Source organism: Coregonus clupeaformis, chromosome 31, assembly GCF_020615455.1.
Source record: "Coregonus clupeaformis isolate EN_2021a chromosome 31, ASM2061545v1, whole genome shotgun sequence".
Taxonomy (NCBI): domain Eukaryota; kingdom Metazoa; phylum Chordata; class Actinopteri; order Salmoniformes; family Salmonidae; genus Coregonus; species Coregonus clupeaformis.
Window position 1 is genome coordinate 38,380,836 of NC_059222.1, and position 60,948 is coordinate 38,441,783.

Here is a 60,948-nt window from a genome sequence, read left to right on the forward strand (position 1 = left end):
AGTGGGTGGAATGAGGAGGCTCTGCAAGCGGCCTTTTACCAGGGTCTGTCGGAGCAGCTCAAGGATGAGTTGATCTCCCTATCCGGAGTCTAGTGACCTGGACAGCTTGGTAGCCTTGTCTATTCGGGTGGATAATCGAGTCCGAGAGCGAAGGAGGGAGAAGCAATGGGTTCCGTCCAACCGATCAGCTTCTCAGGTTCCAGTCGGGTCGTCAAACTGCGCGGCTCGCTAAAGTTGGGAGGACTTTTAGCGAGCCAGTTTCGACCTCTCAATACCTCTGTCAGACCCCGTTTCCCGGCTACCCTTATGAACAGGAATCAGAGCTTAGCGATTAACGCTTTTATCGATTCAGGTGCCGATGGAAGCTTTCTAGATGCCGAGTTGGTGGAACAGCTGGGGCTTTCCAAGGAGCAATTGCCGGAAGCCATTGAAGCTACCACTCTGGACGGCAGTAGGCTGGCACGTATCACGATGAGGACTGAACCGGTTAAGATGCGGCTGTCGGGGAATCATTCTGAGATGATTTCATTCTTCATTCTGCCGTCTTCCCATGTTCCTCTGGTCCTTGGATACCCCTGGCTGAAGGAACACAATCCCACGTTCGATTGGGTGACGGGCAAGGTAACGAGTTGGAGCCTTGATTGTCATGCTAACTGTCTCAAGACTGCCTGCCCCCATTCGGTTCCCAGTCAGGTGATTGAGGCTAAACCCCCAGATTTGTCCCTGGTTCCCGAGACATATCACGATTTGGGGGAAGTTTTCAGTAAGCAGAAGGCTCTGTCACTCCCTCCCCACCGACCATATGATTGTGCCATCAACCTGTTCCCTGGAGCTGTCTACCCCAAGGGAAGGTTATACAGTATCTCCCGACCTGAACGTGAGGCTTTGGAGACCTACATCAAGGAGTCCCTAGCTGCTGGTCTCGTTCGTCCCTCGTCATCACCCCTGGGGGCAGGATTCTTCTTTGTGGGTAAGAAGGATGGCTCTCTTCGACCGTGTATTGATTATCGGGGGTTGAATGACATCACGGTCAAGAACCAGTATCCCCTGCCCTTGATGAGTTCTGCCTTCGACTCCTTACAGGGTGCTACGGTGTTCACTAAGCTAGACCCTACGCAATGCGTATCACATGGTCCGGATCAGAGAGGGGGACGAGTGGTTGACGGGTTTCAATACACCGATGGGTCACTTCGAGTATCAGGTGATGCCGTTTGGACTGACCAATGCTCCAGCGGTATTCCAGAGTATGGTGAACGACGTCCTGAGAGATATGATCGGTCTCTTTGTGTTTGTTTACCTGGATGACATTCTGATTTTCTCGAAGGAACCTTCCGACCACGTCCAGCATGTCCGGCAGGTTCTGCAGCGATTGTTGGAGAATCGCCTGTTCGTGAAGGCCGAGAAGTGCGAGTTTCACGCCCACACGACATCCTTTCTCGGGTACATCATCTCCAGGGGAGAGATTAGGATGGACCAGGAGAAGGTTAGAGCGGTTCTGGAATGGGCCCAGCCCGGTACGAGATTGCAGCTCCAGAGATTTTTGGGGTTTGCGAATTTCTACCGCAGATTCATCCGGGATTACAGCCGTGTGGCCGCTCCGTTAACTGCCTTGACTTCCAGTATCAGGACCTTCAAGTGGAATCCGGAGGCGGATCGAGCGTTTCTGGATTTGAAGAGGCGATTCACCAACGCACCGATTCTCTCTCAACCGGACACGGCCCGTCAGTTCGCCGTTGAAGTGGACGCGCGTCTGATGTGGGAGTTGGCGCCATCCTGTCGCAGCGATGCTCCACGGACAGTAAACTCCATCCCTGCGCCTACTACTCTCGTCGCCTTTCGCCTGCGGAGAGGAATTACGATGTGGGTAACCGGGAGCTTCCGCGGTGAGACTTGCCTTGGAGGAGTGGCGCCACTGGTTGGAGGGGCGGAGCAACCGTTTATTGTCTGGACTGACCACAAGAATCTTGCTTACGTGCAATCGGCTAAACGTCTCAACTCCCCGCCAGGCCAGGTGGGCGTTGTTTTTCGGACGATTCAAGTTTTCCCTGACGTTCGACCTGGATCTAAGAACGGCAAGGCGGACGCCTTGTCCCGGATGTTCTCCAAGACGGAGGAGAGTGGGTCCAAGACCGAGACAATTCTCCCCCGGAACTGCGTCGTGGGAGCAGTTATGTGGAGGATTGAGGAGGAGGTGCTGGCGGCCCTTCGGACTCAGTCCGGTCCCGGTAACGGTCCACCCGGGTCGGTTGTTTGTGCCTGAGTCGGTTCGTCCTGCTGTCCTCAAATGGTCCCACGCCAGCAAGATGGCTTGTCGCCCTGGCGTGGCCCGGACAATGGCGTTTCTTCGCAGACGTTTTTGGTGGCCTGCCATGGCCGAGGATACTCGGGGGTTATGTTGCTGCCTGTCCAGTGTGTGCGCAGAATAAGAGTACCAATCGGCCCAGCTCTGGACTACTTCACCCCTTCCTATTCCCCGCGACCATGGTCGCATCTGGCCCTGGACTTTGTCACTGGGTTGCCCGCTTCTGAGGGGAACACGGTCGTTCTGACTATCGTGGACAGATTCAGCAAGTTCGCCCACTTTGTGCCAATTGCCAAGCTTCCCTCTGCCTCGGAGACGTCCGAGATCCTGGTTAGGGAGGTTTTCAGGGTCCACGGGTTGCCCAGTGATATCGTTTCCGACCGTGGCCCTCAGTTTACCTCTGCTGTCTGGAAGTCCTTCTGTTTGGCCATTGGAGCTACAGTCAGTCTCACATCTGGTTTTCACCCCCAATCTAATGGTCAGGCGGAGAGAGCCAACCAGAAGATGGAATCCACGCTACGCTGCCTGGCCTCTTCCAACCCCACCTCCTGGGTCTCTCAGTTGCCTTGGGTTGAGTATGCCCACAATACTCTCCCCTACATCTGCCACTGGGATGTCTCCCTTCCAGTGCCTGTATGGCTACCAACCTCCCTTGTTCCCTTCTCAGGAGAAGGAGCTCTCAGTGCCTTCTGTTCAGGTCCATATTCGTCGTTGCCACCGGACCTGGCATCGGGCCAGAAAAGCACTCCTTAGAGTTTCGGACCGGTATCAGCTCCAGGCGAATCGTCGCCGGATCCCCGCTCCCACCTACACCATCGGAGATAGGGTCTGGTTGGCCACACGGGATCTTCCTTTACGGACTGAGTCTAGGAAGTTGTTACCGAAGTTCATTGGTCCGTTTGTGGTGGAGAAGGTGATCAATCCGGTGGCAGTTCGACTCAAACTCCCGAGGACGCTCAGAGTCCATCCCACCTTTCATGTCTCCTGCCTGAAGCCTGTTTTCCTCAGTCCTCTGTTGCCTCCTCCGCCTCCTCCTCCTCCTCCTCGGATGATCGGAGGTGGTCCTGCCTACACGATGCGTCGCATCATGGATTCCAGACGGCGGGGCCGGGGTTTCCAGTATCTCGTGGACTGGGAGGGTATGGTCCTGAAGAGAGGAGTTGGATTCCGCGGCGACAGGTCCTAGATGCTGACCTCATCAGTGACTTCTACCGCCTCCATCCTGGCGCTCCGGGAGTCCGCCCGGTGGCGTTCGGTCGGAGGGGGGGTACTGTAACGATCCCGGCAGTCTGAGTCGGGTCCTGTCTGTGGACTAGTTTTTCTGTTCGTGATCTCCAGTTTCCCGAGGGTTCTGGAACGCTCCGGGGAGCTCTCTTGATTTCCGCACCTGCATCCCATCAGCAATCTGCACACCTGGTCCTGATCATCACCTTCTTAGGCTCTGGCCTAACATCCATTCCCTGCCGGATCGTTAGCCATGAACAGTAGGTTTACCAGAGTATCAGTCTTAGAGCCTAGCGTTAGTTTTGTTGTTTTTGCACCTTGTTGGTTTGTTGCTTACTTACCCCCGTTTTGTTCCATCTGCAGTCACCCGTCCGGAACCTTCATCCAACCTCTGCCTGGTGGTCGGCGGCTGCCGACCCAGGATGGGATCAACCACTGCACCCCCAACAACTAATCAACGCCGCCCGCTCTGTTCCCTGGATTATTCAGCATCACCCTTGAATTTGTAAATAAACACTCACCTTCGTTTCAACTTACCTTGTCCTGGTCTGCTTCTGGGTTCTGGCTTAGCAACTCGTGACATTCCCCTTTTATCTGTGGATTAATTATCGGAGTAGAGAACACATGATTTTATGTTACTCAAAATGGGTCCGAATTCTACAAAGATCCAGAAAAAAAGCCCTTGTGCATTTCAGGTAAAATAACAACCCAAGGACAAATTAGCTAGCAACAGCAAGCTAGCTAGCTAAATGTCCATGAATGTTTCATGTTTCGACTTGTCCCCAAATGAATATACAGTGAGGGAAAAAAGTATTTGATCCCCTGATGATTTTGTACGTTTGCCCACTGACAAAGACACGATCAGTCTATAATTTTAATGGTAGGTTTATTTGAACAGTGAGAGACAGAATAACAACAATAAAATCCAGAAAAACGCATGTCAAAAATGTTATAAATTTATTTGCATTTTAATGAGGGAAATAAGTATTTGACCCCTCTGCAAAACATGACTTAGTACTTGGTGGTAAAACCCTTGTTGGCAATCACAGAGGTCAGACGTTTCTTGTAGTTGGCCACCAGGTTTGCACACATCTCAGGAGGGATTTTGTCCCACTCCTCTTTGCAGATCTTCTCCAAGTCATTAAGGTTTCGAGCCTGACGTTTGGCAACTCGAACCTTCAGCTCCCTCCACAGATTTTCTATGGGATTAAGGTCTGGAGACTGGCTAGGCCACTCCAGGACCTTAATGTGCTTCTTCTTGAGCCACTCCTTTGTTGCCTTGGCCGTGTGTTTTGGGTCATTGTCATGCTGGAATACCCATCCACGACCCATTTTCAATGCCCTGGCTGAGAGAAGGAGGTTCTCACCCAAGATTTGACGGTAAATCGCCCCGGGATGGTGTTCTTGGGGTCATAGGCAGCATTCCTCCTCCTCCAAACATGGCGAGTTGAGTTGATGCCAAAGAGCTCCATTTTGGTCTCATCTGACCACAACACTTTCACCCAGTTCTCCTCCTCTGAATCATTCAGATGTTCATTGGTAAACTTCAGACGGGCATGTATATGTGCTTTCTTGAGCAGGGAGACCTTGCGGGCGCTGCAGGATTTCAGTCCTTCACGGCGTAGTGTGTTACCAATAGTTTTCTTGGTGACTATGGTCCCAGCTGCCTTGAGATCATTGACAAGATCCTCCCGTGTAGTTCTGGGCTGATTCCTCACCGTTCTCATGATCACAGAGAGTTTGGAATCTGATTGATTGATTGCTTCTGTGGACAGGTGTCTTTTATACAGGTAACAAACTGAGATTAGGAGCACTCCCTTTAAGAGTGTGCTCCTAATCTCAGCTCGTTACCTGTATAAAAGACACCTGGGAGCCAGAAATCTTTCTGATTGAGAGGGGGTCAAATACTTATTTCCCTCATTAAAATGCAAATCAATTTATAACTTTTTTGACATGCGTTTTTCTGGATTTTTTTGTTGTTATTCTGATTCTCACTGTTCAAATAAACCTACCATTAAAATTATAGACTGATCATTTCTTTGTCAGTGGGCAAACGTACAAAATCAGCAGGGGATCAAATACTTCTTTCCCTCACTGTAGTTGGTTCAGAGTTCATTTTGATATTTCAACCTGCGTGTCTGTGACGAGTACTGAGGATACGAACAGGCAGGACGCAGATGCAGGAATCAACAATGTAAAGGTTTACTTAACACTGAGCAAGAGAACAACAAAGCGCGAGTACACGACAAGACACAAACAATCACACACAACACAACACTGAACAGTCCAGGGCTATATAGGGGTAGTGATGAGATGATGAGGTGCAGGTGCGCTGGAGGTGATTAGGGTGCGTTGGGTTTCCATTCCGGTGTTGCTGAGGTGGTGCGCTCAGACCGGTGGCTCAGTAGACCAGCGAATCAGAGCGCTGGAGGGGAGCAACGGGAGGAGACGTGACAGTGTCCTGATTGCATCTGGTGTGGATGGACAAAATCAACATGCGCGCTATGGCGCACGCAGACTAGTCAGCATGTTAGAAGTGTATCAAAAAAACAAAATTTGCCCCACATAAGAATATAGTTGAATATCCGTGTCATAGCCCTTCTAAGGATAGCCTTTCCACTCCCTATTTAATCTTGTTATTGTTTCTGACTGGGTTCAAGCCAGGTCTCCTGCATGTCACAAGACTGTGTTAGCCCACTTAGTTAAAGCCCATAGTGATGAGGAAGCTAACACAAGTCTTCAAGTCTCCAGCAAGGTTAGTCATCAAAAGAGCGTGGTTCATCGAACCACCTAGGCACCATTTCACCCCCCTTTGACCTCATACTCAGAGATCAAGGCACCAATATAACTGACTGGGTTTAAAATCAGGCCTACTGCACAACAACACTTTCTGTGGCAAACAGAAGCAGAAGGATCTGTGATCCCATATTCCTGTAAAGCTTAGAGAGGATCTCATGTCAAATGTTGTTGAAGTGCTGTGGTTGCAAGTTCTCCTGTCCTCTCAAGAGGAAGCATCTAACTGTGACTAATGCCTGTAATGACCCAGGTTATCACTCAACCAACTAGAGTGCATACCAATAGTGTTGGATCTGTGACATCCACTTGTATTGATCACATCTTAATAATGCTGCAGAGCTTTGCTCCAAAGCAATATCAGTTCCCATTGGCTGTAATGACCATAAGAATGTGCCAATAACAAGGAAAGCCAAAGTACCAAAGGTTGGGCCTAAAGTAATTTGTAAGCGATCATACAAAATGTTTCCTCAGGACTCTTTTGTTGAAGATGTCTGATGGGCACGAGGAAGTGAATCCAGATGCAGCTGGTAGTATTTGTAAAATGATTCATGCCAATTGTTGACAAGCATGTGTTAGCAGTTGATGTTACTCTTCAATAACACAGACCCCAAAGCAAATCAGGGGGAGTAAAATATATTTATTCAAAGAGAACAAATCATAGTTGTTATGCTGGAAAGTGGATGGTAAATGTTCATTCTTCCCTGTTCTCAGTGTTTTCTCCACTGAACAAAGAGGACAGGATGTAGTTTATACCCAAGCCAAGCCTGTGGTTGACCAAGTACAATTCCTTGCAATAAAATTGGGCCAATGGCCAAAATACCAAGTATCTCGTTTCAGGTTCAATGTATAGACAATTTGGACAAATGAGAACTTGCCACATGTAGCTATGAGTCCCGGACTGGAACCCCTACACAGATTCTAAACAGATGTTGAACTGAAAAACTGCCCGTGTCCCTGATCCACTAATCTTCAGTTCCCCATTACAGAAAAACAACTATTTCCATTCATTGTTAATTCCCTGCGTGGTGTATTTTTTGTGTGAATATTCTTACACATGCACCTGTTAAGAAACTAACTGTGAAAACAGTTAGAGCCCCCTGGATTGATGATGAATTGAAACATTTTAAAGTTCAAAGAAATGATGCAAAAGAGGTGGCAAACAAGTCAGGCTGCTCAGCTGATTGGTTGACATACTGTAACTTGAGACATTTTGTGACTAAACTTAACAAAACAAATAAGAAATTATATTACCAAACCAAGGTAAATTACATAAAACGTAATGGGAAAATACTTTGGAGTACATTAAATTATATCATATGCAGAAAACCAAATTAATCTCCATCATTCATTGAAGTTGATGGGTCATTTATAACAAAACCTTGTCGATATTGCCAATCATTTTAATGATTATTTCACTAGTAAAGTGGAAAAACTCAGAAGTGAAATGACAACATTGAACCATCATATTTTGGTATAAATGATTTAATAATGAAAGAGAAGGAAGAAAAGGTGTAAAAACTATTGTTATCCATCAATAGTGATAAGCCACCTGATATAGCAACTTTGAAGGGAAACTATTGAGAATTGTAGCAGACTGTATTGCCACCCCATTTGCTACATCTTTAACCAAAGCCTAAAGGAGTGTGTGTCCACAGGCGTGGAAGGAAGCTAAAGTAATTCCACTGCCTAAAAATAGTAATGCACCCTTTTCTGGCTCTAACTGCCGCCAATCAGTTTGCTGCATGTTCTTAGTGAACTGATGGAGAAAATTGTGTTTGACCAAATACAATCCTATTTTTCAGAGAACAAAGTTAACTACTGACTTTCAGCATGCACATAGAGAAGGGCACTCAACTTGTACTGCACTGACTCAGATGACTGATGATTGGTTAAAATAAATGGATAATAAGATGATAGCTGGAGTTGTATTCTTAGATTTCAGTGCAGCCTTTGATGTTGGTGATCATAAATTGTTATTGAAAAAGCTCACTTGCTATGGCTTTGCATCACCTGCCATCACATGATTGGAGAGATATTTATCCAATAGAACCTAGAGAGAGTTATTCAATGGAAGCTTCTCTAACATCAGCTATGTACAGTGCAGTGTCCCTTAGGGCAGTTGCCTTGGGCCATTACTCTTCTCTATTTTTACAAATGATTTGCCACTGGCCTTACACCAAGCTAGAATGACTATGTATGCGAATGATTCCACCTCTACATGTCAGCACCCAAAGCCAGTGAGCTCACTGAAATTCTAAATAAGGAGTTACAGTCGTAAATATATACAAAAATAAAAGCATTGTATTTGGTTCCAGACATTCTCTAAGACCTAAACTTCTACTGAAGTTGTGCATAAAGGGTGTGACCATTGAGAAAGTTGAGGAAGCTAAACTCCTAGGTATTACATTTACATTTGAAGCATTTAGCAGACGCTCTTATCCAGAGCGACTTACAGGAGCAATTAGGGTTAAGTGCTTTGCTCAAGGACACATCAAGAGATTTTTCACCTAGTCGGCTTAGGGATTCGAACCAGCAAGTTACTGGCCCAACGCTCTTAACCGCTAGGCTACCTGCTGCCCATACAGTACTTGTGCCAAGCTGTATTTAAGGTGGAGTGGTTGTGTTATGTTGGTGACCTGCTGGTAAGCTGTACCTGTCTTCCCAGTTGAGTGAGGACCTCCTTAATGACAGAATCCACAGTGCTGTTCTTGGAGATGTATATGTATGCCACAATAACCCTGTAAACAGACCCAGGTAGTAGAGATGGGAGATATCAAAGGTATGGTATGAGGGCAACTGTCACCTAGTCGGCTCGGGGATTCGAACCAGCGACCTTTGGATTACTGGCCCAACGCTCTTTTGACCAAAGCATTTTCTGATGCCTAATGAGTCCTTTGAGACACTGGATGGTCAGTTATCATGGTCAAGTCATACTGACAAAGTTGTTGTGAAGATGGTGAGTGGTATGTCTGTTATAAAAATATGTTCTGTGTTTTTTTTACACAAAAAATCAACTGTACTAGTCGTTAAGTCTCTGGTCTTGTCCCATCTTGATTACTGTCAGGTAATATGGTCAGGTGCAGCCAAAAAATATCTAGCTGGTTCAAAACAGTGCAGCACACCTTGCTCTTAACTGCACATACAAAACGACTTGAAGGTTGACGAGAGATTAACTGCTTTTCTTGTAGTTTTTATGAGAACTATTACTGTGATGAAAATTCCAGATTGTCTGCATAATCAAATAACATACAGCTACTAAATATACTTTCCTGCAACCCGCCTCACTCAATGTAGAACACATTCTATTATTTACTCACCTTTATCTAGAATCTCCAGTTGAAACTAGCCAGCCAGTTAACTAGCTACTTGCTATTAGCCACCGTTAGCGGTTTTCACCCAGAACATCGGATTTTCTGCCGGAATAACTGAATCACTGGACCTTAACACCGGATCGCAACTAGCTAGCCGCAATCGAATGGATGTTGCTGTAGGCTAATCACCACTGCCCCAAGCAAGCATCAGTTAGCCTCGAGCTAGCCTCGAGCAGGCCCATATCCCGGCTATCTACCTCTCTGTCTACCGGACGGGAGTAGCCAGCTAACCAGCTAACTAGCTACTTGCTATTAGCCACCGTTAGCGGTTTTTCACCATTGTCCGTGGCCTGCACTACCTACCAGCCAGCTCTAGCCTGGACTATTATCGGCCAGTCTGCACTGTCTGCACAGCGCGTTATCGACCCAGAACTTATTGGATTTTCTGCCGGAATCACTGAATCACTGGACCTTTAACACTGGATAATCGCAACTAGCTAGCTGCAACCAAATGAACGTTGTTGTTGGCTAATCCAATTTGTAAGTCGCTCTGGATAAGAGCATCTGCTAAATGACGTAAATGTAAATGTAATCAGCCTTGAGCTAGCCTTGAGTCAGGCACATCTCTGTCACGCTTCAGACAGACGACCAGAGGACCACAATTGCGTCACACCAGAAAGTTTATTAAACTTAAGGGAAAAGGGAAGTAGGGAGTGAATGAAGGCTCCAGGGGTAACAGGGATCCCGTCCAATGCGCTGGGTCTGTGCCCCCCCAGTGGCAGCGATGCGTCCTATGAAGCCGGTGGTGGGTGGTCCAGAAGTCCTGGGGGAGACACAGACACAACAGGGCGGAATGAAACCAGGCAGCAGTACAGTTCAAGGGAAATCCAAAATACGTAGTAGCAAGGCAGAAGGCTGGTCAGAGTTACCGGGATTGAAGAGTAGTCAGGAGTCGTAATGGCAGAAGCAGGTCTGGATCTCCTGAGGCAGAAGAGTATCCAAAAAACAGGCAGGTCCGGGGGTCACAAAACCAGGGTGAGCCAGAAGCGCGAGCAAACAGGTTCCGGGTGTGAGCTTTGCAGACGATCTGACACCGGAGAGCTGAAAGACAGGGCCTTAAATACTGGGAGAGGTTAGTGGGTAATGCAGCGCAGCTGGCAGAGTAATTAGAGCCGAGCAGAGCAGGGACAGGTGGAGCTAGTTAGGCTGAGTAGAGAGAGGGAGGTGAGCAGAGTGGAAGCAAATTAAGGTGGTAACCCGGGTGGAGTGAGAGGGCTCATGACAGAACCCCCAAGGGACGGCCCCAGAAGTCCCAAGAGCAACACCACGCCCGGGCGGGAGGAGGGAGCCGGAGGAGGGCTAGAACTCCTCCGAACGGGTCCGAGTGAACGTCCTCATCCTCGGAGGAAGCCGGAGGGCCGTGGTCGGGAGATGGGACAGGTCCCGAGACAGGATCAGGCACAGGACAGGAAGCCGAGCGGGCCGGACGGGTTAGGGACCCCTCTGGGGCGGCCCCTACTGGATTGCAGGTTGATCAGGATGCCGTTGGTGGAAAGCGGTGATGAGAGTCCTATCCACAATCCGACTAGCTGGCACCCAGGTCCTTTCCTCAGGTCCATAGCCCTCCCAGTCAATGAGGTACTGGAGACCCCTACCCCTCCGTCTGGACCGAAGCAGGCGGCGGGACGGTGTAAACCAGACCACCATCGACGAGCCGTGGAGGAGAGGACCAGGCGCAGCAGGGACCAGCGGACTCTCATGGATGGGCTTAATCTTAGACACATGGAAAGTGGGGTGCACCCTCAGGGAATTAGGCAGTTGGAGCCGGACAGCAGTTGGGCTAATCACTCTTATGATAGGGAATGGGCCAATGAACCGAGGTGCCAGCTTCTGCGACTCCACCCTGAGTGGCAGGTTCTTGATGACAACCACACCCCTTTGACCAACATGGTAGGTGGGAGCAGGAATTCTCCGGCGGTTGGCCCCGGTAGTGTAGCTGGCAACGGACCTGGAGGAGTGTGGCTCGGGCTTGTGACCAGGTGCGGCGACATCGACGGGCAAAAGCAAGTGCAGAGGGGCAAGTAACCTCCTCCTCCTGGCTGGCAAATAGAGGAGGCTGGTATCCATAAACACATTGGAAAGGAGACATACCGATGGCAGAGCAGGTCAGAGAATTGTGTGCGTACTCCACCCATGTCAATTGCTGCGACCAGGAGTGGGGGTTGCGTGAAGTCATGCATCGCAGTGCCTTCTCGAGCTCCTGATTAGCCCGCTCTGACTGCCCATTGGATTGGGGATGGAATCCGGAAGTCAGACTGACTGTGGCTCCCAGCAGGTGACAGAACTCCTTCCAAAAAGCGGAGGAGAATTGTGGACCACGGTCAGAAACAACATCCCTTGGCAGTCCGTGGATCCGGAAGACGTGTTCCAGGACCACCTGGGCGTCTCCTTGGCGGTTGGGAGCTTGGGGAGGGGAATGAAGTGTGCCATCTTGCTGAAACGGTCAACGATGGTGAGAATGACGGTCATGCCACTTGAAGGGGGCAGCCCCGTGACAAAGTCAAGGGCGATGTGAGACCAGGGACGTCTGGGCACAGGCAGGGGCTGCAGCAATCCGGCTGGGGGCTGGCAGGACGACTTGTGTTGGTTGCAGATGGGGCAGGCTTGGACGAATTCCCGTACATCCTTCCTCAGAGAGGGCCACCAGAACCTCTGGGCGAGCAGGTTGTGGTGCGGGTGGAGCCAGGGTGACAAGCTAAGGCGGGAGTCATGTCCCCACTGAATGACCTGGGACCTCAGGTCTTCGGGGACAAAAAGGCGGTCAGCTGGGCAAGTGCTGGGACCTGGCTGGTTACGGAGAGCCTCCAGCACCTGTTCCTCAACAGCCCAGGTCAGAGCTGCAACGATGCAGGGACTTGGCAGAATCGACACAGGGTCCTTGGAGGGGGTGTCATCCTTCTGGAATTGACGGGAGAGGGCGTCTGGCTTGGTGTTGCGTGATCCAGGCCGGTATGACAGAGTGAAATTAAACCTGGTGAAGAACAGGGCCCAGCGGGACTGCCTGGAGTTCAACCGTTTGGCCGTGCGGATGTACTCCAAGTTCTTATGATCGGTCCAAACGAGAAATGGAATGGTGGACCCCTCCAGCCAGTGACGCCACTCCTCCAAGGCAAGTTTCACAGCCAGCAGCTCACGGTTCCCTATGTCGTAATTGCACTCAGAGGGGGACAACCGACGTGAGAAAAAGGCACAGGGATGGAGCTTCTATCCTCCGCAGCCCACTGAGAAATCACAGCACCAACTCCCACATCCGAGGCGTCCACCTCCACAATGAATTGCCGGTCCACATCAGGCATCTGGAGGATGGGAGCGGAGGTGAACCTCACCTTGAGGGTACTGAAGGCTTTGTCGGCTGCTGGGGTCCAGGTGAAGGGTTGCTTGGTGCTGGTTAGAGCAGTGAGAGGGGCAGCAACGGTACTGTAGTTCCGGATAAACTTCCTATAGAAGTTAGCAAACCCCAGAAACTGTTGCAGCTTCTTTCTGTTCTCCGGAACTGGCCATGAAGTGACTGCTGATACTTTGGCAGGATCCATTTGGATACTTCCTTCTGCCACTATGTACCCCAGGAAGGCCACTGTCTTGACGTGAAACTCACATTTCTCTGCCTTGGCGTGAGGAATTCTCCAGAAGACGATGAAGGACTTGCTGGACATGGCGGGTGTGTTCAGACAGGTTTCTGGAGTAAATTAAGATGTCATCCAGGTAAACGAAGACAAACTTGTTTAACATGTCCCGCAGTACATCATTCACTAGAGCCTGGAACACAGCAGGAGCATTGGTGAGGCCAAAAGGCATAACCAGATACTCGTAGTGGCCTGTTGGTGTATTGAATGCGGTTTTCCATTCATCTCCCTCCCGGATCCGCACTAGGTGGTAAGCGTTTCTGAGATCCAACTTGGTAAAAACAGTGGCTCCCTGGAGCAACTCAAAAGCAGAGGTGAGCAGAGGCAGAGGGTAACGGTTTTCACTGTGATGTCGTTGAGTCCCCTGTAGTCGATGCAGGGGCGAAGAGATCCGTCCTTCTTCCCCACAAAGAAGAAGCCAGCACCAGCAGGAGATGAAGATGAACGGATTAATCCTGCGGACAGAGAGCCATTGATGTAGTCCTCCATGGACTTTCTTTCAGGAGCAGACAACGAATAAAGACGACCCCTTGGAGGAGCTGTTCCAGGGAGGAGGTCGATGGCACAGTCGTACGGTCGGTGAGGGGGGGCAGAGATGTGGCTCTTGCTTTGTTAAACACCTCTCTGAGACCATGGTAGCATTCTGGGACATTGGAGAGGTCAGGAGCGGAGTTAAGTAGGTACTGGCCGAGGGGGTAGTGCGGCAGCAAGCAGGCAGGTTCGGTGGCAGTCCTCTCCCCACTCCCTGATCACCCGGTCACCCAGTCGAGCTGAGGTTGTGCCGGCGGAGCCATGGGTAACCCAGGATGAGGGGTTGGCCTGGAGAGGGGAGCAGGTGAAACTGGATAGTTTCTTGATGGTTTCCGGACAGACCCATCGAGACCGGGGCCGTGACATGAGTGACCGATCCGAGTAAGTGTCCGTCCAGTGCCCGGGCAGGAATAGGAGGTGTCAAACGGAGGTTCTCCAGTCCCAGTTGGCGTGCCAGCTTGATGTCCATTATGTTGGCTTCGGCGCCAGAATCCACCAGAGCAGCCAGGGTGTGAGTTGAGTCAGAGAGGCGGAGGTGAACTTGCAGCAGGGGTTTGCGGTCGGAGGACTGGATGGTCATTGAACTCAACCGGACTCCCCCTACGCCCGGTGAGCTTCGGCCCTTTAAAGGGCAGGTTACCACACGATGTCCATCACCTCCACAATAGAGGCAGAGGTTTGAGGTGAAGCGGCGCTGGCGCTCTGCAGGAGTGAGGGAGGCTCGCCCAATCTCCATAGGCTCAGACTGATCAAGCTGACCTGGGTGAGTGGCAGTAGATGACAGGAGCCCAGTCGGATCTCTCCGAATGCCGGTAGTAGGTGGACCTTGGCGCCCCCTCTCACGACGACGGGTCTGTATCCTTCTGTCGATCCTGACAGTCAGTGCGATGGCTTCATCAAGAGTGGAAGGCAGTTCATGGGAGACCAACTCGTCCTTGATATAGTCAGCCAAACTATGGAAGAAACGCGTCCACCAACGATGGTGTGTTCCAAGAACTTCGTCTAGCCAGGGTTCGGAAGTCGATGGAATGGTCTGCGACTGTACGTCTGCCTTGTCGAATACTGAACAGTTCACGAGACGCCTCTGCGGTGGGTGAATCCAGGTCAAACACCTTCAGCATCTCCTCAGCAAACAGGTCGAAGGTTGCACATGCGGGGGTTTGACGTTCGAACTCTGCTGTTCCCCAGAGTCGAGCTCGGCCCGTCAGGTGAGTGATGGCATACCCAACTTTAGCCCCCTCCGTGGCGAAGGTCCTTGGCTGCAAGGAGAACTGAAGTCGGCAGCTAGTCAGGAATGGCGGACCTGGGTTGAATCGCCGTTGAACCGCTCGGGGTTTCAATCTTGGGTTCGGAGCAGCGGCTGCAATGACCGGGGCAGGTAACTCGGGGGCTGGGCTGGTGGGCAGACTGGCTGGGGTAAGGTTGGTGAGGAGTTGAATGATCATGGCGAGTTGTTGTTGCTGCTGCTGGAACTGCTGCTCATGCTCATCGGTTTCCATGTCGGGAAAGTGTGCGCTGAGTCCATAATGGTCAGATCGTACTGTCACGCTTCAGACAGACGACCAGAGGACCACAATTACGTCACACCAGAAAGTTTATTAAACTTAAGGGAAAAGGGAAGTAGGGAGTGAATGAAGGCTCCAGGGGTAACAGGGATCCCGTCCAATGCGCTGGGTCTGTGCCCCCCAGTGGCAGCGATCGTCCCTATGAAGCCGGTGGTGGGTGGTCCAGAAGTCCTGGGGGGAGACACAGACACAACAGGGCGGAATGAAACCAGGCAGCAGTACAGTTCAAGGGAAATCCAAAATACGTAGTAGCAAGGCAGAAGGCTGGTCAGAGTTACCGGGATTGAAGAGTAGTCAGGAGTCGTAATGGCAGAAGCAGGTCTGGATCTCCTGAGGCAGAAGAGTATCCAAAAAACAGGCAGGTCCGGGGTCACAAAACCAGGGTGAGCCAGAAGCGCGAGCAAACAGGTTCCGGGTGTGAGCTTTGCAGACGATCTGACACCGGAGAGCTGAAAGACAGGGCCTTAAATACTGGGAGAGGTTAGTGGGTAATGCAGCGCAGCTGGCAGAGTAATTAGAGCCGAGCAGAGCAGGGACAGGTGGAGCTAGTTAGGCTGAGTAGAGAGAGGGAGGTGAGCAGAGTGGAAGCAAATTAAGGTGGTAACCCGGTGGAGTGAGAGGGCTCATGACAATCTCCCGGCTATCTACCTCTCTGTCAACCGGACGGGACCTCATAGAGTCGACACGGAGCCCCGCCGATCCATCACGACTGTTCTGCCGACGTAATCGTCTGTGGTTTCAACAGGCTTCCCGTTGCGACGACCACGAAGATCCATCTGCTAGCCCCGGCCCGCTAGCACACGCAAACGACAGCCGTGCTTCCTGATCGCTGTGCTGTAGTACCAATTCGAACTGCTCTCGGACTCACGTATTGCTGTTCACTGGACCTTATGATCACTCAGCTGCACAGCTGATGCCTGCTGGACTGTTCCTTTACACAGTACCCTGTCCTGTTTATCTGTTTAGCCTCAGCCCAAACTTTATCGCCATTACCAGTTGTTGTCTTAGCTCTCTCTAATAACACCTGTGATTGCTTTATGCCTCTCTCCCATGTCAATATGCCTTGCCTATTGCTGTTCCAGTTAGTTCTTATTATACAATTTCACTGTAGAACCCCAAGTCCCTCTCAAACTGCCTCAAATAGTTCCTTTGTTCCACCCCCCATACACGCCGAGACCGGCTCAATTGGTGCCTCCAGTGATGCTATCGCTTTCATTGTTACCCAACGCTTAGGTTTACCTCCACTGTACTCATATCCTTCCATATCCTTGTCTGTACATAATGCCCTGAATCTATTCTACAACGCCCGGAAATCTGCCCCCTTTATTCTCTGTACCCAACGCACTAGAAGACCAGTTCTTAAAGCCTTTAGCCGTATCCTTATTCTAGTCCTCCTCTGTTCCTCTGGTGATGTAGAGGCTAACCCAGCCCCTGCAGCCCCCAGTATCACTCCTACTCCCCAGGAGCTATCATTTGTTGACTTTTGTAACCGTAAAAGCCTTGGCTTTCTGCACGTTAACATCAGAAGCATCCTTCCTAAGTTTGAGTTATTCACTGCGTTAGCACACTCCGCCAACCATGATGTTCTAGCAGTGTCTGAATCCTGGCTTAGGAAGGCCACCAAAAATTCTGAAATGTCCATCCCCAACTACAACATTTTCCGTCTAGATAGAACTGCCAAAGGGGGTGGAGTTGCAATCTACTGTAGAGATAGCCTGCAGAGCTCTATCATACTATCCTGGTCTGTGCCCAAACAGTTTGAGCTTCTACTTCTAATAATCCACCTTTCCAGAAATAAGTCTCTCACTGTTGCCGCTTGATACAGACCCCCCTCAGCCCCCAGCTGTGCCCTGGACACCATATGTGAATTGATTGCCCCCCATTTATCCTCAGAGTTCGTACTGCTTGGTGACCTAAATTGGGATATGCTTAACACCCCGGCCATCCTACAATCTAAACTAGATGCCCTCAATCTCACACAAATGATCAACGAACCTACCAGGTACAACCCTAAATCCGTAAACATGGGCACCCTCATAGATATCATCCTGACTAACTTACCCTCTAAATGCACCTCCGCTGTCTTCAACCAGGATCTCAGCGATCACTGCCTTATTGCCTCGTCCGTACGGGTCCGCGGTCAAACGACCACCCCTCATCACTGTCAAACGCTCCCTAAAACACTTTAGCGAGCAGGCCTTCCTAATTGACCTGGCCCAGGTATCCTGGATGGATATCGATCTCATTCCGTCAGTAGAGGATGCCTGGTTGTTCTTTAAAAGTAATTTCCTCTCAATCTTAAATAAACATGCCCAATTCAAAAAATACAGAACTAAGAACAGATATAGCCCCTGGTTCTCCTCAGACTTGACTGCCCTTGACCAGCACAAAAACATCCTGTGGCGTACTGCATTAGCATCGAATAGCCCCCGCGATATGCAACTTTTCAGGGAAGTTAGGAACCAATATACACAAGCAGTTAGGAAAGCAAAAGGCTAGCTTTTTCAAACAGAAATTTGCATCCTGTAGCACTAACTCCAAAAAGTTTTGGGACACTGTAAAGTCCATGGAGAATAAGAGCACCTCCTCCCAGCTGCCCACTGCACTGAGGCTAGGAAACACTATCACCACCGATAAATCTACAATAATCGAGAATTTCAACAAGCATTTTGCTACGGCTGGCCATGCTTTCCACCTGGCTACCACTACCCCGGCCACCAGCTCTGCACCCTCCGCTGCAACTTGCCCTGCTCTTAAACACTAGTAAAACTAAATGCATGCTCTTCAATCGAACGCTGCTGGCACCCGCCCACCCGACTAGAATCACTACTCTCGACGGTCTGACCTAGAGTATGTGGACAACTACAAATACCTAGGTGTCTGGTTAGACTGTAAACTCTCCTTCCAGACTCACATTAAGCATATCCAATCCAAAGTGAAATCTAGAATCGGCTTCCTATTTTGCAACAAAGCCTCCTTCACTCATGCTGCCAAACATGCCCTCGTAAAACTGACTATCCTACCGATCCTTGACTTCGGCGATGTCATTTACAAAATAGCCTCCAACACTCTACTCAGCAAATTGGATGTAGTCTATCACAGTGCCATCCGTTTTGTCACCAAAGCCCCATATATTACCCACCACTGTGACCTGTACGCTCTTGTTGGCTGGGCCTCACTACATATTAGTCGCCAAACCCACTGGCTTCAGGCCATCTATAAATCACTGCTAGGCAAATCCCCGCCTTATCTTAGCTCATTGGTCACCATAGCAACACCCACCCGTAGTATGCGCTCCAGCAGGTATATCTCACTGGTCATCCCCAAAGCCAACACCTCCTTTGGCCGCCATTCCTTCCAGTTCTCTGCTGCCAATGACTGGAATGAATTGCATAAATCTCTGAAGCTGGAGACTTATCTCCCACACTAACTTTAAGCATCAGTTGTCAGAGCACCTTACCGATCACTGCACCTGTACACAGCCCATCTGAAATTAGCCCACCCAACTACCTCATCCCCATATTGTTATTTATTTTGTTCATTTGCACCCCAGTATCTCTATTTGCACATCATCTCTTGCACATCTATCATTCCAGTGTTAATACTAATTGTAATTATTTTGCACTATGGCCTATTTATTGCCTTACCTCCATAACTTGCTACATTTGAACACACTGTATATATATTTTCTGTTGTGTTTTTGACTTTGTTTTGTTTTACCCCATATGTAACTCTGTGTTGTTGTTTTTATCACACTGCTTTGCTTTATCTTGGCCAGGTCACAGTTGTAAATGAGAACTTGTTCTCAACTGGCTTACCTGGTTAAATAAAGGTTACATACCCCACAAGACATGCCACCAGGGGTCTCTTCACAGTCCCCAAGTCCAAAACAAATTCACGGCAATGCACAGTATTGTACAGAGCCATGATTGCATTGCCATCTCCAATTACTCAAGCAAACAGCAAACATCTCATGGCACAATAGGGACTGTGAAATGACACAAACACACACACACACACACAATCTACAACACAATATTCCAATAGTGTGAGCTGTGACAACCACTTGTATTGATCATATCTTCACTAATTTTACAGAGCTTTGCTCCAAAGCAAAATCAGTTCCCATTGGCTGTAGTGACCATAAGATTTTGGCAATAACAAGGAAAGTAAAGGTGCCCAAGGTTGGGCCTAAAGTAATTCATAAGAGATTATACAAAATGTTTTCTTAGGGGGCCTGCCGAGTGGCGCAGCGGTCTGCATCGCAGTTCTAGAGGCATCACTACAGACCCGGGTTCGATCCCAGGCTGTGTCGCAGGCAACTGGGAGACCCATGAGGCGGCGCGCATTGGCCCAGCGTCGTCCGGGTTAGGGGAGGGTTTGGCCGCCGGGATGTCCTTGTCCCATCACGCTCTAGCGACTCCTTGTGGTGTGCTGGGCACATGCACACTGACTTCGGTCGCCAGCTGTACAGTGTTTCCTCCGACACATTGGTGCAGCTGGCTTCCCGGGTTGCGAGCAGTGCGGCTTGGCAGGGTCGGATTTCGGAGGACGCATGGCTCTCAACCTTCGCCTCTCCCGAGGCAGCGATGGGACAAGACTGTAACTACTACTACCAATTGGACATCATGAAAAAGGGGGGTAAAATATTTTTAACAATGTTTTCTTAGGACTCTTTTGTCAAAGATGTAGTACACACACATTATTCTTTAGTTGTATTGTTTGTATATCGTTGTATTTTAAATTTATGTGACTGTTCTTGTCTATGAGTGTATCAGTGTTTTGTTACTTGTTGTGTTTTTTTGTTGTTGTGTTGGCCCCAGGAAGAATAGCTGCTGCTTCGGCAAAAGTTAGTGGGGATCCAAATAAACCAATAAACCCCATTTAATGAGAGTGCAACAGAGGTGGTTTGGTGATCCATGCATGTGATGAGCAACCTTGCCTGAGACCTGAAGACGTGTTAGTATGACTGATGGGGTCTAACCCTGGTCTCCTGTGCGCCAGACAATGCAACTTTTCAGGTCTCAGACAAGTTAGTCATCACGCGAGCGTGGTCACCGAACCACCTGTGTTACGCTTCACACCCCTTTGATCTCCTCCTTGAAGAGACCCATCCAAGTCACAGGACCAATGCCTAGGCTTTAGCTCAGCGGGCAAACACAATCTTAACCCATTGAGTCACATGTTAACCTTATAATAACTACTCTTGCCGGAGACTTGAAATTAACACGTCTAACACAAACTCACACATGTCAAACTACCACTTCTTCAGGTCTCAGGCAAGGTTCTCATCACATAAGCATGGACCACCAAACCACGCTCTTTTGACAAATTATTTTGCTGGATCTTGAAGACTTGTATTAGGATCTGTGAAACTCCCTACTCAGCCTTAAGTGTCGCCCCTTACGCAATTGAAGAAAGCCCTTTTTAATAGTAAGATGGGTTGGAATGCTTCAGTGGGGCGGTCATGTGTGTTTGAGCCAGAAGGCCTGAGTTTGAGTCTCGGTATGAGCTGAATCTGGGGGAACTGGTACACGTTAAGCAAGCAGCATGTTGTCCTTTACACAAACTTCCTGAACTTATCCCTATAATCAAATCTAATTTCTAGGCTTTAGCTAAGTGGGCTAACACAGTCTTGTGACATGCAGGAGACATTGGTTAGAACCCAGTCAATCACAAGAGCAAGATTAAATAGGGAGTGGAAAGGCTATCCTTAGAAGGGCTATGGCAGGGCTATTCAACTATATTCTTATGGGGGCCAAATTACGTTTTTGTGACACTCCTTCTAACGTGTCCTGCTCTGCATTTGATTGTCATAAAGGGGAACAGAAGCCATATCCATGTTCCAGAGAATCTTAGCTTAAACCCAAAAATGGTTCAAACGGTAGAGCCAAATTCATAATGTCACATTGGCTTCATAAACCGCTAAAAGCTTCCTATTTACCAGAGATTGCACTTGATACTATCTGTTCTCCTCTACCTTCCTGGCTGGAAAAAATACCAGGATGTTGTCTCTGGTTTTGAATCTGGTTTTGAATTTAGAGAACTGAATTTGAAAACTAAATCTGAATGCATCTGAGAAGTTGAATATACGAAACTTTGATCAACTTGAAATTATTGTTTGTAAAGTTCAATTTATGAATTCAATGATTCAATTTGTGCTTAACAAATGCTAAAATATTAAATTAAAATTCAATATCCTAATACAAATTCTAAACTATGGAATTCAAATACAATTTCTGTTGGTACTGAAATTGCTCCATACCCTGTCTGTCACTCTTTGTGGTCTAACTGTTCTTATGTGGGTTTAATGGCCAAGACATTAGTTTCTCCCGTGGAAACAAGGGTTCAGATACTTCAACCACACTGTGTCACTTCCTGAACTGGCCATAGTCCATTATCACACCTTCATGTTGAATATTTCCCTGAGCCTTCTCTGTAAAGTACCTAAGGACCTACAAAACTGCCAGTTTTGTCATGCTGTGACCAAAATATGTTTTTTTACAGATGAGCCCTGAATTACAGAAATTACAGAAATACACACATCAAAATACAAATATGAAAAAATGCAAGCAGAAGGCAAACAAAAACAGTTATAACATAGATTCACCTGTCAAGAGTTGGTCAGCGCACTTGCCTCTCTTTTTCATAATTTTCAAAATGAAAATGCAGGAAAGAAATTATAGACTGTATTGTTTCTTATTAAACTGGTTGTTTGGATCCTGGATGCTGATTGGACGAGCAGCATTCCGAGCCGTGCTGTATGTATTGGCCGTCATATACACAGAATGAACGGTGCCCAGACAACTTTTTCTGAACAAGTCGAAATCACTCATCAATGTCATTATCATGGACATATCATCACTCATCAATGTCATTATCATGGACATATCCAAGTAAATGCCAATAGAAAAAAAGCTCAAACAAACGAAAATGCAGCTAGGATACTGTCATTCCAAGTTCAATGTTTGACTTGACTGAGTTAGTGACATGAACGTTATCCAGCCTGCATAGCAACCATTATGTTTAAAACGGACGACCAGGCCTTTTGCATAGCAACTATGCAAAAATAATTAACGACTGGGTCATATCTATTTTAGTGAGTGCCCTCGAAGCCAGTGTTTGGAGAATATATTGGTACAGGTGTGTCTCGGGACAGCAAACCGTGCCAAAATATCCTCCAAACACCGCTTCGAGGGCATTATCACTTTTATACAAGAGGTTACCAATATATTCAAATAATGATTTACATATTTTCATTGTAGTATCGAGTCAATGCTGGCAATTATTGCTGATAAACAAAGGAGTCCGCTCATACTGAACCTTTGATCATAAGTTTTACTCATATCACAAGATTCCAGCATGAGCTTACAGGTGTCAAGATCACCCGGAGAACGGCGTCCCAGATTGCAATGGCCACTCTAACCTCTTCGTCGTTTTTACCCAGTATATATAATCTTCCCAAGATATGGGTGGCTCCCTCTACTGTCCAATCCCCTGTCTACAACACACAGACTTCTCTGTCCTATCCGGGGTGTCACACTAAAACCGGCTCTCTTTCTGCTAAATAAACATCCGTTCAGGTTCCACTTAAAAACATTAACAAAGTCATAATCTTCATATACGACATTCCCCCCTTCGAGACTAAAAAGTCTCGAAAACAAACAGAATAGGATTATGACAAGTAACAATTTATCTTGTTGAGTATCTTTAACATTAAACCCAAAAACATTTCCCTCTGGAGTGTAAATACCTTTCTATGAAATATGAACAAATCTTTATGGAGTGTGAATACATTACTATGAAATATGAACAAATGTTTATGAAGTGTGAGAGAGAAAAACCTGTCTGGCAGCCTTCGTTCCAAATATCCATCCATCAATCAAGACAGTAAAATTCTCTCACGGTCCCTCTGCCCCAGGCAACCACCTAGGTACTCCCGATGAATTCATAAATCTTTATCAATGCATTTGAAACTATGATGCAATTAAATACACATGTAAGCCCCTGCAAACAAAATACTATCCAAAAAATGTCCACTCTCAGGCTGGTCGACCCATCGGACCCTACAGTGGATCTCTATCCCCTGCCTAGACTCCCTGTCCCTAAGCATTCTGAAATAAACAAAAACATCTAAGATCCCCACATGTATCCAATAATCATCAAATATCATTCTACAAAAATTAATACCTAAGAATATGACACACATTATGTATTACACATGCAAATATGTCTATATTTCATTGCAGACACTGGAATGTAGTCCACTACACTTCATCTCCTCCGTAGTCTCCTCTTCCAATGCATCGTTGATGATGGAATCGGAATCTTTCCACACCTTCCTTGTTCCATCTCCTCCAGTCATTCTCCTTTCATATTGTCCTTGTTTGCGTATTTCAATCTCTACATATTCCCCCTTATGCTTCTGGAAGAAAAGAAAAGACCAAACAGTATCTTTTGCAAAACAACACTTTCAAATTAAACATCAATATCAACTAAGAATATAGAAATTATATATAAATGATGTATGAATCACATCATCCTATTTCCCCCCTTTGATTCATAACATCATACTAAAATCAAACCAATATTGAAAACATTTTTTTTGGAAAAATGATCAAATAATCAAAAAGGATATTTATCCATCAATACTCCATCCAGTCCCACTTGTCCATCTTCATCCAGATCAGGAACAGTCAACAACGGCATCTGAGTGTTGTCTCCAGGCATCACTACTCCAACCTATCTCAATATCATAGCTTTCTCAAAGGTCAGTAACAAATTACAAAAGAAAAACATCACACACAGTGCTATCAAAACTGCCATTAAAATCTAATCCATCACTGCTCCCACTGGGCCTAACTGATCTTGCAACCAAGACTTCGCTGACCATCCAGCTCCTTCAGATCTACCAAATGCATCCCTTATATTCTTCAATGCATCTATAACTATCTGGAATCAAAGTATAGGTAATATTATCAATATGATCTGCCAAAAATGTTACACCATACCATGGAAAAAGTCCCCCCTTCTCTCTTAGACTTATCCTCCAATGATAGGCTTCAAGACTATGAAATGTCGCCATGTCCCTTTTCACCCTACTTCCAAACCTAGATTCAGATTTATCTGTGTCCGGTGCTACCCCTCTTTTAATGGTAAAAGCCTCATATGGAAGCTCCAACGTTGACATGTAACAACATTTTGTCCATCCATAGGGTAAGAATATATACGCTTTATCACCACAAACCCTCCAAATATCTCTAAAATTCCCAATAGTCACATTGTCAGGCAAAAGCTAATCTTTCACCATCAAAGTCCTGCTCTTCTTACTAACTGGAACATAAAAAGTAACATTATATTTCTCATTACTACCCTTAAGGTCATGCTTACCCAAAGTCATCATATAATCATCACAATCTGACATTCCCATAAACATACCCCTTACATCATATGTTTTATTAGAACAAAAACAACTTTTAGCCCTCACTGGTTTCACCTCCAATGCTTCAGGGTTCGCTGTTACCTGATTTTCCTTCCCATCTAACAAATTCACATAGGGTAATTCATTTAACCAAGAACACTTAAACCTAGGCTTAAACAAATGTTTTGACAACGACATTATTTGATCTGTTACTGATTGTTGCTGATACAATAGCCATGACAAAGCATAAGACTGACACATACTCGATAGAGGCTGAGCGACCGTCTCTAAAATGTAACCCCACGTGTCTGGTGCTGGAATTCTCAACAGACATGGACCCTCAAGATTCCTCACTGATCTTACAGAATGAGCTAGCTGCTGGAACCAAAGATTCCTACCTGCCCATCCATCTTTAATTTTCACAACAGAAGAATCAAACCCATATGCCTTCCATTTAGTTTCTCTCTTCCCTAACGAGCAGTACTGATCAGATACCTCTCCTTGTCTGTCATTAAAATCAAAGAACTCATCCTGTACCTCCATGATAGTATCCTTCACTATTTCAGATGAATCTATATTGTTCTCTACCACTATCTGCTCTCCTATTTTAACCCTAATAACAGTCTTTTCCTCTAAAATTGCTGCTGGAGCTATTGGTTCCCTTGTAATCAAATGCGACATATTTATGGCTTTAATAACTATCCATGTTGAAAGAGTTAAATTGCTTCTCACTGTTGTTATAATAGACTGAAGTGTTAATGTCCTTGTTGTTACTTCATCCATTCTCCCTAAGACTTTTAACTCTTCACTTGTATTTCCATCTATCACCACTAGTGTCACTACATTAACTATCAGTCCTAACTCTACTCCCTCACTTTCAACCTGTTGATTATAAAAAATACATCCACAATTACCTTGATCTTCCTGCTGGGAATTGTAAATATAGATACTCAATCACCCTCAATCTTCTCTTATCATTCAGCAACGCATACTTTCTCAATGCATCTGCTCCTAACAGATCTAAACTCCTGCCATATCTATCTTCCCACTAAACTCTAAATTTCCTTCACCACTGTTCTCTCTCTCTTACTACTAACTTTGAAACTTAGCTTACTGTCTTAGAGTTCCTTCAACCCTAGTTCTCCTAACTTTTTTAATCTAATCTTTTCTCCTAACCTTTAAAAACCTTTTCCACTGATTTATTCACAAAATCCTTTACCACCAATTTTTAGAATATGTGATTGGGAAGTCCCCACCTGCTTCTGACTTCTTCACACACAGACTTGGCAAACGATCAAACACCTTTTAGCCTAGTCTGAAATTTCTTTCCCCTCTTGGTGTAGGAATGTAACCAAGAATAACAGTCACCCCTTTTAACTTTATTTTTCAGACAGATTGTCTAATAGGCAGTCTAATAGATTATCATCCTTCCTATGATATTATCTTTTTAAGCAAATATGATTCCCAAAAACCCTACTCTTTAGAATCTTCTACCAGACAGCCGTTTAGTGTACATCTTATTGTACAGTTCAATTTACACCATGCATCTCTTCCCAACAATGCAATAGGTATATGTTCTAATATTAGTATGTCTATTTTAATTTCTCTTTGATTTTTATAGCAGAGCTCAATTGGTTCCTTAAGAGTAATTAGCTGTTTTACTACCTCAAATCCCTATCCTAATTAGTTAATTTTACATAGTGAGATGTTTAACCTCTTTAGGCTCAACACAGATAAAAGCTTTTCCTCTATTCACCATCACTTCTCATAGTCCTTTGTTTTCACTTCAATTGTTAGATACTTTTCTTCTTCTCACTAATCGGTGCTATCAGCTGACACCCCCCTTCGGATCTTCTAGGCACTCTAGAATCCTTGCTCCTTTAAGGGTTCACCTGGAGAACAGGTGATCTTCACTTGCTCCTTTATCTTCCTCAGAAATTTCCTCTGTTGTTTCCTCCTGATGCATTGCACTCACAGGTAAAGTGACCAACCTGTCCACAATTATAACACTCTTCTGAAAGTTGCTGGAAGTGTGGCTGAAACCTTCCTCCTCCTTCTAAGCCTTCTCGTCCTCTTCCTCTCCAATTCTGTGTCTGTCCAGAAACTGGCTGTGGATATGAAACAACTGGTACCGCCCTTGGTGGCTGGTACAATTGCATTTGACCTTGTTCAGTTGAAGCTGTAGCAGTGATTGTTGATTTGGTTCACTCTGATTCTTCATAACCAAAGCTTCTCTTCTCCTTCTTATTCTCCACCAGTTGTATTTGATTGAGTTTTCTGAGAGTTTCTTGGTCCTGTTCCTTCTTGTTGTCGACATATCAGTATTCTTCAAAAGGTTATATTCTAAGTTCTGTCCTCGAAATATCATCTTCCATCATCTTCTTACTATTGGCCTTTCCTTGGCCTCAATGTATTCTTCTCCTCCAATTCTTGGGATCCTTTTCTCAGCAGTTTTTTCTTCTCTTCTGTATCTTCATCTTTATCTTCATCTTTCCGAACCTCATTCTTCTCTTAGTTTCCAGACATCTCGGTTTTTTTCTTTTTACTTTTGGAGTTTTGGATTCATTTTTATGGTCGTTTCTGCTTGTCCTCTCTCTATTATTGGTTCATCTTCATCTTCATCTCTGATGCAATAATCACCCTCCTGGATGATCACTGGAAGCTGAGGATAAACATCCCTAAGCTCTACTTCCTTCTCATAAGGTGGGGGTCTTTTTGCTGAATCTGTATGTGAGAAAGGTGTACTAACTTCTGCCATTAGTTTTTCTGTCGCCTTTCCTTGTTTCACAATTTTCTCTATACCTTTGTTTATCTTATCGCTGGAATCTTTTATCAGTTTTTGTTTGAGAATGAAGGGCAACTTAAGAACACCCAGTTCTCTGTCTCTTTTCTTTACGTTGTTCCCTTTTTTCTCTTCTTTTGATCTGCTTTATGAATTGACAGAAGCACTTTCATTATGTTGATGACGTCAGGGTTAAGATTCCCTCTACTAGCTATGGTTTGTTCAATGTCAGGCCAACTTTTGTTTCATTTGCCGGATAACCTAGCAATACTTTAGTTAAAGGATTACTATTTTGTACTATACCAACAGGTGTAATTACCTTCATAGTCCTGATATCTTTTTCCCATTGTACCAACTCTTTTATATTCCTTTATTGTGAATTATTTTATTTCAGACTATATAGCCTATGGCTTCCCCCCTTTAATTATTAATATAAACTAAAAAAAATATATCAAAAAAAAAAATCAATTAAAAAATCAATTAAAAATTATGAATAATCAAAAACCATTTTTTATTTATATATCCTATTTTACCAATTAGTGGCTATCTTACCACATCCCATCAGGAAAGTAAATGCAAGTAGTCAACTTCAGAGCAATCCAAAAATAAAGACTTCCAATCCTACAACACTACAATACCCATAAACCCCCTTGCTTTATAAGCACCCAATTATCTTAATTTTACAGAATAATGTCAGTACTCGATTTCCAACAGAACTGTAATCAAACCAAGTGATGCACAGAGACTCCAAAATGCAAATTTTATTCAAATTGATCAGTCTGTTGCCAAGTCTCTGTGAAATTGTCATAACATCAAACATCCTGTAGGGGAAGATTTTGTAAACAGAACAGCACCAAAAACCTTTTGACTCGATCCTCTGTCGCGTCCCCCCTGTCACGTGATGTACACGTCAGCACCTCTCTTTCTTTCTCTCTCTCTCCTCTCGTCCCATCGTTCCTATTTCCTCTCATATGACAAAAGAGCATAGAAACAGACAAGATTTTAGTAGTTTATGCAATCACTGAGTCACTTCAACCATTCAATATTCCTCCGTTCACATTCGCTCTAAGAATTAACTCAGGAATAAATAGCTAACTCAATAACATTTTTATTTATTTTAATCCGTCATTTTATTTTATTTATCTTAATCCGTCAACATATCTAATTTATAAATTCAATAGATCTCAACAAATAGTTTCATTTTCAAACAACAGCCGACGTAACAACTAGAAGATTCAATTCGTGTTCAAATCTCTTCTCTTTGTTCCCTCGTCTGTGTCTCTGTCTCCCCCCTTGCAGTGTAACAGAAGTATGACCCATTTACCCAAAATCCCCCGTGTTGTAGTTTTAGTAAAATCCCACGTGTTGTAGTGTAGTGCCGTAAAATCAAACGTGTCATAATCTAGTGCCGTAAAATCCCACGTGTCGTAACCTAGTGTAGTAAAATCAAATGCATGCGCAATACATTTAACCATACGATTTCACCGTGGAAGGGAGATTCTCAGCTGTCTCCCCACCCCAAACAGACAGTTAACAGTCCTGCTGTAACTCCGTTCTCCCCTCATAGTCAAACAACATTTAACAGAGCTCACAACGCATATAACCTAAATTCTACACACACAAACATAATTTAAGAGGCTTTATTCCATCGCAATGGCCCTCTAAGGTCACCTGTTAGCATGTAGCATGTAACACAATTAGCATTCAGCATTAGCATTTAGCCTTAGCATATATGTATCATGTGGCGTGCAACATGCAACAATGTAACCTGCATTGCCCTTTTTGTCTTATTCTCTACCTTTTATGCTGCCGTGAGTTCAATGGATATCTAACGAGAGGTTCCCCCAAGCAGATACCCCGTCGGATAAAAGATGAGCAGTAACGTACAATCAAATCTATTCCATCGTCTCGAGTTCCCAGAACCCACCTAATCACACCGAATGCGTTATCAGGATTTTAGGCCCACCCTATAGGTCGCCTCCCTGAGGTCTTTACAAGATTGCAATGCCCTAATGTATACGTATATCTGCCTTGTATATCTGCCTTGTTATATCTGCCTTGTTATATCTGCCTTGTACATCTCTGCCTTATTCACTACCATCGATTGCTCTAAAATTCCAAGCCTACTCTCCCCCCTTTTGCACTGTCTACCAGTGCAAATAAATTTATAATGATTAGCCAGACCCCCAGTTCTCAGCAATAAAGAAACACGAGCCACACACATCGGTCCTAACGGTACATCTCTCCAGTGCACACCCAAATAGCATCCAAACCAACAAACTCCCAAAGCGGTGAGAAAAAACTCACCCTTATCTGGCCATGACTTCAGAACGAGTTAGCCTGGCGCTTGAATGGAACAAAGAAGAGATGCAGACCCTCCCCTTTCGTGACGCCATTTGTAGTATCGAGTCAATGCTGGCAATTATTGCTGATAAACAAAGGAGTCCGCTCATACTGAACCTTTGATCATATAAGTTTTATTCATATCACAAGATTCCAGCATGAGCTTACAGGTGTCAAGATCACCCGGAGAACGGCGTCCCAGATTGCAATGGCCGCTCTAACCTCTTCGTCGTTTTTACCCAGTATATATAATCTTCCCAAGATATGGGTGGCTCCCTCTACTGTCCAATCCCCTGTCTACAACACACAGACTTCTCTGTCCTATCCGGGGTGTCACACTAAAACCGGCTCTCTTTCTGCTAAATAAACATCCGTTCAGGTTCCACTTAAAAACATTAACAAAGTCATAATCTTCATATACGACATCATTAAAAACGTTATTTTGAGGAATTTATTCATACTATTTCATCCTTCCACAAGATATAGTCCGGACACAAATCTAGGGTTGCTACCCAAGCCGGCTGGTCGTTCATTCTATTCTATTTTGTTCTGTATCTATAGACGCGACCCAGTCAAATGTTCCATTGCCATACTGGCTGGCAACGTTCTTAACCCTTACTTGCTAGCTTGCCAACTGCGGCTAACTTACAGTCACGTCAAAAAGTGCAGCCAAAATAACAGCAAAGTAGCTGCATTTGCATTTGTTTAAGCTGTTTTCTAGTTACGTTTATTTGGATACATCCATAACAATGAGGTAATGAGGCGCGATTTCGCCTGGCATGGAAATGTGCTCACTCGTCAGGACACTGTTGAGAGGAGCTAGCCAACAACACAGCTAACACAATCACTTCAAACTGAAGCTGGAAAGACAGCAAACTAGGTGTACTTCGTTTCGTTGTACCTTTTTTCAATGTACATTTCTTTGTATATATCCATAAAAATGATGCCAGTTGATTCATGATTTCGACTGGCTGAGAAACGCTGTCTGTCTCATCCCGACACCTGACATGTTCATTACTATGGACAGCTGGAGATCACATTTGAACATTGAAATAATGTTACAAATGTAGGAGAGAAAGACAGACAATCTCCGCTGTTGAAAATGAAATGTTAGTCTAAAAGTAATGTGAGATAATGTCTAGATGCTTTTCATACTGGAGATCAAGTTTATAAATTGCTTGGCTGGGCTGATGAGACAGTGGATTGCGCAGTCAGAAAGAACAGAGTAAATGGGGCGGCAGGTAGCTTAGTGGTTAAGAGCGTTGTGCCAGTACCCGAAAGGTCGCTGTTTCTAATCCCCGAGCCGACTAGGTGAAAAATCTGTCGATGTGACCTTGAGCAAGGCACTTAACCCTAATTGCTCCTGTAAATTATTCTGAATAAGAGCGTCTGCTAAATGACTAAAATGTAAATAGGCATCTTAATGTCATAGATTTAGCAGGTGGTAACTTGTGGAATAGACACCGGCTGGAATGCGGTTTAACCAATCAGGATTAGACCCACCTGTGGTATAAAACAACATGACCAAAATAACTAACAAACCGCATTCCAGCCGGTGTCTATTCCACAAGTTACCACGTGCTAAATCTATGACATTAAGATGCCTATTTACATTTTAGTCATTTAGCAGATGCTCTTATCCAGAGTGACTTACAGGAGCAATTAGGGTTAAGTGCCTTGCTCAAGGTCACATCGACAGATTTATCACCTGCAAGAATTAAATTGTATGAATTGACTTGTCAAAATAATGTTTTAATGAAAATATGTAATTCATTGTTATTTCAATATGTTGGTAACAGTAAAAAAAAAAAAAAAAGCAATAAGGCACTCGTGGCAGTGCTATATAATGAATAGTCACAGGTAAAAACAAAGCCATCCCCATCCCCCTCCTTTGCAAACAATGTAAAATATATATATATTTATTGAGTTAATAAAGCCTCATATAAACATGGTCTCTTTTTTGCTTTCTTGAGTAAAGCAGCTCCAAAATGCAGGTGTTTCACCCTAGCTGGTGGAGGGGCAGGCAGCGGAAAATACAGAGCGAAGGCGTTGGTCAGCTTCTCTAATTGCGCCGTGATTGGCTCAGTGTTCTGTCACTCATGGGGACATTAGGTCACTGCAGAATCTACAGGGAGAGCTAGGCAGTTCAAGCCCCCTTGGGTGCTGCCATAGATTTACATTAGAAGTGCCCATCCAAGAAGGCTCAAGGTCATTGGCCACAGATAACATGACATCAAATCACAATACATCTACCGTAGCTTTGATTGGACTGATCATGTCAAAATCATACTTTCAAAATCTTAGCTAGGAAGCTAGACAAGCAGTCATCATCATGAATCATGTCGACAATCTACTGGCAAATCCTTGCTTTGACTTCTTTCTCCCCTCTCTCTCCAGATGAAATCCTGGGCCGCCCAACAACCTGCCCGCTTGACCCTATCCCCTCCTCTCTTCTCCAGACCATTTCCGGAGGCCTTCTCCCTTACCTCACCTCGCTCATCAACTCATCCTTGACCACTGGCCATGTCCCTTCCGTCTTCAAGAGAGCGAGAGTTGCACCCCTCCTCAAAAACCTACACTTGATCCCTCCCGATGTCAACAACTACAGACCAGTATCCCTTCTTTCTTTCTCTCCAAAACTCTTGAGTGTGCCGTCTCTAGCCAACTCTCCTGCTATCTCTCTCAGAATGACCTTCTTGATCCAAACCAGTCAGGTTTCAAGACTGGTCATTCAACTGAGACTGCTCTTCTCTGTGTCACGGAGGCTCTCCAGTACCGCTAAAGCTAACTCTCTCTCCCTCTGCTCTTATCCTTCTAGACCTATCCGCTGCCTTTGATACTGTGAACCATCAGATCCTCCTCTCCACCCTCTCCGAGTTGGGCATCTCCGAGCGCTGCTCAGTCTTGGATTACGTCCTACCTGACAGGTCGCTCCTACCAGGTGGCGTGGCGAGAATCTGTCTCCCGCACCACGTGCTCTCACCACTGGTGTCCCCCAGGGCTCAGTTCTAGGCCCTCTCCTATTCTCCCTATACACCAAGTCACTTGGCTCTGTCATATCCTCACATGGTCTCTCCTATCATTGCTACGCAGACGACACACAATTAATTTTCTCCTTTCCCCCTTCTGATAACTAGGTGGCGAATCGCATCTCTGCATGTCTGGCAGACATATCAGTGTGGATGTCGGATCACCACCTCAAGCTGAACCTCGGCAAGACGGAGCTGCTCTTCCTCCCGGGGAAGGACTGCCCGCTCCATGATCTCGCCATCACGGTTGACAACTCCGTTGTGTCCTCCTCCCAGAGTGCAAAGAGCCTTGGTGTGACCCTGGACAACACCCTGTTGTTCTCCGCTAACATCAAAGCGGTGACCCGATCCTGCAGGTTCATGCTCTACAACATTCGCAGAGTACGACCCTACCTTACACAGAAAGTGGCACAGGTCCTAATCCAGGCACTTGTCATCTCCCGTCTGGATTACTGCAACTCGCTGTTGGCTGGGCTCCCTGCCTGTGCCATTAAACCCCTACAACTTAGCCAGAACGCTGCACCGTTTGGTGTTCAACCTTCCCAAGTTCTCTTATGTCACCCCGCTCCTCCGCACACTCCACTGGCTTCCAGTTGAGGCTCGCATCTACTACAAGACCATGGTGCTTACCTACGGAGTTGTGAGGGGAACGGCACCTCCTTACCTTCAGGCTCTGATCAGATCCTACACCCAAACGAGGGCACTACGTTCATCCACCTCTGGCCTGCTAGCCCCCCTACCTCTATGGAAGCACAGTTCCCGCTCAGCCCAGTCAAAGCTATTCGCTGCTCTGGCACCCCAATGGTGAAACAAACTCCCCCACGACGCCAGGACAGCGGAGTCACTGACCACCTTCCGGAGACAATTGAAACCCTACCTCTTTAAGGAATACCTGGAATAGTATAAAGTCATCCTTCTACCCCCCCACAAAAAAAAAAAAAAATTAATAATAATAATAATAATAAATAAAGGGGTTGTCCCACTGGCTATCATAAGTTGAATGCACCAATTTGTAAGTCGCTCTGGATAAGAGCGTCTGCTAAATGATGTAAATGTAAATGTAAGAGCTTTCATTGTCTGCTTATATGCCCCCTTTATTTATCCTACGGTTCTGACTTGGTGTACAGGGAGAATACTGTAAGAACGGTCCATGTTCTGAATTCTGTCACTGTACATTTTAAAAGTGCTGAACAAATAGTTATATTGACTACATCCGTCTTATCTTAGTCCCGTGTAGCTCAGTTGGTAGAGCATGGCGCTTGCAACGCCAGGGTTGTGGGTTCGTTTACCACGGGGGGCCAGTATGAAAATGTATGCACTCACTAACTATACGTCGCTCTGGATAAGAGAGTCTGCTAAATGACGTAAATGTAAAATTTCGCTCATTACTGACTTAATTGAAATCACCTCTTATCCGCTCATCGTTCCCTTATGCCATATTTGTACATCTCAATTGTCAGTAGAAACCACATTTGTTTAAGCAAGTCAGCCATATCAGCTATGTTTTTTTAGAAGGCAGTAAATAAGGCTGAATTAACTGTTTCGCTGCCAGACAAGTCTCTGCTGATAGCCAGATGTAGCGGTGATAAGGATTCACTCCATGGTGCTGAAAAGAAAGCTCTGCTGTTGGGACAGCTTTATTGGCAGACTAAATAGCCTTGGTTTCTCAAATGATTGCCTCGCCTGGTTCACCAACTACTTCTCAGATAGAGTTCAATGTGTCAAATCGGAGGGCCTGTTGTCTGGACCTATGGCAGTCTCTATGGGGGTGCCACAGGGTTCAATTCTTGGGCCGACTCTTTTCTCTGTGTATATCAATGACGTCGCTCTTGCTGCTGGTGACTCTCAGATCCACCTCTACGCAGACGACACCATTTTGTATACATCTGGCCCTTCATTGGACACTGTGTTAACAAACCTCCAAACAAGCTTCAATGCCATACAACACTCCTTCAGTAGCCTCCAACTGCTCTTAAACACTAGTAAAACTAAATGCATGCTCTTCAACCGAACGCTGCTTGCACCCGCCCACCCGACTAGAATCACTACTCTCGACGGGTCTGACCTAGAGTATGTGGACAACTACAAATATCTAGGTGTCTGGTTAGACTGTAAACTCTCCTTCCAGACTCACATTAAGAATCTCCAATCCAAAGTTAAATCTAGAATCGGTTTCCTATTTCGCAACAAAGCCTCCTTCACTCATGCTGCCAAACATGCCCTCGTAAAACTGACTATCCTACCGATCCTTGACTTCGGCGATGTCATTTACAAAATAGCCTCCAACACTCTACTCAGCAAATTGGATGTAGCCTATCACAGTGCCATCCGTTTTGTCTCCAAAGCCCCATATAATACCCACCACTGTGACCTGTACGCTCTTGTTGGCTGGTCCTCACTACATATTCGTCGCCAAACCCACTGGCTCCAGGCCATCTATAAATCACTGCTAGGCAAATCCCCGCCTTATCTTAGCTCATTGGTCACCATAGCAACACCCACCCGTAGTCTGCGCTCCAGCAGGTATATCTCACTGGTCATCCCCAAAGCCAACACCTCCTTTGGCCGCAATTCCTTCCAGTTCTCTGCTGCCAATGACTGGAACAAATTGCAAAAATCTCTGAAGCTGGAGACACTTATCTCCCTCACTAACTTTAAGCATCAGTTGTCAGAGCACCTTACCGATCACTGCACCTGTACAGAGCCCATCTGAAATTAGCCCGCCCAACTACCTCATCCCTATATTGTTATTTATTTTGCTCATTTGTACCCCAGTATCTCTATTTGCACATCATCTCTTGCACATCTATCATTCCAGTGTTAATACTAATTGTAATTATTTTGCACTATAGCCTATTTATTGCCTTACCTCCATAACTTGCTACATTTGCACACACTGTATATATATGTATTTCTGTTGTATTTTTGACTTTGTTTTGTTTTACCCCAAATGTAACTCTGTGTTGTTGTTTTATCGCACTGCTTTGCTTTATCTTGGCCAGGTCGCAGTTGTAAATGAGAACTTGTTCTCAACTGGTTTACCTGGTTAAATAAAGGTGAAATAAAAAAAATAAAAAAATGTAGGCCCTAACAGTTTGTGGGCGCCGTTTGTCACCATTATAGTGCAATTAATGTATTGTTTAGTGTTGTGTTGCGTTAACTGTAACTGTGCCGCTGGCAACAATTTAATTGCGTTTTTTTGCCAACGTTTACGGACACCAGTCATATTAAACGGGTGTTGTGGGTTAGTAAATTTATCCATTATTCTGCGCTCTGACACACTCAAACGAGAGTGCTCTGAAATCGGACTACCTAGATACCCAGAGTGAATTTATGAATGCACCTCAAGTAACGCTGGTTTGATACACAAAGTGCTGCTATATCAAAGTCAAAAGATATTACAGATAAACTGCCTTTTCTAAGGAAAGTTACTTTAGACAATAGAGATTTTGCCAAAACCTTCAGAAAAGTATTAAATCATCTGCAAACAGTGAATGTTAAAATGTGCACTAGACGTTGGACTTTTATTTTGTAATGTATGTTGCCATTGCTTCTGTATTCACAGGAGCAGTATGCTACTCTGGTTTGTGTATCATCACGGGAATTAACAACACGGAGGCTAGCTAGCTGTCTACACAGCAGTTTAAACAGCTGAAATGGTGAGTTCAAAATGAAAGAAGTAGCAAGACATACATAAACAGAGATGTGCTAAAGGTATTGTCATCCTCGGACCCTTTGTTTAGTTTTTCTTTCTAATTCGTTTGCTAGCTTGGCTAACGGCTAGCTAGCTAGTCTAGCATAACGTTAGCTTCGGTATCAACACAGACGGGTCGGAGGCCCACTGTGTTCTTCCTAGCTAACACGTTTTAGTTGGTGGCAATTGGCTAATGTAGCAGTTATATCGTTTCCCACTTTGTGGTGATTATCGATGCAAGTTACGCAAAATTGCTGGCTAACTAGCTTGTCTGGATGTCACGAGAAATGTTATTTTTTGTTGAGGTTTAATGGCGGTTGGCATCCAATGTGTTGCATTACCGCCACCAACTAGACTGGAGAATACATCTATTATACTTTGTAACCCTACACTCGTTAACCCCACCATCCTATTCCACTATTTAACCCCATCTGGTCATGCACCAGGCCAACGGCCTGGGAGGACGGGACACCACCACTCAACACACCCAGTAACTCTTCTTAAGTCAAATCTCGTACACACAAGTACTCCTCTGCAGCTGCCACAACATATATTTTCTGTGACTTACGTTCCATCTCTGCGGTACAGTTGATAACCATTGCTATGAAAGCTAAGAAGACAACTTTACTTAAGGATATATCACTCGTTGGCCTATCCCTCTGTGCTGACACAGATCTACACTGAACCAAAAATATAAATGCAACAGGTAAAGTGTTGGTCCCATGTTTTATGAGCTGAAATAAAAGATCCCAGAAATGTTCCATACTCACAAAAAGCATATTTCTCCAATTTTGTGCACAAATTTGTTTACATCCCTGTTAGTGAGGAATTCTCCTCTGTCACCCGGACAGCTGATGAAACTGTGGGTTTGCACAACCAAATAATTTATGCACAAACTGTCAGAAATCGTCTCAGGGAAGCTCATCTGCGTGCTCGTCGTCCTCACCAGGGTCTTGGCCTGACTGCAGTTCGGGGTCATAACCGACTTCAGTGGGCAAATGCTCACCTTCGATGGCCACTGGCACGCTGGAGAAGTGTGCTCTTCACGGATGAATCCGGGGTTTCAACTGTACCGGGCAGATGGCAGACAGCGTGTATGGCGTTGTGTGGGCGAGCTGTTAGCTAATGTCAACTTTGTGAACAGTGTGCCCCATGGTGGTGGTGGGGTTATGGTATGGGCAGGCAGGCAGTAAGCAACGGACAACGAACACAATTACATTTTATCGACGGCAATTTGAATGCACAGAGATACCGTGATGAGATCCTGAGGCCCATTGTTACGTTACAGCCTTATTCCAAAATGGATTAAGTAAAAAGAAATCATCATACATCTACACACAATACCCCATAATGACAAGCGATAACAGGTTTTAGAAATGTTTGCTAATTTATTAAAAATAAAAAAACAGCTACTTTATTTACATAAGTATTCAGACCCTTTGCTATGAGACTCGAACTTGTGCTCAGGTGCATCCTGTTTCCATTGATTATTCTTGAGATGTTTCTACAACTTGATTGGAGTCTACCCGTGGTAAATTCAATTGATTGGACATGATTTGGAAAGGCACACACCTGTCTATATAAGGTCCCATGGTCGACATTGCATGTCAGAGCAAAAACCAAGCCATGAGGTCGAAGGAATTGTCCGTAGAGCTCCGAGACAGGATTGTGTCGAGGCAAAGATCTGGGGAAGGGTACCAGAAAATGTCTGCGTTGAAGGTCCCCAAGAACAGTGGCCTCCATCATTCTTAAATGGAAGAAGTTTGGAACCACAAAGACTCTTCCTAGAGCTGGCCGCCCGGCCAAACTGAGCAATCAGGGGAGAAGGGCCTTGGTCAGGGAGGTGACCAAGAACCCCATGGTCACTCTGACAAAGCTCCAGAGTTCCTCTGTGGAGATGGGAGAACCTTCCAGAAGGACAACCATCTCTGCAGCACTCAACCAATCAGGCCTTTATGATAGAGTGGCCAGACGGAAGCCACTCCTCAGTAAAAGGCACATGACAGCCCGCTTGGAGTTTGCCAAAAGGCACCTAAAGGACTCTGACCATGAAAAACAAGACTCTCTGGTCTGATGAAACCAAGATTGAACTCTTTGGCCTGAATGCCAAGCGTCATGCCTGGAATAAACCTGGCACCATCCCTACGGTGAAGCATGGTGGTCACAGCATCATGCTGTGGGTATGTTTTTCAGCGGCAGGGACTTGGAGACTAGTCAGGATCGAGGGAAAGATGAACGGAGCAAAGTACAGAGAGTCCTTGATGAAAACCTGCTCCAGAGCGCTCAGGACCTCAGACTGGGGAAAAGGTTCACCTTCTAACAGGACATCTAAGCACACAGCCAAGACAACGCAGGAGTGGCTTCGGGACAAGTCACCTGTGAATTGAAATGCATTCCAGGTGACTACCTCATGAAGCTGGTTGAGAGAATGCCAAGAGTGTGCAAAGCTGTCATCAAGGCAATGGGTGGCTATTTGAAAAATCTCAAATATAAAATATATTTTGATTTGTTTAACACTTTTTTGGTTACTACATGATTCCATATGTGTTATTTCATAGTTTTGATGTCTTCACTATTATTCTACAATGTAAAAAATAAAGAAAAACCCTTGAATGAGTAGGTGTGTCCAAACTTTTGAATGGTACTGTAACTCCATCTCATAATCAGAGTTGGACATGGCTCGAGAAACCCTCAGTTTGCACACAATGCATGAACAATCCTCCATTCATCTTTAGCAAGGGCACGCGGAGCGCTCAATCCAGTCAAAACTACTAGAAATGTTGACTGAGTTAACGTCAGCTGTCAGGTTAGCCGATTAAATGCAACTCCACGATTTACGATGGAGTTGAGCGGCGACTTGTACGGGCGGACTGTAGCTCCAAAGTCACATGAAATAAAGATTTCAGCTCCCAAAGAATAGCCCACTGTTACATAAGACATTGTTAAAGCCCCATGGGAAAAATGACTTGGTACTTGGCAGGTAGATGTTAGGTTATTTCTGTGCCTGTGTAACGTTATATGATTGTATGTGCCTTTGAGATGATTGTATAATTATTAAGTCTTCTTGTGTTTCAGAGTTTCCTGGGTGGTTTATTTGGTCCTGTGTGTGAAATTGACGTCCTACTCAATGATGCAGAGACTAGGAAGACCGCAGAACTCAAGACAGAGGATGGAAAAGTGGATAAGAACTACCTGTTTTATGATGGAGAATCTGTCTCTGGGAAGGTGAGCGTTGCGCACACACACACACTTGACATGACGGCGATCAATGCTGTGCACCTGACTGCTTCCTATGTCAATAGGCAGGTTTCCATTGACCAAGGTTTATTTGACAAAAGCAATGACAAAAAAATCACTTTGTGACAGGTGTTAAGGAAAGGGCAGATATAGGAGAAACGTTCTAAAGACAGACAAATAAAATGATATGTTCCTACGGGTGGATTTCTCTTTTGACAAACGTTCTTTATTGTGACAAATAATTTTGAAGGTACATGGGGCACGTGAACTCATCGCGTAACTATAAAGTGCCACTCCACATTTCATTTGATATGCCTACTGCTTGCAAAATCAAAATGTTCAACTATAAAAGTAATGTTTCTTTGCAGGACAGTGATTGTCCTGACTTTCAGGAATGCCTGAATTGCTTCACCTTGCTTTTCTGGTTGGTTGGCAAGTTTCACCATCCAATTATTTCAGATCTACAGGAGTTCAAGTTTCACCATGGCACGGGCCGTGGCGATATGTTGACACGAGAATTATTAGAATATGGCAAATATTTGTCCATTATTGCATTCTATCCATGCTGGCTTTCGCAGGGCTACCTGAGACATGAAACAGATATGTGGGAGGGTATAGGCTACAGGCTGTCTGCAATTTATTAGGCAATTTGCCTAAATGGGTAATGGAAACACTTCAACCACTTCATTTTTATTCGACACTGTAGGTTTTTGCGAAAAAGCGTTTTATTTTAAATGTGTGATGTCATTACTTCCAGCTGTTTTGATCGTCAGGATAGTTACATGGAAATGCACCGTAGCATCTATTTTCTATGCGAACTTTCTAAATGTCGACAAGTTAATGGAAACATAGCTACTGTGTCCTATGCCAATACCCCATAACTTGTTTTTGTGTTTTCTTGTAAGGTGAATCTCAATGTGAGGCAGACAGGCAAGAGACTAGAACACCAAGGGATTCGAATTGAGTTTGTTGGGCAGATTGGTGAGTTTGTGTAAATTGATATTTTGACATTGTAACCTAACAGCAGCGCCCACCTCAAACACCAGCCATGCATTGTTCATTGGTTCACAAACCAAGTGCGCTGTCAGTCTCATTAATGCTAAACCGCTTAGCAAAGCATGTGCTTGTCATGTGAAAACCGCAGTTGTCCACACTCCACACCACACACTCTGGCCTGGTGGCAAAACATTTCTGTGAGGATTCCTTGACCATTACTGAGGGTTGGTTCAATGTTGTCAAACCGACTGAGGAAGTTTGGGGAAGCCTTCAAATAACATATTATTCTCTGAATGTCTGATCATAGGCCAAAAGTTAAAATCTAATACAGGACAATCTAGGTTATTAGATTTAGGCCTCCTTCCCTATTTATACTTTTGTTCAAATAAATGTTTCCGTCAGTACAACTGATGTGCTTATTGGAAATGTGAGGTTCCTGTGTGTGGTGATGTGATGAACCTAACAGAGGTGTTTAAACTTGGGGTCTATGTCTTTCAGAGCTCTTCAATGATAAAAGCAACACACATGAATTTGTGAACCTGGTGAAGGAGCTTGCCTTGCCAGGGGAGTTGACCCAGAACCGAAGCTACGACTTTGAGTTCATACAGGTGGAGAAGCCCTATGAGTCTTACGTTGGAACCAACGTCCGACTCAGGTTAGCGCACAAGACTCTGTCATACCCAGACATCCTCTGCATCGTCCCTTTCTATTGGCACAGCTTGAGATGATCAGTGAAACTGCATCAGATGGCTTCTTGTTGTCATTGCTGCATTCACCTTATGAATATAAGCACCGTGTCAGTTGAATGTAATTTGCATTGTTGTAAGCCATCCATAATTCTCCAATTGTTATTTCCTGTAGATATTTCCTCAAAGTGACAGTAGTGAGGAGACTGTCTGATCTGGTGAAAGAGTATGACCTCATTGTCCATCAGCTGGCCACTTACCCTGATGTGAACAATTCCATTAAGATGGAAGTTGGCATTGAAGACTGTCTGCACATAGAGTTTGAATACAACAAGTCCAAGTAAGATATATACCACGATAAGACATTCATGCATTCAAACCACTTTTTAATAACCATAGCACAATAGCAAATGCATGTCAAAATCAGTATCAGATTTAGAAATCATAAATTAAATGATTATAGAATTTATATATACATTATTATAAATACAGTGAGGGGGAAAAAAGTATTTGATCCCCTGCTGATTTTGTACGTTTGCCCACTGACAAAGACATGATCAGTCTATAGTTTTAATGGTAGGTTTATTTGAACAGTGAGAGACAGAATAACAACAACAAAATCCAGAAAAACGCATGTCAAAAATGTTATAAATTGATTTGCATTTTAATGAGGGAAATAAGTATTTGACCCCTCTGCAAAACATGACTTAGTACTTGGTGGCAAAACCCTTGTTGGCAATCACAGAGGTCAGACGTTTCTTGTAGTTCGCCACCAGGTTTGCACACATCTCAGGAGGGATTTTGTCCCACTCCTCTTTGCAGATCTTCTCCAAGTCATTACGGTTTTGAGGCTGACGTTTGGCAACTCGAACCTTCAGCTCCCTCCACAGATTTTCTATGGGATTAAGGTCTGGAGACTGGCTAGGCCACTCCAGGACCTTAATGTGCTTCTTCTTGAGCCACTCCTTTGTTGCCTTGGCCGTGTGTTTTGGGTCATTGTCATGCTGGAATACCCATCCACGACCCATTTTCAATGCCCTGGCTGAGGGAAGGAGGTACTCACCCAAGATTTGACGGTACATGGCCCCCTCCATCTTCCCTTTGATGCGGTGAAGTTGTCCTGTCCCCTTAGCAGAAAAACACCCCCAAAGCATAATGTTTCCACCTCCATGTTTGACGGTGGGGATGGTGTTCTTGGGGTCATAGACAGCATTCCTCCTCCTCCAAACACGGCGAGTTGAGTTGATGCCAAAGAGCTCGATTTTGGTCTCATCTGACCACAACACTTTCACCCAGTTCTCCTCCTCTGAATCATTCAGATGTTCATTGGTAAACTTCAGACGGGCATGTATATGTGCTTTCTTGAGCAGGGGGACCTTGCGGGTGCTGCAGGATTTCAGTCCTTCACGGCGTAGTGTGTTACCAATTGTTTTCTTGGTGACTATGGTCCCAGCTGCCTTGCGATCATTGACAAGATCCTCCCGTGTAGTTCTGGGCTGATTCCTCACCGTTCTCATGATCATTGCAACTCCACGAGGTGAGATCTTGCATGGAGCCCCAGGCTGAGGGAGATTGACAGTTATTTTGTGTTTCTTCCATTTGCGAATAATCGCACCAACTGTTGTCACCTTCTCACCAAGCTGCTTGGCGATGGTCTTGTACCCATTCCAGCCTTGTGTAGGTCTACAATCATGTCCCTGACATCCTTGGAGAGCTCTTTGGTCTTGGCCATGGTGGAGAGTTTGGAATCTGATTGATTGATTGCTTCTGTGGACAGGTGTCTTTTATACAGGTAACAAGCTGAGATTAGGAGCACTCCCTTTAAGAGTGTGCTCCTAATCTCAGCTCGTTACCTGTATAAAAGACACCTGGGAGCCAGAAATCTTTGTGATTGAGAGGGGGTCAAATACTTATTTCCCTCATTAAAATGCAAATCAATTTATAACATTTTTTACATGTTTTTTCTGGATTTGTTTGTTGTTATTCTGTCTCTCACTGTTCAAATAAACCTACCATTAAAATTATAGACTGATCATTTCTTTGTCAGTGGGCAAACGTACAAAATCAGCAGGGGATCAAATACTTTTTTCCATCACTGTATATAAATGTACCTAACCTCAACTGTCTTCTCAGATACCACTTGAAAGATGTAATTGTGGGTAAAATCTATTTCCTTCTGGTGAGAATCAAAATCCAGCACATGGAACTTCAGTTGATCAAGAAGGAGATGACTGGAATAGGTGAGATGAGGTTCACTTAAATGGCAGGTGTTACTCTATTTAATGATAACATTTTTATTTTAAATTATTTAATGTTTTAGATTCTTCAAATTTTGTGAAAACCTAAAACTGCCCTGTAATCTCGGCTTTTGCTTTAAGAACAGTGTGAAATGTACAGTACCAGTCAAACGTTTGGACACACCTACTCATTCAAGTGTTTTTCTTTATTTTTACTATTTTCTATATTGTAGAATAATAGTGAAGACATCAAAACTATGAAATAACACATATGGAATAATGTAGTAACCAAAAAAGTGTTAACCAAATCAAAATATATTTGAGATTTTTCAAATAGCCACCCTTTGCCTTGATGACAGTTTTGCACACTCTGGGCATTCTCTCAACCAGCTTCACCTGGAATACTTTTCCAACAATAGTGTTTGTATTTGGTCATGTGAAATTCCTTCGCAGGGCCTAGCACAACTACAGAGACGGACACTGTTGCCAAGTATGAGATAATGGACGGCGCCCCTGTGAAAGGTAAGCACAATATGGTGTTGGTTTGTCCCAATATTATGATTTTATTTCATTTTATCTTGTTATTTCGCCCCACCAAAGCAGCATAATGTTTTCAGGACTTGTAGTGTACATGTAAATCTGTCTCTTCTTGCCATGGAACTTGTTTCACAGTCCTCTTCATGCCTGTTCTTTCGCTCTTAGGAGAGTCCATTCCCATCCGTCTGTTTTTGGCTGGCTACGACCTGACAGCCACCATGAGGGACGTCAACAAGAAGTTCTCTGTGCGGTACTTCCTCAACCTGGTGCTGGTGGATGAGGAGGACAGGAGATACTTCAAACAGCAGGTACAGAACATCAAAGCCAACCTCCATTTACTGGTTTGTCGTTATTGTTCCAAGACTGCAGATACACTGTATATACAAAAGTATGTGGACACCCCTTCAAATGAGTGGATTCGACTATTTCAGCCATACCTGTTGTTGACAGGTGTATAAAATCGAGCACACAGCCACAGCCATGTCTCTGCCCTGCTAGAGCTGCCCCGGTCAACTGTAAGTGCTGTTATTGTGAAGTGGAAACGTCTAGGAGCAACAACGGCTCAGCTCGAAGTGGTAGGCCACACAAGCTCATAGAACGGGACAAACGAGTGCTGAAGCGCGTAGTGCGTAAAAATCGTCTGTCCTCGGTTGAAACACTCACTACCAAGTTCCAAACTGCCTCTGGAAGCAACGTCAGCACAATAACTGTTTGTCGGGAGCTTCATGAAATGGGTTTCCATGGCCGAGCAGCCGCACACACAAGCCTAAGATCACAATGCCAAACGTCGTCTGGAGTGGTGTAAAGCTCACCGCCATTGAACTTTGGAGCAGTGGAAACGCGTTTTCTGGAGTGATGAATCACGCTTCACCATCTGGCAGTCCGACGAACTAATCTGGATTTGGCGGATGCCAGGAGAACGTTACCTGCCCCAATGCCAACTGTAAAGTTTGGTGGGGGAGGAATAATGGTCTGTGGCTGTTTTCATGGTTCGGGCTAGGCCCCTTAGTTCCAGTGAAGGGAAATCTTAACGCTACAGCATACAATGACATTCTAGATTATTCTGTGCTTCCAACTTTGTGGCAACAGTTTGGGGAAGGCCCTTTCCTGTTTCAGCATGACAATGCCCCCGTGCACAAAGCGAGGTCCATACAGAAATGGCTTGTCGAGATCGGTGTGGAAGAACTTGACTGGCCTGCACAGATTGCTGACCTCAAACCCATCGAACACCTTTGGGATGAATTGGAACGCCAACTACAAGCCAGGCCTAATCGCCCAACATCAGTGCCCGACCTCACTAATGCTCTTGTGGCTGAATGGAAGCAAGTCCCCGCAGCAATGTTCCAACATCTAGTGGAAAGCCTTCCCAGAAGAGTGGAGGCTGTTATAGCAGCAAAGGGGGGACCAACTCCATATTAATGCCCATGATTTAGGAATGAGAGTGTATGTCTGTGGCAGCAACATATTACAGTAGTTAAATATTACAGTAGTTTGAACTCAAAACGAGGAAGTAGGCCTATAGTATTATTGAAAGTGATCGTCTTATCTCAATATGCACATTTACAATAACCTATGAGAGGATCACTCTTACTAGTGTTGATGTAATACTTCTCTATTACCAGGAAGTCGTTCTCTGGAGGAAAGCTCCTGAGAAAATAAAGAAACGGAACTTCCACCAACGCTACGAGTCGCCAGAGCCACGGCTGACCCTTACTGCTGAGCAGCAACCCGAAATGTGAAGACCATCGGAGTGAAACGGAAAACGTTGAGACTGCTCCTGATTATGCTTAAAGCAAACAAAAAGAGAGAGGGGGTGCAACTTGACACGCAAGGAGAAAATGAAGAGTCAGCCATTTTAATACATCTACCTTCTGCAATGTGACAGTTAGCGTACTGTATGGACCCGTCTCTTTGACACACAATAGATAGCACTGGAACGGGAGCTACCATCAACCTAACCTCCCTGTAAAAGAGGCACTTGGTTTGGCTCAACACTGGAGACCTGGCATACAATCATTCACTACTAGATATTTCAAAGGACGTTCCAGTGCATGTAGGCAGGTCAAAGTGAATGTGATGGGTTAGTATCATGTCAACGCTGGCTGTCAGGGTCAGTTTCTAAAGTCAAGCTGTAAGACAATAGGCATTATTTGAGCTCAAATAGTGCCATGTTTATAATTCACTGAAAGACGTAAAATATTTCTATCTCCTAAGTTATTTAGTGTAGCTGGAACCTGTAGTTTCATTCTCTTTTTTTCATTTAACTTTTTCTTGTATTTTGCGCTTTTTTTCTTCAAATAGAAATATATTATATATGAATAAATGGTTTTGCTAGTGGATTGAGGCACCACAAAATGCTGTTTAAATAAAAATGTCAATGTGTTGTTTTCATCATCAGTAGTTAGGTCCTACATGTATATCTGTATGTCATGCTTGATGATGGTTCTGAGAATGGTTACTTACATTACATTTTTTGGGAGATTTATGGAAATACCACTTTAGGATAAATATTTATGCTCAGATGGGGCTGTGCTACATCTGAACACTATACAGGCAATATCTATGTTAAGTGCCTGAAAGGTCATGAAGAAACTGTTATGCCAAATACTGCCCTGACCCACAACTGCATGTTCAATTTTATACTGGGTCCAATATGTAACAGACTTGTGTTGACGTTGAACATTTTTATGTATCCAGCCTCAGTCTATATCCATCCATCATCAATTAAAGGAAATGCGAATTTAGACTTGTATGTATTGGAGTGATGTCTTTAATACATTCTGATTACTTATGCACTGAACCAAAATATAAATGCAACATGTAAAGTGTTGGTCCCATGTTTCATGAGCTGAAATAAAAGATCCCTGAAATTGTCGATACGCACAAAAAGCTTATTTCTCTCAAATTTTGTGCACAAATTTGTTTACATCCCTGTTAGTGAGCATTTCTCCTTTGTCAAGATAATCCATCCACCTGACAAGTGTGGCATATCAAGAAGCTGATTAAACAGCATGATCATTACACAGGTGCACCTTGTGCTGGGGACAACAACAACAACAAAAACACTCTAAAATGTGCAGTTTTGTCACACAATGCCACAGATGTCTCAAGTTTTGAGTGAGCATGCAATTGGCATGCTGACTGCAGGAATGACCACCAGAGCTGTTGCCAGAGATGGCGTCGCGTTGGCGAGCGGTTTGCTGATGTCAACGTTGTGAACATAGTGCCCCATGGTGACAGTGGGGTTATGGTATGGCAGGCATAAGCTACGGACAACAAACACAATTGCGTTTTATCTATGGCAATTTGAATATACAAAGATACCGTGACGAGATCCTGAGGCCCATTGTCGTGCCATTCATCCGCCGCCATCACCTCATATTTCAGCATCATAATGCTCAGCCTCATGTTGCAAGGATCTGTACACAATTCCTGGAAGCTGAAAATGTCCCAGTTATTCTGTAGCATATGGGGATGTGTGAAATTTACTCCTCAACCTTAAGTGTCCCGCTTGCGTCACCTCATTAGCTAGCTTTTGAGGTGGCGCAATCGGCCTTTACACTTCAATGGTCTGCATACTCACCAGACATGTCACCCATTGAGCATGTTTGGGATGCTCTGGATCGACGTGTATGACAGCATATTCCAGTTCCTGCCAATAACCACCAACTTTGCACAGCCATTGAAGAGGAGTGGGACAACATTCCACAGGCCACAATCAACAGCCTGATCAACTATATGCAAAGGAGATGTCTCGCTGCATTAAGCAAATGGTGGTCACACCAGATACTGACTGGTTTTCTGATCCACACCCACACCTTTTTTAAAGGTATCTTTCACAAACAGATGCATATCTATATTCCCAGTAATGTGAAATCCATAAATTAGGGCCTAATGAATTTATTTCAATTGACTGGTTTCCTTATATGAACTGTAACTCAGTAAAATCTTTGAAATTGCTGCAAGTTGCGTTTATATTTATGTTCAGTATATTAGGGGTTTCACTCTTGTAATTTCCTACGCAATCCTTGTTTCTTTCAGACAGACAAGTGTATCAAACATGGGTGTATCCTTTCTATAGGGATTTGCACATTTGGGATTTACCTGGTTATATGCATTACAATTAAAACTATCACAACAATATTGTGTTCCACGATCTCACTCAAATGCTGAGTCATAGTAGGCATTTTCATTTCGTGCATGAAGTTTCATTTGCATTTGTGTATAACCAGAGCTGCCAACTCACGCATTCATCGTGAGACACACTCAATTGACATCGATCACGCGCTGTCACGCTACACGTCTTATATCTCACGCTGGAACCCCAGAAAATGTTTGTTTTTTTTGGTGTGCTTTATTTTCATGAATTGTGTGCAGGTATGAATATGAAGGCAGAATCTCTCCAAACACGATCATAATTTAAAACTAACATTTGTTTTGAGGTTTTTAGCGATGCGCACTTTGACCTTTGAACCGGCTTTGACCTTTTTGGGGTCCTTTCGGTTTGTGAAATGTAGTCACTACAGACATGCCAGAAGTATTGTCAGTAGATTTGTGCTCACATAACTATGTTATTTAAATGTATGATCACGTAATTTTTATAAAAACAATTGTATATTTTCTAATTAAAGCAACGCATTTCCTGAATTACTATAATACATTTTTATTTTACAAATCGCTACAGGCATGTTTTTAGATTCCAATCCAAACAAGGGTCTTCCTGCACGATGTAGACAGTCTTCTGCTACAATACTGTGCAAATAATTACCAGCAAAATATTATGATAAACTGCATAAAATGGGACATTGAAAAGTGTTTATTGACACAAACCAACATAATCTAGCAACCAAGGATGTCAGTAAACCGCTGTATGCTGTTGTTCTCACGAGTACAGCACAGAATATGCGCCATATCTGTACGAAACAAAAACGCTCTGGTGGACGGTCGTTGTGGAAACGTTGGATCTATAACGTTATTGAAAGACCCCTTGCCTGGTCCTGTGACCTCCAGACGAGGTGTTTATTCGAACAGTTCGTCACGATCACCAGACACCTCATTATTTGTGCCTCTCAGCATCAAGAGTGATGTCGGTGGTGACTGGGCTGTGGGAGCTGAGCTCACGCAACCTTTGGACAAAAGTACTGTACTTTTAACATCCATATTGTTGTGCTAACTGTTAATGTTGTTGATTGCCAATTAGACAGATTAGCTGTCAATGGGGAGATGTTAGTATAACTGAAACTGACTTCCACTGAACTGTTGATCATAGCCTGTCGATGACAGCTAGCTTGCCAGAAGACACCAGTGAAATGATTTATAAACCCTGGATTGCTGACGCTATGTATTGGCGAACGAGAGGCTTTGAAGCCACCGGTCGGCCATATTGGCACTCCCCAGTAGGAGCAGTCCTCCGTAGGAATGAATGGAATTCTACAGTATTTCAATTAAATGTTTCAAGGCCAACATTACATGTATTTATGTATTTGTTGTAGTTGAGACAGTAACATTAGTACAATATATATATATACCTAAGGAAAATACATATTTTTTTATTTTATGTTTAGTTCACATAATATAATTTAAAAGTATGCATTAAGGTGTCTGTGATATAGTAAACGTGTCAAACACGAATATTTTTTAAATTGAGTGCCAAGATGGCTGCGCAGTTATACACATTGGAAGATCATGTACCATTGTGCTTGTTTACACTAAGCTGTACTGAGGTCGGAACGCAATCATGGTTACATTAAGACACCGTGGATAAAGGTACAATTTGGAGTTCAGTGGCATATCCCATCCCTGCATTGAGGTATGTTCTCCAACCCATATCTTGCGCCGGCTCCACACTGTCTTAATGTAACCTAGCCCTTGAACATGACTCCGTTCCATTACACATAAGTAATTAGACGAAGTAGTTGTGACGCTCGGTCTGAGTGTCGGTACGCTTTTGGAAGCGTAAGGACATTATCTTCCATAAAAGGTTCAATTGAGTCACACCTTTATAGAGTTGAGGTTCCCATACGGCCATATTTCCATGTTACAGCGCTTGTTTATGGAAAACAGATGGAAGACAGAGTGGACTACCTGTACTAATTAGTTATCTGCATCGCTGAACACCTGTGTGTAAACAAAAGACTGACACCACATTGTCACTGAAAACAGGGAAGATCTGATAAAGGATGGTATTAATCAAATAAAAGAAAAAAATTATAGGGAGAATCAACTAAAGGTGTTAACCCTCCACATCTCTCAAGCCAACTAGAGCACTGGGCCAGCTGCTCTTAAATATCCCCTGTGCCAGCAAAGGTGAAACGCCTTCTGACTAACGAGATGACAAGCCAGCACAGGTGTAACACATACTGACTAACGAGGTGACACCAATCAGTGCGCCCAGCGTGCTAACGTCCAACCTCGAAATATAAATGGGAAAACCAAAGCCTGTAACATTGTGAAATGAAAGTAGAGGGATTTATGTTTCTAGAACCGTACTGCAATTGAGAATCGATTCACGTTTGGATGGAGTGTTTGTCTATTTCCTGTCAATATATATTTTGTTAACATGTTTGCTGGGACTCGCTTCCTAAAATGTTCATAGCTTCAGGAATAGGCCTACTGCATGGCAATTTTATCAGACATATGTGGTTTCTCCTAACAGGTGAACTTCTAAAAATGCTGAATAAGTTCTACAAGAGGAAAGAGATGCAAAAAATAGCTGCGGATCAAGGTCTCGATGGTGAGAACAACAATCATTTTCAACTAGTTGGCCTACCGGTCGGGTACCCTCATCAAATATAACCAGCCTCATGGTCGTACCAAAACGTTAATCTCTGTGTTGTTGTTAGCTCGTCTCTTTCACCAAGCCTTCATCAGTTTTCGGAAGTATGTGCTGGAAATCTCTACGCTTAGCGCAGATCTTCATATCATCCTCAATGATATATGCTGTGGAGCAGGTGAGTTCAACACTCTGCTTATCATGTAATGAATCGGGTGATTGAGAACAACTGCGAGTTGGAACTGAATTCCAAGCCCTCACACCTTTTCAACTGATGACTGTTTTTGCTTGTGTTCACCAGGCCACATAGATGACCTCTATCCTTATTTCATGAGACATGCCAAGCAGATTTTCCCCATGCTGGACTGCATGGAGGATCTACGCAAAATCAGTGATCTGCGTGTACCAGCTAATTGGTAAGTATCTCACTTCAGGTGAGCTCAACATTACAATGAACATTTTGAAAATGCTCTTCCATTCATTGTATCCATTTCAAATGGTTTTTGTTGTTTTTATTGTCACATACATTGGGATAGGTGCATTGAAATGTGGTGTTTTACAGGGTCAGCCATAGTAATGGGGTGCCCCTGGGGCAAATTAGGGTTAAGTGCCTTGCTCAAGGGCACATCGACATATTTTTCACCTTGTCAGCCGCGCGTTCAAACCAGCGACCTTTCGGTTACTGGCCCAACGCTCAACGTAATTATACATACAGCACCGTGTTCACACAATACGCCACACGTGTTTTTCAGCCCTGCACCTGAATGTTTCCCAGGTACCCTGATGCTAGAGCTATCCAGAGGAAGGTGATATTCCATGCCGGCCCGACCAACAGTGGAAAGACCCATCATGCAATTCAGAGATACCTGGCTGCCAAGTCTGGTGTCTACTGTGGACCGCTGAAGCTGTTAGCCCATGAGATCTTTGAAAAGAGCAACACTGCTGTCAGTATGACCCATCTTTCACTAGTAAACCTCCATAGAGAGATGTCATTTAGAAGGCTTTTTGTGTAGCTAATACCTTGAAACAATTTAAGCAAAATTAGTTTATCTAATCGGAAGTGTTTCTTACCAATCATTTCCAAAATGTTTAATTAAATTCTTGGCGCACTATGTCGAAGGAAGACGTTAAATCAACGTTTCTTTCTCCCCAGGGCGTGCCGTGTGATTTGGTAACAGGAGAAGAGAGAACATTTGTGGATGCGGAGGGGAGACAAGCTGAGCATGTGGCCTGTACTATCGAGATGTGCAGTGTCACAACTCCATGTCAGTGTCTTATCTTACCTCTCAACTTAATAAACATATTTCATGTACATGAGGTTCTTTTATCACTTCCATTTAAGTATTGATATTAGTTGACACTCGTTATCACCAGCTGTGTTGACTAACATGTGAAACGTGTCTTCTGTCCAGATGAAGTAGCGGTCATTGATGAGATCCAGATGATCAGAGACATATCGCGGGGATGGGCCTGGACCAGGGCTCTTCTCGGTCAGTAACTTCACTGTGACAGTTGGGACAAACAACCGACCATTGTAATATCGCAAAATCTGAATATTGTTACGGTATATAAATTACCAGCTATTTACTAAGTCAATAACGATATGGTAAAATTATAATTTCACAGTAATAACTATGGATTATTTGTTTTTCTCTGTCTGGGAATAGGTTTGTGTGCTGAGGAGATCCATGTGTGCGGAGAGCCTGCTGCGATTAACTTTGTCACAGAGCTCATGTACACAACAGGGGAGGAGGTGGAGGTGAGTCTGGCCAGTCTACTGAACATTAGTGTGTTTGGCTTCTAATGAGACTGTCAGTTATTTGGGGTAGAGGCCTGATTGTCATTAATATGATTCTGCTGAATATCAATAGCTCATGTAGGGCTGTGGCGGTCACGAAATTTCGTCAGCCGGTGATTGTCAAGCAAATAACTGTCGGTCTCACGGTAATTGACCGTTAATTAACATAAACACATTTAGCATCTACAAGCCATTTTTAAGTCTAATAAATCCATGTAATATAGCCTACACTTTCACAATAAATCCATTATTTATTTTAGACGGGTCTAAAGAGGCTTGATATGAAGAAAATGTAGTCTATTTCAGAACAGAATAGCATACTCTGAGTTGTCCTTATGTTAGTTCCTGATGTGGCTATGCCAAATGGCTGTGGGCTACACTAGTTCATCTAGCAGACAAGATTAGCTTATCATTCCGTGGCATTATTTTATAGTATGAAGAATACAATTGAACAAAGCTGAATAAAATACAAATATATTCTCCAAACGATTTGAGGGAGTGCGCACATGCAGCTATTCTGTGTTGAGTGGTTAACAAAGAAACAGGTAATCCTATATGCTTAATTTAGAGTTATTAATGTAACTTTAGTTGTTCTACAAACGTTGGGCTTTGTTTTGATTTTTAATACATTGTAAGGCTGCATGATTCAACTCTAATGATGATTTGAAAAAAGTGGCTTGAAAGGCATGAGCTCTGCTTAATTTTTTGCGCAGGCTGTACCCACTTCATCAGTCTCTCATTCACAATTTGACAAGCACTTGATAATGCCTCGAATTTCACGGCGGTATCCCCTTTGTGGGCGTAATGCACCCTAAAGAAATCCATGCCTTTTGCGGCCTGGAGTGCAGTGTTGTGCCCTTCTCCCTGAGTGTGCTGTGCAATCCGATGCGTCTCTCACTCACACGGCTCTCCGTCACGTGATCGGGTATTTCTCACAGGCTACAAGTTAAGACACACATCGGGGACACAACTGCGTGCGTCCTTATCCAATTCCGAGGTGCATATTGAAGATATTGTTAGAACTGTCCACATTTACTTTTCATCAGCCAGCAAGATGAGTAGGCCTAACGAACACCAAAAGCACTAGCCTATGTCAATCTACTATCCCCCATAGTACAAAAGTTGACCTATTCTGTGCGAGAAATAAATATTCCAAACATAGTCTGGGACAGTTGTGGGATGCGATAGAGCCCAAATTAATACAGCCACTAGCATCAAAAAAAGTTTTTTTTTATAATTCACAGGTGAAAGGCCAATATTGTCACCCATCAGACTTCTTGATTTACTCTTGTCTTTACATATGCTAAATAATGTGTGAAATTTGTTTTGATTTAGAATGGACAATTATCATGCACCTGTATCGAAACGGGCAGCAGAAAAAATACATTTGCATTGATGTCGGAGTGATTAGAGGGACAATATAGTGCTGAGTACCAGGCAGTTAGTAAGTTTGGTAAGCTACTAATGACCATCAGCAGCATCAGAGCTTGGAGAAGCCTAATTACCATGACTAAACGGTCACATGGAATTTGACTGCCATCATGACTCGTGACTGGCGGTAATATGGTCACCGCAACAGTCCAAGTCTCATGTTAAAATTAATAAATAATCCTACGAGAATTAAACTCAGGCTTCTAGTGTCTTACAGTTGACCTATTCTACTGGCAGGTTCGTAACTACAAGAGGCTCACTCCGCTCTCAATCCTGGACCGTGCTGTGGAGTCTCTGGATAACCTGAGACCAGGTGACTGCATCGTCTGCTTCAGCAAAAACGATATTTACTCCATCAGTAGGCAGATCGAGATCCGAGGCCTGGAGTGCGCAGTCATTTACGGAAGCCTTCCACCAGGTAAGGCTTTCCTCTGTTCTAAGATGTCCACAGAGCATAGTGATTGAGGTGATGGAGAGGTAGAAGTGTGAAACATTTTAAATACGAAAATTCAACTTGTTCAGGTGCTGGACGGAAAAACAAAATAACTGATATACAGTGGGGGGGGGAAGTATTTAGTCAGCCACCAATTGTGCAAGTTCTCCCACTTAAAAAGATGAGAGGCCTGTAATTTTCATCATAGGTACACGTCAACTATGACAGACAGATTGAGAGAAAAATCCAGAAAATCACATTGTAGGATTTTTAATGAATTTATTTGCAAATTATGGTGGAAAATAAGTATTTGGTCAATAACAAAAGTTTCTCAATACTTTATTATATACCCTTTGTTGGCAATGACACATGTCAAACGTTTTCTGTAAGTCTTCACAAGGTTTTCACACACTGTTGCTGGTATTTTGGCCCATTCCTCCATGCAGATCTCCTCTAGAGCAGTGATGTTTTGGGGCTGTCGCTGTGCAACACGGACTTTCAACTCCCTCCAAAGATTTTCTATGGGGTTGAGATCTGGAGACTGGCTAGGCCACTCCAGGACCTTGAAATGCTTCTTACGAAGCCACTCCTTCGTTGCCCGGGCGGTGTGTTTGGGATCATTGTCATGCTGAAAGACCCAGCCACGTTTCATCTTCAATGCCCTTGCTGATGGAAGGAGGTTTTCACTCAAAATCTCACGATACATGGCCCCATTCATTCTTTCCTTTACACGGATCAGTCGTCCTGGTCCCTTTGCAGAAAAACAGCCCCAAAGCATGATGTTTCCACCCCCATGCTTCACAGTAGGTATGGTGTTCTTTGGATGCAACTCAGCATTCTTTGTCCTCCAAACACGACGAGTTGACTTTTTACCAAAAAGTTCTATTTTGGTTTCATCTGACCATATGACATTCTCCCAATCCTCTTCTGGATCATCCAAATGCACTCTAGCAAACTTCAGACGGGCCTGGACATGTACTGGCTTGAGCAGGGGGACACGTCTGGCACTGCAAGATTTGAGTCCCTGGCGGTGTAGTGTGTTACTGATGGTAGGCTTTGTTACTTTGGTCCCAGCTCTCTGCAGGTCATTCACTAGGTCCCCCCGTGTGGTTCTGGGATTTTTGCTCACCGTTCTTGTGATCATTTTGACCCCACGGGGTGAGATCTTGCGTGGAGCCCCAGATCGAGGGAGATTATCAGTGGTCTTGTATGTCTTCCATTTCCTAATAATTGCTCCCACAGTTGATTTCTTCAAACCAAGCTGCTTACCTATTGCAGATTCAGTCTTCCCAGCCTGGTGCAGGTCTACAATTTTGTTTCTGGTGTCCTTTGACAGCTCTTTGGTCTTGGCCATAGTGGAGTTTGGAGTGTGACTGTTTGAGGTTGTGGACAGGTGTCTTTTATACTGATAACAAGTTAAAACAGGTGCCATTAATACAGGTAACGAGTGGAGGACAGAGGAGCCTCTTAAAGAAGAAGTTACAGGTCTGTGAGAGCCAGAAATCTTGCTTGTTTGTAGGTGACCAAATACTTATTTTCCACCATAATTTGCAAATAAATTCATTAAAAATCCTACAATGTGATTTTCTGGAATTTTTTCTCAATCTGTCTGTCATAGTTGACATGTACCTATGATGAAAATTACAGGCCTCGTCTTTTTAAGTGGGAGAACTTGCACAATTGGTGGCTGACTAAATTTCCCCACTGTACATCCCGCTGTGACATTACTCAATCCTTGAGGTAAAATAGTGTGCGTCATTAAAGCACTGAATTATCTGGTCAACAGGCACCAAGCTATCTCAAGCAAAGAAGTTCAATGACCCAGAGGACCCATGTAAGATCCTGGTTGCAACGGATGCCATAGGGATGGGACTAAACCTGTGAGTTGAGCATTGAAACTGATCTTGTTAGCTTGTTTTAATTGACCTCTGACAATCATATTACGTTTGAAGTACATTGTTCTACACATTGTCATAAAACTTCTAAACAGAAAAAAACAAACCATTTCTTGCATGATTAGTTGATTTCAGTTTGCTGCGGAGTTGTTGTTACAATGCAGGAAATGTAAAACTTGTATTCAAGGTTTAAAAGGCTTCTGACATTTGTGATTTCCACTTAGAAATGTCACAATTGATTTTCCCTTACGAAAACATTTATCAACCCCTATAAAAATGTCCATTAATTATAGTCCACATAATGATTCACATGTCCTGTTGCTGCAGGATTATTTTGCTGCTGTAGCAAACTGGCTCAAATTAAGATCCTACACCTGTATAAGCTCTCTGTCTACCATGCCCCTCCCACATAAGGAGTATCAAGAGAATCATCTTCAACTCCCTGGTGAAACCCAACATCAATGAGAAGGGTGAGAAGGAGATGGACACCATCTCCACGTCTCAGGCTCTCCAGATTGCCGGGCGGGCCGGACGGTTCAGCTCCATCTTCAAAGAGGGCGAGGTCACCACCATGCACCGCGACGACTTGCCTATCCTCAAGGAGATACTCAGCAGGAGTGTCCACGCCATCGAGGTGAGGAATATGGACCGTTTCTGACCTTTTGATCTCCTGTTTTTCGGACTATTTAATGACCTAATGTTAAATTTCCGACTCCTAGATAGCTGGGCTGCACCCCACAGCAGAGCAGATTGAGATGTTTGCCTACCACTTACCTGATGCCACCTTGTCCAATCTGATAGTAAGTATCTTTACTTCACTACAATTTACTCTGTAACGAGAATTAAGACTTACTGTTCAATTCAGATTAGTATAGAATGATTTGTGTTCATTTAAAAGTCACGTTTTTCCATTCTATCCCCAGGATATATTTGTGAGCCTCTCACAAGTTGATGGTATGTACTTTGTGTGCAACATTGACGACTTCAAGTTCCTGGCTGACATGATCCAACACATTCCCCTCAACCTGCGCTCTCGATATGTGTTCTGCACTGCACCCATCAACAAGAAGCAGCCCTTTGTGTGTACCTCCTTCCTAAAGGTAGGAGCAGAGACATGTTTACAGTGGATTCCCCATTCCATTAGCAACACTGGTTAAAACACCTGGGCCCCAATTCACAATGAAGGAGTGCTGATATACAGTTTCACCTTTTTAGATAATTATTTAATTATAAGATGAGACGTTGAGGATTATAATAATACCGCTTTGATGTCATACAAGCAAGAGAATTTGCAAGAATTTGCCGTGGACCACATCTGAATGCACTCATGACTCCACCAAAATTACAATCTGCGAAAGCCTAACACTGTAAGATAATTTTTTACCATTATTTAGTCATGTTGGCAATCGAACAAGCTTTCAAATTATGTGATTGTGGGTTGCCTGAACTATTTTGGGTTGCCTAAACATCAGTAATTGTGCGAAGGCTTAGAAGCAGGGCTGTTCAAAACAAACAACTACCAGTGAGCTTGCTCTAGTTCCTCAACGGCACAGCTAGGAGAGCTCAAAAAGCACCTTTATAGAGCTAGACTCTTGTTCGAGTCATAGTATAGTGCTTTGAAATGACTTAGGAACTGTGCACAGTTTGGAGAGGTGTGTGTCCACTTGGAGACACCAGTTAGACCTCGCACTCAAACCATTGTCATAATGTTTTCTTATGTTGCACCTACCCCACAATTTCCATGAATATTGTTATTATGTAACTGAATGTATCCAGAGTATTTTCAGATTTCGTTATCAACAAATGCGGCAAAATACACATAAAATCAATGGTATAATGTTTGGATTCAGTCTTGTGTCAGGTGAACTGCTGTGTCCTCACCTTTTGTGAAATAATTTTCCCATGATCTCTAAAAATGTTTTAATTGCTGCCATGGTTACATACATGTGCTTTCCATATTTCTTCTGTAAGAAACATTTTAAATGTAGCCCTACAGGCCAATTCCGAGTGTAAAGGGTTAACAAGATTGTATGGACAGGTGGAACCTGATCCTAGATCAGCACTCCTACTCTGAGAGGCTTTGTGAATACTCTGACCTCTGACCTCTGAATTTGACTGGTTAACACCCTCATTTCCTGTCATTCAGTGATAGGTCCACCGTTTGGAATATAGAATTTGTCACAGGAAGCACACGTCCTTGCATGAGTCACGCCATTGATTCATATTCTGGCATGATCAGCATGTTGCCAGTTTGCCTCTGAACTGTCGTGCAGTAACTGTAGCAGCATTGATAAGGTTTTGTTGGGCTTTAAGGGACGTGACATTAGTGGTGTTACGGCAGCAGTATTGATAAGATCTGTGGGTTGGGTGAGTGAAACGTGACTGTGGTCTAAAGGTAATCCTATGGTAATTGGCTCTGGATGATGAGACCCTGATTGTTTGTGACGCTCTCTCCGTCTGCAGTTTGCCAGACAGTTCAGCAGAGATGAGCCCCTGACCTTTGACTGGGTGTGTCGGCTCGTCAGCTGGCCCCTGGTCCCACCCAAGAACATCAAGGACCTGGTGCACCTGGAGGCTGTCCATGATGTGCTAGATCTCTACCTCTGGCTCAGGTGATCCCATCTCTCACCACTCTACCTTTACCAAAACCATTCACCAATCAAAATGACCAAGTGTTCTTCTTGTGCTAAAGGTCATCACAGAATTGAGTAACACAATGTGCCTAACGAGGTCATTGATTGTCTTTATTGCAATTATTCTCAATCAGATATGAATAATACTCTCTTTATGACTTTGTCTCCAGCTACCGCTTCATGGACATGTTCCCGGACGCCAATCATGTCCGAGAGATCCAGCAGGAGCTGGACAGCATCATCCAGTTGGGCGTGCGCAACATCACACGACTCATCCGAGCCACGGAGACCAGCGCCCCCCCGGCGACGGACACCCTCTCCAATCAGAGGAGGCCGGGGCCCAGCCCAGTATCCCCAAGGAGGGTTCGAGGCGCTCCCAAGGCCCAGCACAGTGGAGTAGAGGCTGGGCAGCTGGACCAGTCCCTAGGCTCCCGCCTGGTGCAGGAGGGCTTACTGACTCCCCACCTCCTAAGGCAACTGCAGAAGGAGTGGTCCAAGGAGCACCGTCGAGAGGAAGGAGGAGTCAAACTGGTTGCGGCGACTTTGAATAATAAAATGAAAGGGAAGAAGAGACAGAAGTGACGTCTCTGCTTTAGGGCCTGGTCTTCACAACTACCAAACACACAGGAGTTTGTGTCCTGTTATTTTGACTGGACTTCATACCAGGCAGTATCATGCAGAAACGGAACGAAGATACCTAGTCAGTTGTACAACTGAAATGGGTCTTCCGCATTTAACCCAACCCTCTGAATCAGAGAGGTGCGGGGTGCTGCCTTAATCGATATCCACGTCTTCGGCGCCAGATGTTGACCAATTGGATGTGTAGGTCCCAGCTCCCGTCTATAACTGCTCAAAAAGTCATTTTGTGGCCCAAAGGGTGAAGTAATATCTTTATTACAAAGTCATTTTGTAGTTCTCTTTTTATCACTTGAAAAATAAAACGGTTGACTGCATCTTCACTTAGATAGTCTGTCTCATGCAGCAAGTAATGACTCATTTTTACACTGTGAGGTAACATTGCTTGAGCAACTGTCATTTGTGCCCATCCCATGCTAGGGCTAGCCTACTGTAACAAACTCAAATGTTTGAGACATTGTCGTTTGCACTTACTTTACACCACTGATTATATGCTGCTATGTATGATTTACCGAACTGACAGAGCATAAGTGATAATGTGATTGATAAAATAAATTCATTATTTTTCTTTTGACGAGACGTAAGGTGACAAGTCTCTAATTCTTTATTTGACACTTTACTTGTAACGACAATGTTATAAACATGTCCTCAAGCTTCATAACAAATGGTTATAAGATGTCATGGCAGTAATTTTCTTGCCTTATGCCTGCTTATAAGGCCTTTTATAATGAACACTTTATACCACATGACAAAGGTCATGTGACACTTTTAGACCAGGCCGAGACCTTGTGCTGCGTTCTAAGTGTTCTCTCTTCACTGGGATTAGCTTTAGCTACTTTCAAAACACAACAGCCACTGAGAGTGGGAATGTAATTATTTCCGTTGTTGAACCCATCCTTGTCTTTTGACTTGGACACAGTAAAAGGCCCCATGCTTCCAAAGGAAAGTGCTCTTTGGAACCAAGCCAAGGCATTGC

General features: G+C 44.4%; 2 protein-coding genes across 5 annotated transcripts; both read left to right on the top strand.

Annotated features, from left to right (window-relative positions):
- Positions 1-36,553: 36,553 nt before the first annotated feature.
- Positions 36,554-47,120, top strand: LOC121547694 (vacuolar protein sorting-associated protein 26A). The gene is made up of 9 exons (XM_041859088.2): positions 36,554-36,646; positions 39,757-39,906; positions 40,824-40,899; positions 41,413-41,569; positions 41,776-41,940; positions 43,734-43,840; positions 44,291-44,359; positions 44,540-44,682; positions 45,997-47,120. The coding sequence occupies exons 1-9, from the start codon at positions 36,644-36,646 to the stop codon at positions 46,111-46,113; spliced, it is 987 nt and encodes a 328-aa protein (XP_041715022.1). The 5' UTR covers positions 36,554-36,643; the 3' UTR covers positions 46,114-47,120.
- Positions 47,121-49,102: 1,982 nt separating this feature from the next.
- Positions 49,103-60,551, top strand: LOC121547696 (ATP-dependent RNA helicase SUPV3L1, mitochondrial-like). Of its 4 annotated transcripts, none has more exons than XM_045209891.1 (15): positions 49,103-49,512; positions 51,030-51,107; positions 51,217-51,324; positions 51,448-51,562; positions 51,922-52,090; positions 52,300-52,411; positions 52,559-52,636; positions 52,814-52,905; positions 54,613-54,793; positions 56,595-56,688; positions 57,118-57,337; positions 57,423-57,503; positions 57,627-57,803; positions 59,167-59,315; positions 59,507-60,551. In XM_045209891.1, exons 1-15 carry the CDS (start codon positions 49,227-49,229, stop codon positions 59,916-59,918), a joined length of 2,352 nt encoding a protein of 783 aa, XP_045065826.1. In that variant the 5' UTR covers positions 49,103-49,226; the 3' UTR covers positions 59,919-60,551. The 4 variants fall into 4 exon arrangements, with proteins under 4 accessions (XP_045065826.1, XP_045065827.1, XP_041715023.2 ...); XM_045209892.1 differs by having other exon boundaries at positions 49,103-49,389; XM_041859089.2 differs by lacking the exon at positions 49,103-49,512 and adding an exon at positions 50,863-50,897.
- The last annotated feature ends 397 nt before the right edge of the window (positions 60,552-60,948 follow it).

Excerpts from the sequence above, each read along its gene's own strand:
- LOC121547694 (XM_041859088.2), top strand. Across the intron at positions 41,570-41,775 it reads GGAACCAACGTCCGACTCAG|ATATTTCCTCAAAGTGACAG; the intron begins GTTAGCGCACAA and ends TATTTCCTGTAG. Across the intron at positions 41,941-43,733 it reads TTTGAATACAACAAGTCCAA|ATACCACTTGAAAGATGTAA; the intron begins GTAAGATATATA and ends CTGTCTTCTCAG.
- LOC121547696 (XM_045209891.1), top strand. The coding sequence starts at position 49,227 with ATGTCAGTAAACCGCTGTATGCTGTTGTTCTCACGAGTACAGCACAGA. Across the intron at positions 54,794-56,594 it reads TTACGGAAGCCTTCCACCAG|GCACCAAGCTATCTCAAGCA; the intron begins GTAAGGCTTTCC and ends TCTGGTCAACAG. Across the intron at positions 57,804-59,166 it reads TGTGTACCTCCTTCCTAAAG|TTTGCCAGACAGTTCAGCAG; the intron begins GTAGGAGCAGAG and ends CTCCGTCTGCAG.